Here is a 72,089-nt window from a genome sequence, read left to right on the forward strand (position 1 = left end):
ACATTAGAAAAATATTACAACAATTTTAAACTAATTACACCTACTCTAAGCCCCCTAATAAAATAACAAAGACCCCCAAAATAAAAAAATGCCCTACCCTATTCTAAAATTAAAATAGAAAAGCTCTTTTACCTTACCAGCCCTTAAAAGGGCCCTTTGCGGGGCATGCCCCAAAGAATTCATCTCTTTTGCCTGTAAAAAAAAAACATACAATACCCCCCCCAACATTACAACCCACCACCCACATACCATTAATCTAACCCAAACCCCCCTTAAATAAACCTAACACTAAGCCCCTGAAGATCTCCCTACCTTGTCTTCACCACAACGGGTCCCGATCTGTCCAGAAGAGCCTCCAAAGTCTTGATCCAAGCCCAAGCGGGGGCTGAAGAGTGACGTCCATCCTCCGGCTGAAGTCTTGATCCAAGCGGCGGCTGAAGAATTCCATCTTCGGGCAGAAGAGTAGATCCGGACCAGCAAACATCTTCATCCAAGCCGCATCTTCTATGTTCTTCCATCCGATGACGATCGGCTCCATCTTGAAGACCTCCAGCGCAGATCCATCCTCTTCTTCCGACGACTAGACGACGAATGAAGGTTCCTTTAAGGGACGTCATCCAAGATGGCGTCCCTCGAATTCCGATTGGCTGATAGGATTCTATCATCATTCTATCGATCGGCAGATTAGGGGTTAAAATTTTTATTTAAGTGTTTGCGATGTGGGGGTGGGGGCTCGGTTTAGGGGTTAATAGGTAGTTTATGGGTGTTAGTGTACTTTTTAACACTTTAGTTAAGATTTTTATGTTACGGCGTTAGCCCATAAAACTCTTAACCACTGACTTTTAAATGTGGTACGTCTTGACAGGAGAGGGTCTACCGCTCACTTTTTCCAAGACTCGTAATACCGGCGTTATGCAAGTCCCATTGAAAATATGGGATACACAATTTACGTAAGTGGATTTGCGGTATGTTCGAGTCGCGGGAAAAAAGTGAGCGGTACACCTGTACCTGCAATACTCGTAGTACCAGCGTTAGGAAAAAAGCAGCGTTGGGACCTCTCAACGCTGCTTTTTAACCCTAAAGCAAAACTCGTAATCTAGCCGATAATGTTTGTTATCTTCGATAGATTTTCAATTTTCAATATATTATTTTAAAATAAAAATCTTATACAGGCCTAGATTTAAGTGAAGCGCTAATTTATCACCCACCCGTAAATGGGATAATTTGCCCATTTGCGGGCATGCGATAAATAATCAGCCATTACAATTGATTGGTTATTGCTACCATGAACTTGTGATAGCAATTAGCACTCAGAAAATTAACCAGAGGAAAGAACACTGGTTAATTTCAAAATAACCCTCAATTGGCCCCAAAATAAAGAATATAAATGTAGCATTTTTTTTTTAATAAAAAATCTGCAAAAAGAAGTTATGAGGGGTTAAATTAGGCGGGTGTGGGATGTTAGAAAAAAACGGCACTTAAAAGTGCCTTTACATAGCGGTCTACGGGAACTGTGTGTTCCCTGTAAATATATAAATATATACTGTATGTATATGAATATATTATATATATTATATATAATATACACATATGAACACATAAATATATATGTATATATTTATATACATATATATTTACAAACTGCTGCACGATTTTCACACTTCGCTGCTCTAGTTCTCATGCAGTGTCTTACGGCATGAGAACGAGGCTCCCATAGCATTGCACCTAACTTGTAATATATGGAAGTAATATTTTGCGCTCCACTTATAACCTTGCCCATAATGTTTAGTTTGCATAAATTGCAAGTGGAGCACAGAAATGTTAGCACTTAAATTTTTACTCTTATATTACAAATTGAAAGTAAAACATTAGCGTTCAAATGAAAACTCATTTAGGCTATCGCTCGAGTGCTAAGTTTAAACGGACAGCTACTCCAGAAACAGATGGATAATCCCTTTATTACCCATACCCCAGTTTTGCATAATTAACACAGTTATATTAATATACTTTTTACCTCTGTGATTACCTTGCATTTAAGCCTCTGCAAGCTGCTCCCTTATTTCAGTTCTTTTGACAGACATGCATTTTAGCCAATCAGAGCTTACTCATAAGGAGTAAGCACAATGTTATCTATAAGGCCCACTTGAACTAGCGCTATCTAGCTGTGAAAACTGTCAAAATGCACTGAGATAAGAGGTGGCCTTCAAGAGCTTAGTAATTAGCATATGAACCTACCTAGGTTTAGCTTTCAACAAAGACTACCAATTTGATTCTAAGAGTAAATTAGAAAGCTGTTTAAAATCTCATGCCATAGCTGAATCATGAAAGTTTAATTTTGATAGATTGTCCCTTTAAGGTGGGCAAAGTTGAAGGTGCACTAAGCTGAATGTCAAATACTGGAGTTCTTTACTAAGTTTAAAACTATGTATATATATATATATATATAAAATTGCAGAGGTGAACGGCACTCACGAGTATGTCAGCTACCTGGTGCTCACACTATGGAGAAACAAACAGTAAAGCAGTTATGGATCCCACGGACGGACTCCGTGTTGCAGCAAGGACCCAAGAAAAGCAGGCACACAGGTTTTTTCATAAACACTCCGGTTTATTTGCAAAGTTGATTACCAAACGTTTCGGCTCACACACGAGCCTTTGTCAATGGTGTACAAAACCAAATGTGTTTTGTACACCATTGACAAAGGCTCGTGTGTGAGCCGAAACGTTTGGTAATCAACTTTGCAAATAAACCGGAGTGTTTATGAAAAAACCTGTGTGCCTGCTTTTCTTGGGTCCTTGCTGCAACACGGAGTCCGTCCGTGGGATCCATAACTGCTTTACTATATATATATATATATATATATATATATATATATATATATATATATATATATATATATATATATATATATATATATATATATATATATATATATATATAGGTCAGATCACCGTTACTGGGAGAAATCGCTGTGCAGGATGATTTCAGTGTTGGGTGGCTTTCAAACGTGGAATTCCATTAGAATATTTTTAAAAGGACATCAAATAGATCTTTTTTTTTTTTTAACAACTGCACTTGTCTCATTTGGACATGTGCAAATTATGTAACCTAGGTTTTCTTTAAAATGTTGCAAATTCCCTAAATCAGCTATTGATAGCAGCATTTTGAAGAAAACATCCTATAATAGTGTGTTTTTTTTCCGAAGCTATCATGCGCAGTAGAAACAGCTTAAGGACAAATACACCTAGCCTTAGAGTCTACCTGATCTGCTGTCCGCAGCATGACAACGGTGGTCGGGAGTGGGTGTAGCCGGTGTGAGCGGGCGTAGCCAGACGTGGCTTGGGCGGGACCGTGCATGCGAGAAAGACAGATCAAAAGAGAGGGGGGAGAAAGAGAGGGGGAGAGACTGAGAGCAAAACTAGATGGGAAAGAGCAAAAGAGAGGGGAGAGAGAGCAAAAGAGAGGGGAAAGAGCAAAAGAGAGGGGAGAGAGAGCTAAAGAGACGGGATAAAGCACAACATAGAGGGGAAAGAGCAAATGAGAGGGAAGAGAGAGCAAAAGAGAGGGAGAAAGAGAGAGCAAAAGAGAGAGGAAGAGAGAAAAATAGAGGGGAAAAGAGAGAGAGAGCAAAAGAGAGGGGGAGAGAGAGCAAAATAGAGGGGGAGAGATAGCAAAAGAGATGGGGAGAGAGAGCAAAATAGAGGGGGAGAGAGAGCAAAAGAGAGGGGGAGAGAGAGCAAAAGAGAGGTGGAGAGAGAGCACACAAAAGAAAGGTGAGAGAGAGAGCTCAAAAGAGAGGGGGGAAGAGCACAAAAGAGAGGGGGGAGAGAGAGCGCAAAAGAGAGGTGGAGAGAGAGCACACAAAAGAAAGGTGAGAGAGTGAGCTCTAAAGAGAATGGGGAGAGAAAGAGAGCAAAAGAGAGGGGGAGAGAAAGCAAAAGAGATTGGGGATAGAGTGAGCTAAAGATAGGGGAAAGAGCAAAAGAGAGGGGGGAGAGAGAGAGAGCAAAAGAGAGGGAGCAAAAGATAGGGGGGAGAAAGAGAGCAAAAGAGAGGTGGAGTGAGAGAGACCGCAAAAGAGAGGGGAGAGAGCAAAAGAGAGGGGGGAGGGAGAGCAAAAGAGAGGTGGAGTGAGAGAGACCGCAAAATAGAGGGGAGAGAGAGCAAAAGAGAGGGGGGGGGGAAAGAGAGGGGGAGATACTGAGAGCAAAAGAGATGGGAAAGAGCAAAATAGAGGGGAGAGAGATCAAAAGAGAGGTGAAAGAGCAAAAGAGAGGAGAGAGAGCAAAAGAGAGGGGAGAGAGCACAACATAGAGGGGAAAGAGCAAAAGAGAGGGGAAAGAACAAAAGAGAGAGAAGAGAGAGTAAAAGAGAAAGGGGAGAGAGAGCAAAAGAGAGGGGGAGAGAGAAAATAGAGGGGGGAAAGAGAGAGAGCAAAAGAGAGGGTGAGAGAGAGAAAGGGGAGATAGGGGGGAGAGAGCAAAAGCAAAAGAGAGGTAGAGAGAGAGAGCAAAAGAGAGGGGGAGAAAGAGAGAGCGAGGGGGGAGAGAGCAAAAGAGAGTGGAAGAGAGAGGGGGAGAGAGCAAAAGAGAGGGGGAGGGAGAGCAAAAGTGAGGGGGGAGAGAGAGAAAAAGAGAGGATGGAGAGAGAGAGTAAAAGAGATGGGGGAGAGAGAGCAAAAGAGAAGGGAGAGAGAGAGCAAAATAGAGGGGGAGAGAGGGCAAAAGAGAGGGGGGAGAGAGAGCGCAAAAGAGAGTGGGGGAGAGAGAGCACAAAAGAGAAGGGGAAGAGAGAGCACAAAAGAGAGGGGGAGAGAGAGCACAAAAGAGAGGGGGAGAGAGAGGGCGCAAAAGAGAGGGGGGAGAGAGAGAGCGCAAAAGAGAGGGGGGAGAGAGAAAGCAAAAGAGAGGGGGGAGAGAAAGAAAAAAAGGGGGGAAAGAACAAAAGAGAGGTGAAAGAGCAAAAGAGAGGAGAGAGAGCAAAAGAGAGGGGAGAGAGCACAACATAGAGGGGAAAGAGCAACAGAGAGGGGAAAGAACAAAAGAGAGAGATGAGAGAGCAAAAGAGAGGGGGGGAGAGAGAGAGCAAAAGAGAGGGGGAGAGAGAAAATAGAGGGGGCAAAGAGAGAGAGCAAAAGAGAGGGTGAGAGAGAGAAAGGGGAGATAGGGGGAGAGAGAGAGAGAAAGCAAAAGAGAGGGGGGGAGAGAGAAAAAGAGGGGGAGAGAGAGCAAAAGAGAGGGGGAGAAAGAGAGAGCAAGGGGGGAGAGAGCAAAAGAGAGCGGGAGAGAGAGGGGGAAAGAGCAAAAGAGAGGAGGAGAGAGTGCAAAAGTGAGGGGGGAGAGAGAGAAAAGGAGATGATGGAGAGAGAAAGTAAAAGAGATGGGGGAGAGAGAGCAAAAGAGAAGGGAGAGAGAGCAAAATAGAGGGGGAGAGAGCGCAAAAGAGAGGGGGGGGAGAGAGAGCGCAAAAGAGAGGGGGGGGAGAGAGAGCACAAAAGAGAAGGGGAAGAGAGAGCACAAAAGAGAGGGGGACAGAGAGAGCGCAAAAGAGAGGGGGGAGAGAGAGAGCGCAAAAGAGAGGGGGAGAGAGAAAGCAAAAGAGAGGGGGGAGAAAGAGAGCAAAAGAGAGGAGGAGAAAGAAAAAGAGAGGGGGAGAGAGAGAGCAAAAGAGGGGGAGAGAGTGAGCGCAAAAGAGAGGGGGGAGAGAGAGCAAGAGAGAGGGGGGAAAGAGAGAGAGAGCAAAAGAGAGGGGGTGAGAGCACAAAAGAGAGGGGGAGACAGAGTGCAAAAGAGAGGAGGGGAGAGAGAGCACAACATAGATTTGGGGAGAGAGAGCACAAAAGAGAAGGGGGGATATAGAGTGCAAAAGAGAGAGGGGAGAGAGCACACAAAAGAGAGGAGGGAGAGAGTGCAAAAGAGAGGGGGAAAGAGAGAGCAAAAGACAGGGAGAGAAAGCAAAAGAGAGGGGGGAGAGAGGGAGCAAAAAAGAGGTAAAGAGCAAAAGAGGGGGGAGAGAGAAAGCAAAAGAGAGGGGGAGAGAGAAAGCAAAAGAGAGGGGGGAGAAAGAGAGCAAATGAGAGGGGGAGAAAGAAAAAGAGAGGGGGAGAGAGAGAGCAAAGAGGGGGTGAGAGAGTGAGCACAAAAGAGAGGGGGGAGAGAGAGAGCAAAAGAGAGGGGGGAGAGAGAGAGCAAAAGAGAGGGGGAGAAGAGAGCAAAAGAGAGGGGGAAAGAGAGAGAGCAAAAGAGAGGGGGAGAAGAGAGCAAAAGAGAGGGAGAGAGAGAGAGAGCAAAAGAGAGGGGGAGAGAGAAAGCAAAAGAGAGGGGGCGAAAGAGAGCAAAAGAGAGGGGGGAGAGAGTGCAAAAGAGAGGTGGAACGAGAGAGAAAGAGAGCAAAAGAGATGGAAGAGAGACCAAAAAAGAGGGTGAGAGAGAGCAAAAGAGAGGGGGAGAGAGAAATCAAAAGAGAGGGGGGGGAGAGAGAAAGCAAAAGAGTGGGGCGGGAGAGAGCAAGGGGTGGGACCGATGTACTGCAAAAAATGGCCCGTGTGAACAGGCTTTAGGACTAGTAGATTATATCATTTGCATTTAACCTCTTAAAGGTGAATGGAACAAACACGTTTTAGCCAAAAGCAGGAGGTGTTTAGTGTCCATTTAAATATATTGCAACTACAATAACAGAGAAAAGTTACAATGAATCCAAACTCAAAAGAAAATACAGAGCATATTTCATCTTTGTTTTTTGTACATAACCAAAATATTAGTTTGAGCTCTTGATGTATAAAAAGAGTAATCCCAGTTATTATAATATTTTTTAAGTGGCTTTATACAACATAGTAATATGGTAGATGAAGTTGAAAGAAGACAGAAGTCCATTGAATCAACTTAATACAGAGACTACCTGATTTACAATAAAGTAGCTGACAATTGAACTTACATTAAACCTAACTCAATCGTATCCCTGAATTCTGTTTTTAGCCAGATATCTATCTAAAGCATTTTTAAATTTATTGAAAGGGACATTATACACTAGATTTTCCTTTGCATACATGTTTTGTAGATGATCCATTTATAAAACCCATCTGGGTGTGTTTTTGTAACAATGTATATTTTTTTTAATTTTAATAACATTGTGCTGATTTTCAGACTCCTAACCAAGCCCCAACATTTTAGATGTATACTGATGTCAACAGACTCCTGGTTATGTAATGGGTCTTTACATATTCAGGGGATGGTAGAAGGTGGGAGTGTCTGACTGTTCCTGCTTTCCCAGCCCCTTTAAGTGGGTGTCCCAGTCTAACCTAATCAACAAAGCTTAAATAGGAGCTTCTAAATTATTTTTTAAAAGGATTTATACTGGATTTTTAGATCAGTATCTGTGCATATTCTTCTTTATAGTAGTGTAAATTACATGCAGTTATGTGAAAATTGGTGTATACTGTTCCTTTAAGGTATTGACAGTCTCTACCTCCTAAAACAATGAGTTCCACAATTTGATTGCTCTTACCGTTTATGGTGCTGTAGTAAAATCTTCATTCTTCTAGTCTTTAATCACAAACAACTGCCTTGGAATAAACAGCTCTTCCTCCAACTCTGTATATGGACCTTGAATATATTTATATAAAGTAATCATATCATCTCTCAGGCACCTTTTTTCTAGAGTAAAACAGATCCAGTTTGGCTAACCTCGCCTCATAGTTGAAATCCTTCATTCCTCTTATTAATTTTGTGACTGTTCTCTGAACTTTTTCTAATTTTGCAATGTCCCTTGTTAAAGGGACAGTCAACTCCAGAATTTTTATTGTTTAAAAAGATAGATAATACTTATAGTACCCATTCCCCAGTTTTGCATAACCAATATTAAAGGGACATGAAACCCAAAAGTTTTCTTTCATGATTCAGATAGAGAATACAATTTTAAACAACATTCCAATTTACTACTATTATCTAATTTGTTTAATTCTTTAGATATTCTTTATTGAAGAAATAGCAATGCACATGGGTGAGCCAATTACACGAAACATCTTTGTGCAGCTACCAATTAGCAGCTACTGAGCCTATTTAGATATGCTTTTAAACAATGGCTATCAAAAGAATAAAGCAAATTAGATAATAGAAGTACATTGGAAAGTTGTTTAAAACTGCATGCTCTTTCTAAATCATGAAAGAAAAAATTTGGGTTTCATGTCCCTTTAATATGCTGTTTACCTCTGTGATTACCTTGTATCTAAGCCTCTGCAGACTGCCCCCTTATTTCAGTTATTTTGACAGACTTGCATTTTAAACAAAATCAGTGCCTTCTCATAAGTTACTCTATGGACATTAGCACAATGTTATCTATATATCACACATGAACTAATGCCCTCTAGCTGTGAAAAACTGTCACATGCATTTAGATAAGAGGCGGCCTTCAAGGGCTTAGAAATTAGCATATGAGCCTACCTAGGTTTAGCTTTCAACTAAGATTACCAAGAGAACAAATCCAATGTGATGACAAAAGTAAAAGGGAGAGTTATTTAAAATGACATGTCCTATCTGAATCATGAAAGTTTAATTTTGACTAAGCTGTCACTTTAAAATAGGTCTCCAGAACTGTACTCCATACTCAAAGTGAGGTCTTACCAAAGATTTATACAGCAACAAAATGATGCTTTCTTCCTTTGCATCCACGCCTCATTTAATATCAAGGGAACGGAGCAAATTTGATAGTAGAAGTAAATTAGAAACTTTTTTTTTTAAAAATTGTATGCTCTGTCTGAATCACAAAAGAAAATGTTTTGGTTTCATATCCCTTTAAGAACCCTTTTTGGGTTTGTTTTAGAATCCTTTGCAATAACTTTTTCATTTTCAGTTTTGGCTAATATGATCGCCTTTTTGCATGCTTTTTTACATTCCTTATATATATGGAATATTGAGTCCATACTATTTTCTTTGAAAAATGTAATACCCTACTTCTTTCCTAGTTTCTATTAACACATTTATATTTAGCCACATTAGCTTGGATTCATTTCTTTTATTTTTATAACCATGTGGATGCGTTGATGTGTATATCTATTTAACAAGGTCTTAAATGTTCTCCATATATCCTCTGTGTTTTCATTTAAGGATATTTTTTTACAATTTATTAAATTGGATGAATTCCTTAAATCATGGGATTTTGCTTTCTTAAAATTAAAAGTTTTGGTTGAATCCATGTAATACTGCTTATGAAAGGTTATTTCAATTGTGACCAAATGTATGTTGTTTAAAAAGATAGATAATCCCTTTATTACCCATTCCCCAGTTTTGCATAACCAACACCGTTATAATAATACAATTTTTTACCTCTGTAATTACCTTGTATCAAAGCTTCTGCTGACTGTCCACTTTTTTCAGTTTTTTTGACAGACTTGCATTTTAGCCAATCAGTGCTTACTCCTAGGTTACTTCACGTGCATGAGCTCAATGTTATCTATATGAAACACATGAAATAATGCCCTCTAGTGGTCAAAATGCATTAAGATTAGAAGCAGTCTTCAAGGTCCAAGAAATTAGCATATGAACCTCCTAGTTTTAGCTTTCAACTAAGAATGCCAAGAGAGCAAAGCAAAATTAGTGCTAAAAGTAAATAGGGAAGTTGTTACATGCCCTATTTAAATCACGAAAGTTTTTTTTGGACTTGACTGTCCCTTTAAATGTTCTTTTACTTCTATGTTTGATAGTGTTTATGTATTATTTGATAGCACTAAATCCAGTATTGCTTTATTTCTAGTTGATTCTATTAATTGTGACATGAAGTTATCTTTTAGCATGTTTAAAAATCTATCCCTCTTAGTTGTATTGCTAGTTTCATTGGCCTAGTTTATTTCAGGGTAGTTAAAATCTCCCATAAATACAGAACTAGTATTATTTTCCTATTTGCATTAGCAGTTGATTTCCCTCCATGTCACTAATGTTTGGCGGCTTGTAGCATGTGCCTAATAATATTTTTTTAGGATTTTCCCCACTCTTTATTCAACCCACATTATCTCTACATTATCACCTGTATCATCATAAGTATCCTCCTCTTATTGTAGGATTAAGATCAGGTTTAATATACATGCAAGTTTGCCCTCCCTTTTATTACCACTATCCCTCCTAAATAATGTATAACCCTCTAAGTTAAATGCCCAGTCATGGGACTCATTCCACCAGGTTTCAATTATACTAATAATACCAAATTCCTCTTTTGCTGCTCACCCATTTTAACAGTCATGCTTCTTGCATTTGTTGTTGTATATTTAATATAATTTTCTTGTGCTTTCTGTTGCTACTTGGTGATATTTCCTCAAAAGTTTCTAATGTGTTATTTCCTAAGTGTACCTTTCCATGATCCAAGCTTTATGATAATTCAGATGTATCATATTCCCAGACTAATCTCTCAGATCTATTATTTTTGGACTGACCCTCCCGCCTCCCCTAGTTTAAAAGATTCTCAGATCCTACTAATATTCTCTCCCTCAACATACCTGAACCCATATCTTTCAGGTTCAGTCCATCTTACTATACAAATTGTACCCAAGCCTGTTTCTTACAGATTTTCTTGTTTTTACTCAATCCAAGTACAAGAAAATCAGATTTTCCTGTTAAATCATATTCATGATTGAGGCATCCTTCATCTAATGGATTGGAATGCAATAGAAAAGGGAGCCAAAAACCACATGAGTTGAAAACTGAAATGTATGCACATCAAACTATAATGAATGTGAATGAGGGACTAAGAGGAAAAACAGCTGCAAGCTTTCAGAGAGAGTTCTTCAGCAAATTATGTCACTTAAAGGGACACTGAACCCAATTTTTTCTTTCAGGATTCAGATAGAGCATGAAATTTTAAGTAACTTTCTAATTTACTCCTATTATCAAATTTTCTTCATTCTCTTGGTATCTTTATTTGAAATGCAAGAATGTAAGTTTAGATGCCGGCCCATTTTTGGTGAAGAACCTGGGTTGTCCTTGCTGATTGGTGGATAAATTCATCCACCAATGAAAAAGTGCTGTCCAGAGTCCTGAATAAAAAAAAAGCTTAGATGCCTTCTTTTTCAAATAAAGATATCAAGAGAATGAAGAAAAATTGATAATAGGAGTAAATTAGAAAGTTGCTTAAAATTGCATGCTCTTTCTGAATCATGAAAGAAAAAAAAAAATTGTTCAGTGTCCCTTTATGTTTTTGCTGCCACACAGTTTCATGGATTAACTTGCTCAGCTTTTTTTTAATATAGTTTCATGACCAGTTAGCTTTTATACTGTGTTCTTCACGAGTGATGTCATTTGTTTGACCTTTTCTATATAATTCTTAGCATTTCTTTCAACTATGTGTTGTCTTCTGAGAACTAAAATAATACATGAGAAATCTACCTTCAATCTTCTCCTTTTTATGAAAAATATTTTTCTGAGTGCATTGGAAATTTTTGTCTCTGCTGTTTGAGGTAATTACATTGAATCACACATTAACATTAATAAATATTGACTTTATTTGGAATAGCATTTTAGTCAGTCTGCCTTCCTGGTTAAATGGAAGACAACGAACCTACTAATTAAATTAAAGCTCTAAAAATGAATTCCCATTTTGGAAGTTTGTCTCTTTTAGTTAACAATTAACCCTAATGAAAAGATGTTATCTTTGAAAGGTGTTTAGAAATATTGAAAATGGAAGAAAGCACTCAAGAATTAATGAGGCTGTAAAATATTAGCAAATGAGCTTGAAAATGCATTATTTACAGATGTCATTCTAATTAGTTAAGTGCTTTAAGGAAGTGAACTGAAAGCTCAATTCCCACTCAGCTAAAAGATTCAGTATAGATTAAGGGAACCCTTCTAAATTCCAAAATGGTTTTTTTTTTTTACAGAAAAAGGATAAATTACAAGACAAATAGCTATTTTATACCATTAACTTCTATGGAGAGTTTTTGTAGATAAATAATTTTTATGTCTTTCTAAAGAATTGAAATTTACGCCTTCTTGACTTAAAGGGTTATGAAACCCAAAAAATTTATTTTGTAATTTAGACATAGCATACCATTTTATAAAATCTTTCCAATCTTCTTATATTAACAAATTTGCTTAGTTCCCATGGTATTCTGTTTAGAAGAGAAAACTAGATAGGCACCTGGAACACTACATGGCAGGAAACAGTGTTCCCATCTAGTGCTCTTGCAAATTGATAACATTCTTGCAAAACCGTTGCAACATAGTGCTCCAGAAATGGGCTGGCTCCTAAGCATACATCCCCGAAAAATTGATAATAGAAGTCAATTAGAAAGTTGTTTAAAATTGCATGTTCTATCTGAATCATAAAAGGGACAGTCAACACCAGAATTTTTGTTGTTTAAAAAGAAAGATAATCCCTTTATTACCCATTCCCCAGTTTTGCATAACCAACACAGTTATAATAATACACGTTTTACCTCTGTAATTATCTTGTATCTAAGCTTCTGCTGACTGCCTCCTTATTTCAGTTCTTTTGACAGACATGCACTGATAACATGAAGTTATCAGTGCTCACTCCTAGGTCACTTTATGTGCATGAGCTCAATGTTATCTATATGAAACATGTGAACTAATGCCCTCTAGTGGTGAAAATGTATTCAGATTAGAGGCAGTCTTCAAGGTCTAAGAAATTAGCATATGAACCTCCTAGGTTTAGCTTTCAACTAAGAATACCAAGAGAACAAAGCAAAATTGGTGATAAAAGTAAATTGGGAAGTTGTTTAAAATTGCATGCCCTATTTAAATCATGAAAAAAAAATTGGGCTTGACTGTCCCTTTAAAGAAAAAATGTGGGTTTTATATCCCTTTAAATATAGAAGCATTTGTGAGTTTATTTTTTTGTTTTTCTTAAATAATCAATAAGATGGCTGTGTGATAACCTGCTTCAATATATTTAGTTAACAGAATGATAGTTGGATAGACAACCCAATGTGAATGCTGACACAACCATAATGAATAATTAATTATGATTTTGAAAGACCACACACTGAAACCCCTTAGTAATTATAGTCATTAGATCTGTTATTCACCTAGTATCTGCTTCTCTGTGGTTCCAAAGTGTAATATGGTTTTATTTTTTACTTTAGACATCGAAAATGTCTTAGGATTAGTACAAGTTGATCTTCTAAAATTATTAAGTGCCCAATTAAACTGGTTTGTGATTATAAGACAGAAAGTGAGATACATGTATTTTGTTACATTATACATATTGTTGTAAAGTATTCAATATTAGGGTGTTGTTCTTTAACTGCAGCAAATATTGTTAATATAATGACTGCTAATTTAAGTGATAACAACAGTTATATAAAGTGAGATTTCGGACAGAAGTGAATTTACTTGGAATAAGTACTCCATAAGAGGTTGCCAAGAATAGGTCCATCAATATCTTAGGATAAGGCCCTGGTTGGTTATTAATAAATAGCTGAGCACTGCGTGGATTTGTGTTGCCTTGCTGTCCCTGATTTTTGTGGGTGGTTGGTTTCCTTTGCTTCCTTCCTTTTTTTTTCTCCCTTTCACTATACGCACTATTTGCATGAGCTACACTGTTGGGTTTATAAGTTCTTTTTTTGCTGTTTTGGTTCACCCACACTTTTCTGTTGGTAGTTTCACTTTTTTTTTCTTAGATACTCTTTACGTGCGGGAGGTTTTTTGGCCCGCACGATAAAGAGTAGAAAGAGTTGATATCTTGGATCTTTTTTTTGCACGGATTCTATGTTAGAGAAATTTTTGTAACTTTTCTCGTATTTGGCTTACCCATCTGGCACTACTAGCTTTCACGGGTATATCTCACAATTTATTGCACAGAACGGGACGATCTTGGCGCCTAAACACAAGGACAGAAAGGCTAAACAGGTCGATATCAGTATAGAAGCTACAAATGACCCCACACCGACCACTGTAGACAACACAAAACTACTTCAACAGATTTCCGATCTGTTCATGCCACAGTTCGAATCAATCAAACAGGATATTGCAAGTCTGTCAGGAGAGGTTAAGCAATTTGCTATAAGAATGGCAGAGGTTGAAGCGAGGGTCTCGGACATAGAGGATCGTATTATTGTACAGGAACAGTCAAGTGTATCACAGAGTAGACAGATCAATTTACTGCATTCCAGACTAGAGGAATTAGAGGACAGGGCCCGCCATAACAATTTGAGAATAGTGGGTCTCCCTGAAACAATAGAATTCCAGGATTTGCTGTCCTTTGCTTCCTCTAAGCTGCCGCAAGCATTGGGACTCACTACAGAAGGTCTCCCAATGCAGATAGAAAGGGCCCATAGAGTTGGCCCAATTAGGGATAAGCAGGATGGTACTGGTAGACCAAGACCTGTAATTTTCAGGATAAAATAAGTATCCTCAGGCACTATCGTAAAAATAATAGTCTAGTGATTGCTCAACACAAAATATTGGTCTTCCAAGACTTCTCTGCAGAGACTCTATCTAAAAGGAGGGAGATGTCACCATTTTGTTCTAGTCTGATTAAGGCTAACTTTAATGCAAGGTTAATATACCCTGCGAAAATCATTTTTGAAAAAGATGGTGCTTCAATAACATTAAATAATCAAGTGGAGGCTCAGGAATATTGTGCCAGACATTTGTAAGAGCAATAATTTTAAAAGTGGATTTGCAAAAAAGAAATGCTATGTTTTTCTTTTTTTTTTTTCTTGATCTTGATGTTTGGGTTATATCTGAGAATCAGCCGATCCCAGGGAAGGGGGGGGAGAGATATTGTTTCCCTTTTTACTTGGATACATGTTTGTATCAGTTTTAATTTTTGGTGTGTTTGACAGTTATTTTTGTCCTTTTGATGGACCAGAAAAGATGTTGTGTGATGTTTTCTTTTTCCACTATTTTTTTGCTGTTTTAAATGGGGGATAAACTTAAATTAATTTCGTGGAATGTCGGGGGTATAACTTCCCCGATTAAGAGGAAACTTATCATTAAGGAACTGGGGAAACATAGGCCCAACATTGCATTTGTTCAAGAGACCCACCTGAAACCTAACGAATTACTTAAACTGAAAACTAAATGGGTTGGAGAGGTATTTGCAACAACGTATGAGAAAAGGAAAAGAGGAGTTGCTATACTGCTCAATAAACAACTTTCTTATCAGATTATATCTCAGGTATTAGACATAGAAGGTAGATTTCAGATTTTGGAAATCTTGATCAATAAGTGTCATTTTATTCTATGCAATGTATACTGTCCAAACTCTTTGGATAGAGGATTCTGGGAGAAGCTGAGTCTGCAGTTACTCCCTTTTATAGGGAAGAATATTATCTTGGCTGGAGATCTTAACATGTCATTCACTTCTAGTTTAGATAGGTCGAACCCCACGCAAAGATCCAGATATAACAGGGAGGCGAAGGTCTTACAGAATTTTGGTTATAAGCTTGCTCTTAAAGATGTATGGAGACTGCAACACCCTGATAGTAAAGAGTATACTTGTGAGTCGAAGACTTTTAAATCCTTTTCACGAATAGACTATTTCTTAATATCTAGTAATATGTTTGGTTTAGAGATTAAATCAGATATAGGTGAAATTGTTATTTCCGACCATGCAATTATCACCTTAGAAATTAATGCAATGCGCCCATCAGGTGTATGCAACTCATGTTTTTTTTCCCCTCAATATCTAGTTAATAACTCCAAATTTAAGAATTGGCTACAAGCCAGCTGGAAAGAATTCTATCAGATTAATGCTGCATATGGTGATAAGCCAGAAATTTTGTGGGAAACAGCGAAAGCAGTTTTTAGGGGTAAGATCAAAGCTTATCTATGCAAATGGAAAAAAAAGAAAATAGAGAAGAACAATTAGCCAACCAGGTGAAAAATACTTATAAGAAATATTTAAATTATCCCAACCAGACTTCCTGGGCTAATTATAATGCCGCTCGAGTAGAGAGAGATTTGTTCCTGAAACAAGGTCTAGCCCTAGAAATCCAAAAGCAAAAAGCTAGATTTAGAGGACATTATGGTAATTCTGCAAAATACCTAGCAAAATTATCTAAAGGTTGGTCGCAGAAGAATTTTATATCCACAATTAAGATTGGGGACAGAAGAATTACTAACATCTCTGAGATAAGAAGGGAACTTGTTAAATACTTTCAAGAGGTTTATTTGGCAGGAGTAGTCATTCCAGAGAACAAAAAAGAATTTTGGAATAGTATAGAGCTACCTAAAATAGATCTTCAGGACTTAAGCCGGTTGAATGAACCTATCTCACTATGTGAGATTTCAGATGCAATTAAACAGGCCAAGTCTAATAAGACACCAGGTCCGGATGCTCTTCCATCGGAGTTCTATAAACTCCTACATGATCAAATTCTTCCTGTATTAGCGTTACTTTTCAATGAGTATTACATCAAAAACCAAATGCGATCAAGGTTCTTTTCAGCATCCAATGTGGCGTTGATCTTAAAAAAGGATAAAAACCCAGAAATGTTGTCTTCTTATAGGCCTATATCGTTGCTAAATCATAATTATAAGCTTCTAACGGCCATTATTTCAAATAGACTTAAGCATATCCTGGAGCCACTAATTCACCCAGATCAGGCAGGCTTTATGGCTGGAAGAAATTCAGTGAAGAATCTTCGAAAAGCGATGCTGGTCATTGATCATTTCTGGAATAGATCAATTAAAAAAAAGTTATACCATAATACCGACCTAGCTCTGCTTACGGTCGACGCCGAGAAGGCGTTTGACTGTATAGTCTGGGATCACCTGTTTAGTGCGCTTAAAGGATTTGGTCTCATAGGGAACTTTTACGATTTTATTAGCACGTTATATCAGACTCCAACATCTGCTATTATTATTAATGGAGAGATATCTGAGAGTTTTACTCTCCAACAAGGTACTCGTCAGGGGTGCCCTCTCTCTCCCTTATTGTTTAATCTATCTCTAGAGCCACTGGCGATATTATTAAGAAAAGATTTAAAAGGAATCAAGTTGGGGAATAAGAACCTTGTGACATCACTATTTGCAGATGATATTCTGCTCTACCTTAGTAACACTAAACAAGCTATACCCCAATTGTTAAAGATTATTGAAATATTTAGCTCAATTTCAGGCTATAAAATTAATTGGGGGAAATCAGAACTGCTGTGGATCTACAAACCTAAGAGTTATATCCCACATCCTTTTAAAGAAGTACAAGAAATTAAGTACTTAGGTATCATGTTAAGTAATAACCCTTCATTATGGTATGATTCAAATTTCCGAAAATGTATAGATTTGTTCGAACAGAAACTATTAGCTTGGCATAATCTTCCCATTTCTCTGTCAGCGCGTGTAATGCTAATCAAAACAATTCTATTCCCAAAATTACTGTATTTATTACAGAATCTGCCTCTTTTGATTAGGAAAAAGGATTTAAGATTTTTACAAATGTTATTTACTAGATTTATATGGCATGGGAAGAAAGCCAGGATATCTTTGGTTAAATTATCCTTTTTAAAAGCACATGGTGGTTTGGCGTTACCTAATCTTCAGTTTTATAACTATGTTGCACTTACCAAATTTGTATTAGATTGGATATCAGAAAAAGAGCATGTCTCCTTTTTTGAACTAGAATCACAGTTGGTAGCCCCATTCTCACTTAAAGCACTGATACATATTCCAGCTATGAGTTTACCAACTAATGTGACACATTTACACACTTTTAAATATATAATCCTGGCATGGCAGAAACTCTGCTCTGAGCTGCATATTAACTTCCGTAGATCCGGATTTCTTCCTTTAGTAGGAAACCCGGCTTTCCTCCCGGGGATTACATACAAAGTTTTTGCTACATGGGCCAGGTATGGCCTTCAAAATGTAAAAGATATTTGTGTAAACGATTCCCTAATGATTAAGACATTTGCAGAACTAAGAACTAGTTTTAATATAGAAAAAATCTCCTTCTATGCGTATCTCCAGGTACAACATTGGATCGCGACTTTAAGTGCAGGGGACAGTTCCAGACCCTCATTGGGGGTCCTAGAAGATGTGATTAGACTATATTTTGCTGGGAAAATTTCCATCTCAATTCCTTACAATATGCCCATTAAGCACCACGGACTGATACATATTGACGATATAGAGAGGAAATGGGACAAATCCTTAAAAACTACTAAAGGATATATTCTTCAAAGTTTTAAACTAGTTGATCAAACGCAAGTCTTTATAGATTGGAGTGAATCACACTTCAAGTTAACCAATTTGCTATATATTACACCAGCTAAAATGTCAAAATGGTACAAAAAGGAGGTTAATTGTCCCAAATGTAATGCTAGGGATGCAGACGAAATGCACTGTTTCTGGAGTTGCCCTAAAATAATGCAGTTCTGGAGTAAAATATGTTTCTGGACGAATAAAGTGATTGCTTGTAATCTTATTCTCGAGCCGAGATATATTTTTTTCCTTTTAAATCATGAGGACCCTTACTCGAATACGAGACTTATAAACACTATTATCCTAGTGGGACGCAATGTTATTCTCAGGAACTGGAAGTCCTCCCGGGAGCCTAAATTCAAGGAGTTTTTAAACAAAATGTACAACCTGATTACTATGGAACAATTTAATTTAAGAGACTATAGCGACAAGTCAATCCAAAGATTTTTTCTTAAATGGGAAAAAGTAATAATAACCTTCCCTTTAGATGCACAATTGCAGTTAATAGCCCCACTAAGGGAATCTTGCTGGTTTGTTCAGCACTTGGAACTTGGCTTATTTCCATCTAATTGGAAAATATAAAAAATTTTGTTTTTTCCTCTTTTGCCTCCGCCTCTTTAAGAGATTTTGCCTTCTATGTAATTTAGGCGCTTTTTTTTTTTTAATCTTTTTTTTGCTGTTCGCCATACCGCCTTTAGTGTCCCCCTTCGTCACCCTGGGTTTCGGCTGATTGTCCACTCCAGGAGGTTCTATGGAGTTAGCCAGTAAGATTAATTTTCATTGACAACAAGAGCTAAATGTCATTGTTTGTTGTGTAAAGGACCATAAGCATAAAGTGTATTGGAATTTAATTTAATATGCTAATGTAGAATTGGTATGTTTCTCTTATTTTGTAATTGATGTGTTAATAATCGATTTTCCTTGTCTTATTTCTGTACCCTCAAATGATATTTCAATAGAAACTTAAAAAAAAAAGAAAAAAAAAAAAGAAAGAAAATGTCTTAGGAAAGTCATTATTTAAAAATTTAATGTCCAGGATTTCCAACCTGTTGAATTTTACCTTAGATGAAGAAAGAACGCATAAAGAGCATATAAAAGCACGATTCATAATTAATTTATGAGATTTTAAAATCAAGATCTAAGTGATTTGATATTCTATTTAGTTATTAATAATAAAAAAATATATAAAAATAATTCACAGGGCAAGAGTCATAAAACCATGGTGAGATTGTATGATCAAAATCTATGTGCTTTGTTATTCTTTATATTTAATAATATAAGAAAACATATAAAAAATAATTCACAAGGCAAAATTAATAGCATTTTTACTGAATTTTTAACACCAAGATATGCGTGCTTGTTTATTCTCTTTAATTAGTAAGGTTTATAGGTTATTTTCCAATACATTAGAAGAGCTATGCAAAATGCCTCATGTGTGCTTTTATGGAATTATCAAATCGGAGGCCATTCCACTCCATAAGAAAATCTGACACTTGGTATCATGAAAAGCCAGTTACTTTGTAAGGGGACCTCACAATATTCAAATCTATCAGAAAACACTCTGCACCACTTTGGACCATTTGAAAATCTGTTTTCAAATTACATGCTAATTATTTGGATTTTTTTCTGACATGCTTATTCACGGTTGTTTCTTGGTTTAATAAAATATAAAAATATAGTTTAAATCACAATTGTAATGTGTGAAACATAGCATACAACTGAAATCTGATCAGAATGCTCATATTTGATTCTAATTAAGCAAGTTGACATTTTAAATATCTTATTTGTAAAATGACTAAACATTGTAATTTCCACAGGCTATGAATTAACACTGGGGTTTATCAATATCCTTTAGAAAAATGTATCTAATGATTTTCCACAAAAAAACTCCATTAAAGTTTATGAGGATTTTTGTAGATACATAATTTGATACAGGATTGTGATCGATTGTGATTGTGATCGACCCCATTATTATGTAAGTGGAACACAAATTTATTCAAATACATGGGCAGCCATCATCTGTGCAGATTCTGTTAGCTCTGGTGCTCCACGTTTGTTTTTTCCATGCGTTTCTTGTTTCTTTGTAGGTCTGCTGAAATCTCAACAACACTCCTCCAAAAAGAAAAAGAAAAATCTGCCAAAAGCCGTCTGTAAGATGATCTGGTTATACAGCAGCCACATGATTTAAACACAAAGATTGTGCATGGCAAATTTAAATTAATAGGAAATACTTTCACATTTCACATTTTTAGAGACCATGGGCAAGATTATGAGTTGAACGGTAGTTTGTGCTCGTGTTCTAACATCTTAAAACTTAATTTTTTTTTTGCATTCTGTGATACATGCTCGTATTATGAGTTGAAATTAAAAAGCTTGTGCTCTCCCGTTCGCAAAGTCGCTGTAACAAATAGACTTTGAGAAAATCACATTCCCCTATCAACGTAATATATATATATTATTATATATATATATATTAGTATTGCTTCAGACTTGATAAAGGAAGGAACTCTTCCGAAAGCTTGTCATCTTATAAATGTATAGTTAGTCCAATAAAAAAAGTATCATTGCTCAATGCAATACTCTTGTTATTTTGATATATATATATATATATATATATATATATATATATATTTATACATGATTATCTATAGGTATACATAAAGATATATATATATATATATATGATTATATATAGGTATACATAAAGATATATATATATATATATATATATATATATATATATATATATACATGATTATATATAGGTATACATAAAGATATATATATATATTTATACATGATTATATATAGGTATACATAAAGATATATATATATATATATGTGTATATATATATATATATATATATATATATATATATATATATATATATATATATATATATATATATATATATATATATATATATATATATATATATATATATATATATATATATATAGCAAAACAGGAAACAGCACTCTCTGGACTTAAGTAAAAAACAAGTAGTTTATTCAGTCACTGAATAAACTACTTGTTTTTTACTTAAGTCCAGAGAGTGCTGTTTCCTGTTTTGCTACATTTCAACTACTCTAGCACCCTGGCCCTTGGAGAACTGTTTGTGAGAGTGCAACTGACTCTTTTTGCCTATATATATATATATATATATATAGGAATATCTATTTAAAAATACATAGCACCTATTCTCCTATGTGAAGAACATTGAAATGTGAAATATTTACAGTAAATACATAGTTAAAGACTTTATTACATATAAATATTGCATAAATACAATCTTTCATGTTTTAAGCTACGTGACTGCAAATGGCTCCAATGCACATATAAATATGTACTGTATACATGTGTGCACATATGTATTTATATGTGTATATATGTATTTACAGACATATATAGACATAAATACATATGTACACACATAAAACACACACGCACATATATACAAGAGGTGTAACTAGAAACCACAGGGTCCAGGTGCAAGAATCTAAGAATTTCAAACAAGGCTGTGTGAAAACTAGGGTTGCCACCTCAGCCATTTATTTCCTGGACACTTATGAGTTACACATGCTGCAGGGTATGCAGGGAGGAACATGAATAGTGCTGTATAGGATCACTATTCGTATGCTGTCCGGGGTGCAATTCATGTTCCCCTCTGCACACCCTGCAACGTGTGTAACTCATAAGTGTCCAGGAAAACATGGCCAAGGTGACAACCCCAGTGGAAACCCTATTAAATATTTATTTAACCTATCCTATACTCAGCACAGCCTTCTCTACACACTCTCTTTATTTGCCCATTTATAGCTGTCTCTAATTTTATGTAGTTTTTTAACGCTTACATAACTGTGGCTAATAGCAAAAATAAAGCTATCCGCAAGAATTTCTGTAAAGATAAAAAAAAAATAGTTAATTTTGTCATCCACTATAGACATTTGTATAGGTCTGGTGAGACTTCAAAACAATCGCTAATCACTTTAGTGTAACATGTGTAAGTGCTTCTAGGTTAATTCATATGTACTTAAACAAAGATAAATCACTCTAAGGTTCTCACTAAGTTGCATGTAATTGACCCCTTTAAAAACATTGACAAAATGCTCTACTGTTAAAAGAATTCTCACAGATGCATTCTTTTGAAAAGTTATCGTGTATATTATTGGAGCAAATATGTCAAAAACAAAAAAGAAGCAAACACAAAGATGAAAAAGTAAAATATTTTAATCTCACATTTTTTTGTTAAAGGGACAGTCAAGTCAAAATGTAACTTATATGATTGATATAGAGCATGTTATTTTTAAACAACATTCCAAGTGAATTCTATTATCTAATGTGCTTGATTCTTTTGTTATACTTTATTGAAAAGCATGCCTAGGTAGGCTGAGAAGCAGAAGTGCACTAGAGGGAGCTAGCTGCTGATTGGTGACTGCATATATATGCCTTGTCATTGGCTCAGCAGATGTGTTCAGCTAGCTCTCAGCAATGCATTGCTGCTGTTTTGTAGTGACCTGCATACTGTGCACCCTCACTAAATAATAGCTGTAGGACTTTGTTCATGTTACCATGGGTATGGGAAATGTTTATTAGAATTTTTTATAGTGGTTCAGTTGTAGTGACCAAAATAGGATCCATCCCTTACTTTGGATATGCAATGTGCACTACATTTACAAATTCTGTTTGATTGGTGTATATATAATAACTTAAAGGGAGACCTTAAAGAGACATTAAACACTTTGAGATGTAATATAAAATGATAAATCGTATTTATAAAAAAAAAATCAGCAATATACTTTCATTATTTATTTTGTCCCCTTTTCCTGTAATTCCATTCCAAAATTTTGAGCTTTTCAGTTCCTGTTAAAAATGGAAGTGTAGAACAATATTATATTCCACACAGCCATTGGCTGCACACTCTAGTTACCTATTTATAACTGTCGCTAATTGGTCACAGCAGAGAAGGTAACCTAAGTTACAACATGGCAGCTCCAATTGTTTTATAGACCCTAAAACTTTACACGTATTTGTCAAAAGTTAAACAGCTAATGAAACTTTAAAAAATATATCTACCTGTTATTCTCAGACTAATATTTTCTTTGAATGCATCATTCTTCCTAAAATGTATTTAGTGTTTAATGTCCCTTTAAGACAAACGTAAGGGATTGTGCATCTCCTACCAACACATACTATTTTAAGTTTCACTTTTCCTACACTCATTACAGTTCTTCAACTACATACAACATTACATTGAATTAGATTATGGTCTTCAAATAAACTATAATCTTAGAATGTTACTTTCAAAGATGCTTCTGATTTTTTAAGAATATTGGAACTAGATCCCTTGCAGAAAACTTAGAAATAGGATAAATAGGATTTACCCTTAAGCAAAGAAAATTATATTACAAAATCTTTTGATTTTGATTGTATAAACATAGTGGAAATAAATGAACTGCAGGTAGAAATAAAGCTTGGGGGTTTAATAAATGTAAGTTTCAGCTTTGTGTTTGTCATATCATTTATCTTTTGGGACAAACAATATAAATATATATTTTTTTTTTTTTATTATTAATTTGTCCTCATTTTTCTCCCTTCTGGCTGTGACTAAACATGATATTACCATCTACATTATAGAGATGCATAAGAGTGTAACTTTCTTTACTATGATACAATATTTTAACTATTGTTCCGCTCAAATTTTCACCAACATTTTTTATTATGTGGTGGATATCTAAGTAGGACATTTTCCTTTTGATCATTTGTCTACCTGCAGCATTTCTTATATAGTACCAATCCTGAACATCATGATATCTATACTTTAATTGTATTTGTAAGCGTCCGTCGCCATCGGCAGTTGCGCACGCATCTTCAAAGGAATGTTGGATGCACTCACAGCCACCTCGCGGCGATGAGACAGCGTCAGGAGCTCCAACTCTCAGCTATAACATAACAGCTGAGAACTGGAGCTCCTGAAGCTTCAGGCATCTGCCGCATATGGAGCAGGAGAGCGATCGGTGCTCCGCCTCCATATGAGGCCAGATGCCTGATCGTTACAGAAGGTGACACTGTGTGTGTCACCATCTGTAAAGATCTTCTGCTGGAGCCGGCGGGAGGTGTGGGCGGGTGTCGGGTATCAGGTGGGTGGCTCAGCAGGGAAGGGGAGGCAGTGGGAGTGCCCTAATTAAACAAACAAAAAAAGTGCATCTCAGCAGGGAAGAGGAGCTAGTGGGAGTGCCCTAATTAAAAAAAAGGGGGAGAGAGAGCGAAAGAGAAGGGAAAGACAGAGCAAAAGAGAGGAGAGAGACAGAACAAAAGAGAAGGGAGAGAGAGAGCAAAATAGAAGGGAGTGAGAGAGCAAAAGAGAGGAGGGAAAGGGAGATCAAAAGAGAGGGGGGAGAGAGCAAAAGAGAGGGGAGAGCGAGAGCAAAAGAGAGGGAGAGAGCAAAAGAGAAGGGGGAGAGGGAGAGCAAAAGAGAGGGGGAGTGAGATCAAATTAGAGGGAAGAGAGAGAGCAAATGAGAGGGGAGAGAGAGAGCAAAAGGGAGGGGAGAGAGAGAGAGAGCAAAAGAGAGGGGAGGGAGAGAGCAAAAGAGAGGGAAGAGAGAGAGTAAAATAGAGGGGAGAGAGAGAGCAGAAAAAAGGGGGAGAGAACAAACAAGAGGGGTGAGAGAGAGCAAAAGAGAGGGGGGAGAGCAAAAGAGAGAGAGAGAGAGAGAGAGTAAAAGAGAGGGGAGAGAGAGAGCAAAAGAGAGGGGGAAGAGAGAGCAAAGGAGAGGGGAAAGAGAGAGCAAAATAGAGGGGAGAGGGAGTGCAAAAGAGAGGGGGAGAGAGAGCAAAAGAGAGGGAAGAGAGAGGAAATGAGAGGGGAGAGAGAGAGCAAATTAAAGGGGGGAGAGAGAGCAAAAGAGAGGGGGAGAGAGAGCAAAAGAGAGGGAAGAGAGAGAGAGTAAAATAGAGGGGAGAGAGAGAGCAAAAGAGAGGGGGAGAGCAAAAGTGAGGAGGGAATAAGAGCAAAAGAGAGGGGAGAGAGAGAGCAAAAGAGAGGGGAGAGGGAGAGCAAAAGAGAGGGGAAAGAAAGAGCAAAAGAGAGGTGGAGAGAAATCAAATGAGAGAGGAGAGAGAGAGCAAATTAGAAAGGGGAGAGAGAGCAAAAGAGAGGGTGGATAGAGAGCAAAATAGAGGGGGAAGAGAGAGAGCAAAAAAAAAAGGGGGAGAGAACAAACAAGAGGGGTGAGAGAGAGCAAAAGAAAGGGGGAAGAGAGCAAAAGAGAGAGGGAGAGAGCAAAAGAGAGGGGGGGAGCAAAGGAGAGGGGGAAGAGAGAGCAAAATAGAGGGTAGAGGAAGTGCAAAAGAGAGGGGGGAGAGAGAGCTAAAGAGAGGGGAGAGAGAGGAAATGAGAGGGGAGAGAGCAAATAAAAGGGGGGAGAGAGAGCAAAAGAGAGGGGGAGAGAGAGCAAAAGAGAGGGGGGAGAGAGAGCAAAAACAAGGGAAGAGAGAAACAAACAAGAGGGGGGAGAGAGAGCAAAAGAGAGGGAGGAGAGAGAAAAATAGAGGGGGAGAAAGAGCAAAAGAGAGGGGGGAGAGAGCAAAAGAGATGAGGGAGAGAGAGCAAAAGAGAGGGGAGAGAGAGAGAGCAAAAGAGATGGGAGAGGAAGAGCAAAAGAGATGGGGGAGAGAGAGAGCAAAAGAGAGGGGGGAGAGCGCAAAAGAGAGGGTGGAGAGAGAGCAAAATAGAGGGGGAAGAGAGAGAGCAAAAAAAAAACGGGGAGAGAACAAACAAAAGGGGTGAGAGAGAGCAAAAGAAAGGGGGGAGAGAGCAAAAGAGAGAGGGAGAGAGCAAAAGAGAGAGGGGGGGGGAGCAAAGGAGAGGGGGAAGAGAGAGCAAAATAGAGGGGAGAGGAAGTGCAAAAGAGAGGGGGGAGAGAGCAAAAGAGAGGAGAGAGAGAGGAAATGAGAGGGGAGAGAGAGAGCAAATAAAAGGGGGGAGAGAGAGCAAAAGAGAGGAGGAGAGAGAGCAAAAGAGAGGGGGGAGAGAAAGCAAAAACAGGGGAAGATAGAAAGCAAACAAGAGAGGGAGAGAGAGCAAAAGAGAGGGAGGAGAGAGAAAAATAGAGGGGGAGAAAGAGCAAAAGAGAGGGGGGGAGAGAGAGAGCAAAAGAGATGAGGGAGAGAGAGCAAAAGAGAGGGGAGAGAGAGAGAGAGCAAAAGAGATGGGAGTGAAAGAGCAAAAGAAATGGGGGAGAGAGAGAGCAAAAGAGAGGGGGGAGAGCGCAAAAAGGGAGGGGGGATAGAGAGATCAAAAAAAGGGGGAGAGAGCAAACAAGAGGGGGGAGAGAGAGCAAAAGAGAGGGGAGAGAGAGAGAGCAAAAGAGAGAGGGGAGATAGAGAAAAAGAGAGGAGGGAGAGCAAACGAGAGCGGGAGAGAGAGCAAAATAGAGGGAAGAGAGAGTGCAAAAGAGAGGGGAGAGAGAGAGCATAAGAGAGGGGGAGTGAGAGCAAAAGAGAGAGGGGAGATAGAGAAAAAGAGAGGAGGGAGAGCAAACGAGAGCGGGAGAGAGAGCAAAATAGAGGGAAGAGAGAGTGCAAAAGAGAGGGGAGAGAGAGAGCATAAGAGAGGGGGAGTGAGAGCAAAAGAGAGGGGGAAGAAAGGGCAAAAGAGAGGGGAGAGAGAGAGCAAAATAGAGGGGGGGAGAGAGCAAAAGAGAGGGAGATTAAAAGAGCATAAGAGAGAGCAAATGAGAGGGGGGAGAGAGAACAAATGAGAGGGGAGAGAGAGAGCAAATGAGTGGAGAAGAGGGGGGAAAAGAGAGGGGAGAGGGAGAGCAAAAGAGAGGGGGAGAGAAAGCAAAAGAGAGGGGGTAGAGGGAGAGCAAAAGAGGAGGGAGAAATAGCAAAAGAGAGGAGGAGAGAGAGCAAAAGAGAGGGGGGAGAGAGAGCAAAAGAGAAGGGGAGAGAGAGCGCGAAAGAGAGGGGGAAAGAGAGAGCAAAAGAGAGGGGGAGAGAGAGAGCAAAAGAGAGGGATTAAGAGAGACCAAACAAGAGTGGGGAGAGAGTAAAAGAGAGGGGGGAGAGAGCAAAACAGAGGGGGAGAGAGGGGGAGAGAGAAAAAGAGGGGGGAAGATAGAGCAAAAGAGAGGGGGAGAGAGAGCAAAAGAGAGGGGATAGTAAAAGAGAGGGGGGAGATAGAGCAAAAAAGAAGGTGAGAGAGAGCAAAAAAGAGGGGGGAGAGAGGAGGAAGAGAGAGCAAAAGAGAGGGGAGAGAGAGAGCAAAAGAGAGGGGGGAGAGAGAGCAAAAGAGAGGGAAGAGAGAGCAAAAGAGAGGGGAGAGAGAGAGAGCAAATAGGGGGGAGAGGGAGAGCAAAATAGAGGGGAGAGAGTATAAGAGAGGGGAGGAGAGGGAGCAAAAGAGAGGGGAGAGGAAGAGCAAAAGAGAGGGGGAAGAGAGAGCAAAAGAAAGGGGGAGAGGAAGAGCAGAAGAGGGGGGAGAGTGCAAAAGAGAGGGGGAAAGAGAGTGCAAAAGAGAGGGGGAGAGAGAGCAAAAGAGAGGGGAAGAGAGCGCAAAAGAGAGTGGGGAGAGAGAGATCAAAAGAGAGGGGGAGAGAGAGCAAAAGAGAGGGGAAGAGAGAGCGCAAAAAAGAGGGGGAGAGAGAGACAAAAAAGAAGGGGAGAGAGAGAGAGCAAAAGAGAGGAGAAGAGGGAGCAAAAGAGAGGGGAGAGGGAAAGCAAAAGAGAGGGGAGAGAGAGCAAAAGAGAGGGGGGGGGAGAGGGAGAGCAAAAGAGGGGGGAGAGAGAGCAAAAGAGAGGAAGAGAGAGAGCAAAAGAGAGGGGGGAGAGAGAGCAAAAGAGAAGGGGAGAGAGAGCGCAAAAGAGAGGGGGAAAGAGGGAGCAAAAGAGAGGGGAAGAGAGAGAGCAAACAAGAGGAGGGAGAGAGTAAAAGAGAGAGGGGAGAGAGCAAAACAGAGGGGGGAGAGAGAAAAAGAGAGGGAGAGAGAGCAAAAGAGAGGGGGAAGATAGAGCAAAAGAGAGGGAGAGAGAGAGCAAAAGAGAGGGGATAGTAAAAGAGAGGGGGGAGATAGAGCAAAAAAGAAGGGAGAGAGAGAGCAAAAGAGAGGGGGAGAGAGAGCAAAAAAGAGGGGAGAGAGAGAGCAAAATAGAGGGGGGAGAGAGAGCAAAAGAGAGGGAAGAGAGAGCAAAAGAGGGTGGAGAGGGAGAGCAAAAGAGAGGGGAGAGAGAGTATAAGAGAGGGGAGGAGAGGGAGCAAAAGAGAGGGGAGAGGGAGAGCAAAAGAGAGGGGGAAGAGAGAGCAAAAGAAAGGGGGGAGAGGGAGAGCAGAAGAGGGGGGAGAGAGAGTGCAAAAGAGAGGGGGAGAGAGAGTGCAAAAGAGAGGGGGAGAGAGAGAGCAAAAGAGAGGGGGGAGAGAGAGCAAAAGAGAGGGGGAGAGAAAGAGAAAAAGAGAGGGGGAGAGAGAGAGAGCAAAATAGAGGGGGAGAGTGAGAGCAAAATAGAGGAGGAGAGAGAGAGCAAACAAAAGGGGGGAGAGAGAGCAAAAGAGAGAGGGGGAAAGAGCAAAAGAGAGGTAGAGAGAGAGCAAAAAAGAGGGGGAGAGAGAGCAAAAGAGAGCAGGAGAGAGATTGCAAAAGAGAGGGGGGAGAGAGAGCAAAAGAGAGGGGGAGAGAGAGCAAAAGAGTGGGGAAGAGAGAGCGCAAAAAAGAGGGGATAGAGAGACCAAAAAGAGGGGGAGAGAGAGAACAAAAGAGAGGAGGGAGAGAGAGCAAAAGAAAGGGGAGAGATAAACCAAAAGAGAGGGGAGAGAAAGCAAAATAGAGGGGGAGAGGGAGCAAAAGAGAGTGGGAGAGGGAGCAAAAGAGAGGGAAGAGGGAGAGCAAAAGAGAGGGGGGAGAGCAAAAGAGAGGGGGAGAGGGAGTGCAATAGAGGGGGGAGAGAGAACAAAAGAGAGGTGGAGAGAGAGCACAAAAGAGAGGGGGAGAGAGAGAGCAAAAGAAATTGGGGTGAGAGAACAAAAGAGAAGGTGCGAGAGAGAGAAAAAGAGGGGGGAGAGAGAACAAATGAAAGGGGAGAGAGAGAGCAAATGAGAGGAGAAGAGGAAGGAAAAGAGAGGGGAGAGGGAGAGCAAAAGAGAGGGGGAGAGAAAGCAAAAGAGAGGGGGTAGAGGGAGAGCAAAAGAGGAGGGAGAGATAGGAAAAGAGAGGAGGAGAGAGAGCAAAAGAGAGGGGGGAGAGAGAGCAAAAGAGAGGGGGAGAGAGAGCGCGAAAGAGAGGGGGAAAGAGAGAGCAAAAGAGAGGGGGAGAGAGAGAGAGCAAAAGAGAGGGATTAAGAGAGACCAAACAAGAGTGGGGAGAGAGTAAAAGAGAGGGGGTTAGAGCAAAACAGAGGGGGAGAGAGGGGGAGAGAGAAAAAGAGGGGGGGAAGATAGAGGAAAAGAGAGGGGGAGAGAGAGCAAAAGAGAGGGGGAGAGAGCGCAAAAGAGAGTGGGGAGAGAGAGATCAAAAGAGAGGGGGAGAGAGAGCAAAAGAGAGGGGAAGAGAGAGCGCAAAATAGAGGGGGAGAGAGAGACAAAAAAGAAGGGGAGAGAGAGAGCAAAAGAGAGGAGAAGAGGGAGCAAAAGAGAGGGGAGAGGGAGAGCAAAAGAGAGGGGGGAGAGGGAGAGCAAAAGAGGGGGGAGAGAGAGCAAAAGAGAGGAAGAGAGAGAGCAAAAGAGAGGGGGAGAGAGAGCAAAAGAGAAGGGGAGGAGAGAGCGCAAAAGAGAGGGGGAAAGAGGGAGCAAAAGAGAGGGGGAGAGAGAGCAAAAGAGAGGGGAGAGAGAGTAAAAAAGAGGGGGGAGAGAGCAAAAGAGAGGGGAGAGAGCAAAAGAGAGGGGAGAGAGAGAGCAAATGAAAGGGGAGAGAGAGCAAAAAGAAAGGGGAGAGATAGAGCAAAAGAGAGGGGAGAGAGAGCAAAAGAGAGGGGGAGAGGGAGAGAAAAAGAGAGGGGGAGAGAGCAAACAAGAGGGGGGAGAGAGAGCAAAATAGAGGGGGAGAGAAGGGGGAAAGAGAGCAAAATAGAGCGGGAGAGAGAGCAAAAGAGAGGGGAGAGAGAGAGCAAAAGAGAGTGGGAGAGAGAGCAAAAGAGAGGGGAGAGAGAGAGTAAAAAAGAGGGGGGGAGAGAGAAAAAGAGAGGGGAGAGAGAGAGCAAAAGAGAGGAAGAGAGAGAGAGCAAAAGAAAGGGGAGAGATAGAGCAAAAGAGAGGGGAGAGAGAGCAAAAGAGAGGGGGAGAGGGAGAGATAAAGAGAGGGGGAGAGAGAGCAAAAGAGAGGGGGAGAGAGAGCCAAAGAGTGGGGAAGATAGAGCAAAAGAGTAGGGAGAAAGAGCAAAAGAGATGGGGAGAGAAAGCGCAAAAGAGAGGAGGGAGAGAGAGAGAGCAAAAGAGAGGGGGGAGAGAGAGCAAAAGAGAGGAGGGAGAGAGAGCAAAACGAAATGGGGGAGAGAGAGAAAAAGAGAGGGGGAGATGGAGAGCAAAAGAGGGGGGAGAGAGAGCAAAATAGAGGGGAGAGAGAGCGCAAAAGAGATGGGGAAAGAGAGCGCAAAAGAGATGAGGAGAGAGAGAGAGCAAAAGAGAGGGGGGAGAGAGAGAGCAAAATAGAGGGGGAGAGAGAGCAAAAGAGAGGGGAGAGAGAGAGCAAAAGAGAGGGGAGAGAGAGAGCAAAAGAGAAGGGGAGAGGGAGAGCAAAAGAGAGGGGGAGAGAGCATAAGAGAGGGGAGGAGAGTGAGAAAAATAGAGGGGAGAGGGAGAGCAAAAGAGACAGGGAAGAGAGAGCAAAGGAGAGGGGGGAGAGGGAGAGCAAAAGAGGGGGAGAGAGAGTAAGAGAGAGGGGGAGAGAGAGCAAAAAAGAGGGGGGAGAGAGAGCAAAAGAGAGGGGGAGAGGGAGATTAATAGAGGGAGAGAGAGAAAACAAAAGAGAGGGGGAGGGAGAGCGCAAAAGAGAGGGAGAGAGAGAGAGCAAAAGAGAGGGGGGTGAGAGAGCAAAAGAGAGGGGGAGAGAGCAAAATAGAGGGGGAGAGAGAGAGCAAATGAGAGGAGGAGAGAGAGCAAACAAGAGGGAGGAGAGAGGGGGTAAAGAGAGCAAAAGAGAGGAGGAGAGAGAGCAAAAGAGAGGGGGGAGAGCAAAAGAAAGGGGAGAGAGAGAGAGCAAAAGAGAGGTGGGAGAGAGCAAAAGAAAGGTGGGAGAGAGATCAAAAGAGAGGGAAGAGAGAGAGAGAGAGCAAAAGAGAGGGGAAGAGAGAGCAAAAGTGAGGGGGAGAGAGTGTAAAAGAGAGGAAGGAGAGAGAAAGAGCAAAAGAAAGGGGGAGAGAGAGCCCAAATGAGAGGTGGAGAGACAGACCAAAAGAGAAGGGGAGAGAGAGAGCAAAAGAGAAGAGGGAGAGAGAGCAAAAGAGAGGGGGGAGAGAGAGCTAAAGAGAGGGGGGAGAGAGCGCAAAAAAGAGGGGGAGAAAGAGAGCAAAAGAGAGGGGGAGACAGAGAGCTAAAGAGAGGGGAGAGAGAGAATGCAAAAGAGAGAGGGGGAGAGAGCAAATGAGAGGGGGAGAGAGAGAGTAAAATAGAGCGGGAGAGAGAGAGCAAAAGAGAGGGGAAAGAGAAAGCAAAAGAGAGGGGTAGAGAGAGCAAAAGAGAGGGGAGAGATAGTAAAATAGAGGGGGAGAGAGAGCAAAAGAGAGGAGGAGACAGAGCAAAAGAGAGGGGGGAGAGAGAGCTAAAGAGAGGGGTAAAGAGAGCGCAAAAGAGATAGGGAGAGAGAGCAAAAGAGAGGGGGGAGAGAGCTAAAGAGAGGGGGGAGAGAGCGCAAAATAGAGGGGAAGAAAGAGAGCAAAAGAGAGGGGGAGACAGAGAGCTAAAGAGAGGGGGAGAGAGAAAGCAAAAGAGAGAGGGGGAGAGAGCAAATGAGAGGGGGAGAGAGAGAGTAAAATAGAGCGGGAGAGAGAGAGCAAAAGAGAGGGGAAAGAGAAAGCAAAAGAGAGGGGTAGAGAGAGCAAAAGAGAGGGGAGAGATAGTAAAATAGAGGGGGAGAGAGAGCAAAAGAGAGGAGGAGACAGAGCAAAAGAGAGGGGGGAGAGAGAGCAAAAGAGAGGAGAGAGAGAGCAAAAGAGAGGGGAGAGAGAGTAAAATAGAGGGAGAGAGAGAGCAAAAGAGAGGAGGAGAGAGCAAAAGAGAGGGGAGAGAGAGAGAGCAAATGAAAGGGGAGAGAGAGCAAAAGAGAGGGGAGAGAGAGAGCAAAAGAGAGTGGGAGAGAGAGCAAAAGAGAGGGGAGAGAGAGAGTAAAAAAGAGGGGGGGAGAGAGCAAAAGAGAGGGGAGAGAGAGAGTAAAAAAGAGGGGGGGGAGAGAGCAAAAGAGAGGGGAGAGAGAGTAAAATAGAGGGAGAGAGAGCAAAAGAGAAGAGGAGAGAGCAAAAGAGAGGGGGGAGAGAGAGCAAAAGAGAGGAGAGGGAGAGCAAAATAGGGGGGAAGAGAGAGCAAAAGAGAGGGGAAAAGAGAGGGCAAAAGAGATAGGGAGAGAGAGCAAAATAGAGGGGGAGAGAGAGCAAAAGAGAGGGGAAAGAGAAAGCAAAAGAGAGGGGTAGAGAGAGCAAAAGAGAGGGGAGAGAGCGTAAAATAGAGGGGGAGAGAGAACAAAAGAGAGGAGGAGAGAGAGCAAAAGAGAGGGGGAGAGGGAGCAAAAGAGAGGAGAGAGAGCAAAAGAGAGGGGGAGAGAGAGCAAAAGAGAGGGGGGAGAGAGAGCAAACGATAGGGGAGAGAGAGAGCAAAAGAGAGGAGAGAGAGAGAGAGCAAAAGAGAGGGAGGAGAGAGAGAGCATAAGAGAGGGGAGTAGAGTGAGAATAAGAGAGGGGAGAGGGAGAGCAAAAGAGACGGGGAGAGAGAGCAAAGGAGAGGGGGAGAGGGAGAGCAAAAGAGGGGGTGAGAGAGCAAGAGAGAGAGAGCACAAAAGAGAAGGGGAGAGAGAGAGCACAAGAGAGGGGGGAGAGAGAGCAAAAGAGAGGGGGAGAGAGAGTTCAAAAGAGAGGGGGAGATAGAGAGTAAAAGAGAGGGGGGGAGAGAGAGCAAAAGAGAGGGGGAGAGAGAGCAAAAGAGAGGGGGAGAGTGAAAGCAAAAGAGAGGAGGAGAGAGAGAACAAACAAGAGGGGGGAGAGAACAAAAAAGAGGGGGGAGAGCAAAAGAGAGGGGGGAAAGAGCAAAAGAGAGGGGGAGAGAGAGCAAAAGAGAGGGGAGAGCAAAAGAGAGGGGGAGAGAGAGCAAAATAGAGGGGACAGAGAGAGAAAAAGAGAGTGGGGAGTGGGAGCAAAAGAGAGGGGAGAGAAAAAGCAAAAGAGAGGGAGGAGAGAGAGCAAAAGAGAAGGGAGATAGAGAACAAAAGAGAGGAAAGAGAGAGAGCAAAAGAGAGGGGGAGAGGTAGAGCAAAAGAAAGGGGGGAGAGAGAGAGCATAAGAGAGGGGGGAGAGGGAGAGCAAAATAGAGGGGGGAGAGAGAGAGCATAAGAGAGGGGGAGAGAAAGCAAAAGAGAGGGAGAGAGAGCAAATAGAGGGGGAGAAAGAGCAAAAGAAAGGGGGGGGGGGATAAAAAGAGAGGGTGAAGAGAGAGCAAAAGGGTTGGTGAAAGAATCCACCTGGATGGATTCTTTCACCACCCTGCCATTTTCAGAATCCACCTGAGAGGGGGAGAGGGAGAGCAAAAGAGAGGGGGGAGAGAGAGAGAGCATAAGAGAGGGGGGAGAGAGAGAGCATAAGAGATGGGGAGAGAAAGCAAATAGAGGGGGAAGAAAGAGCAAAAGAGAGGGGGGAGATATATCAAAAGAGAGGGGGAAGAGAGAGTAAAACGGGTTTTGAAAGAATCCACCTGGATGGATTCTTTCACCACCCTGCCATTTTCAGAATCCACCTGGATGGCAGGGTGGTGAAAGAATCCACCTGGATGCCATGTAAGCAGCATTCAGGTGTATTCTGAAAATGGCAGGGTGGTTCCGTCACCACAATAGACTGCCCCTCCGAAAATGGCAGGGTGGTTTGGTGGTTCCGTCACTACAATAGACTGCCCTCTGGGCAGGCTTTCCCACTAGTATGCAATAAAACACATTCTGACAGCTTATGAAGTGAATTACAAGTACCCGTATGGAAAACTTGAAGTTAAATCAACAGCCCCAGCAGACTACAATGCTGCAAAAATGTGCTAAAAAATTACTAACCATAGGCATGTGATAGTAATCTCTATGGCAACAGGAACACTGACCAGGAAGTAGCCTACATACACTGTGTACATAGCATGGCTTTCAATCAGTACCTAATGTTCTACACTGCCAGAGTGCATACTAAAGCAGCTTTTAAAAATATAAAAAACACACATTTTGTATGCTGGAGCTGTGCACTTCATCATACTTTTGACTTCTCTTCCTCTTTTTCCAATCCTTTTTTGTACCGCTTTGAAAAAAATTTCTAAAGATTTTTTATTTTATTGATGGTGAATAGGGATGGGAAAATGTGCAGGAAGTGTAATTCGTCTGGTTCATTTTGGAAAATCAAATATTGATAAGAATAAAAATCCATTAAAATTCAGTAATTGAATGTTATTTCCAGTTTTCAAATGTTAATAATTAGATGGATCGTGTTGGTATAGGCTGTAACGCAAGATTTTTAGCCTGAATACACAACCTGTAATACCTGCGCTATGAAAATCCCCCACAAAAACGTCATTTTTTTGAGTGTGGAATAGAAGTTGCGTTACAGGTTAAAATGCTTGCGGTATAGCAATACCAACAAGACTCGTAATATGCCTTCCTGGCCATTACGCTGGAATGGACATTTTTTCAGTGTTAAAAGCCATACTGCAACATTTGTTATTGATTGCACTCTAATATATATATATATATATATATATATATATATATATATATATATATATATATATATATATATATATATATATATATACATACATAAACACCTTCAACTACGGGTACGTTTCTTTTCTTACTTTGATCTAAGTAAAGGTTATTATTAGTTTAAAGCTGATGAGATATTTTGACTAATAAATATATTTTCAATTAATATTAAGCTATAGTACATAAAGGTTAACAGTTAAAGCTTTCAACTATATCAGCAACAAAATGCTGACTGACAGACTAAGTACCTAGACATCGGGGCTATGATCTACATTGATGGATATCTTGTAAATTAAATTGTTTGGAACTATTTCTCAAGGGCATTCCTTAACTATCTGCAAGAGAGAAATTTGAAATAAGGAAATATGTCTTCGGCATTTTCAAAGCTTACGTTTCTGGGTCATATTTATTTTCTGAACCAAGAGTAATTTCAGACCCAAGTTGAAATGCTTTACTGGGGCAAAAATAGTATTCTTATAGAAAGTGATTGTAGGGTACATTAATAGAATCACAAACTCTCTTATAATAAGATTGTATTAAGAGACAAACTATTAAATAATTAGACAATTAGATGGCTAGGTTATTAACTAACAGCTAGATTACGAGTTGTGCATTTGGCCGGTCCTAACGCTGCTTTTAAACGCCCGCTGGTATTACGAGTCTTGCAGGTGCAGGTGTACCGCTCACTTTTTTGGCCAGACTTGGAAATACTGCAAATCCACTTACGTAAATTGCGTATCCTCTTTTTTCAATGGGATTTGCATAGCGCCGGTATTACGAGTCTGGTAAAAAGTGAGCGGTACACCCTCTCCTGTCAGGACTGGTACCGCATTTTAAAGTCAGTAGTTAAGAGTTTTACACTACAACGCTGTAGCATAAAACTCTTAACTAAAGTGCTAAAAAGTACACTAACACCCATAAACTACCTATTAACCCCTAAACCAAGGCCCCCCCCACATCGCAAACACTAAAATACATTTTTTAACCCCTAATCTGCCAAACCAGACATCGCCGCCACTATAATAAATATATTAACCCCTAAACCTCCGCACTCCCGCATCACAAACACTAGTTAAATATTATTAACTCCTAATCTGCCGCTACCAACCTCACCGCCACTATAATAAAGTTATTAACCCCTAAATTTAAGTTTAACCCTAACCCTAACACCCCCTAACTTAAATATAATTTAAATAAATCTTAATAAAAATAACTATCATTAACTAAATTATTCCTATATTAAACTAAATACTTACCTATAAAATAAACCCTAAGCTAGCTACAATATAACTAATAGTTACATTGTAGCTAGCTTAGGGTTTATTTTGATTTTACAGGCAAGTTTGTATTTATTTTAACTAGGTAGAATAGTTACTAAATAGTTATTAACTATTTAATAATTACCTATTTAAAATAAAGACACATTTACCTGTAAAATAAAACCTAACCTAAATTACACTAACACCTAACACTACACTATAATTAAATGAATTCCCTAAATTAAATACAATTAAATACAATTAAATACAATTAGCTAAAGTACAAAAAACCCCCACTAAATTACAGAAAATAATAAACAAATTACAAGATTTTTAAACTAATTACACCTAATCTAATCCCCCTAACAAAATAAAAAAGCCCCCCAAAATAAAAAAGCCCTACCCTACACTAAATTACAAATAGCCCTTAAAAGGGACTTTTGCGGGGCTCTTTTACCTGTAAAAAAAATTACAAATCCCCCCCAACATTAAAACCCACCACCCACACAACCAACCCCTTGAAGATCACCTTACCGGGAGAAGTCTTCATCCAACTGGGCCGAAGTCGTCAATGAAGCCGGGAGAAGTCTTCATCCAAGCCGGGCAAAGTGGTCCTCCAGACGGCCAGAAGTCTTCATCCAGACTGCATCTTCTATCTTCATCCATCCAGCGTGGAGCGGGTCTATCTTCAAGACATTCGGCGCGGAGCATCCTCTTCCAATGAAGTCTTCTTACTAAATGATGGTTCCTTTAAGTGACGTCATCCAAGATGGCGTCCCTACAATTCCGATTGGCTGATAGAATTCTATCAGCCTATCAGAATTAAGGTAGAAAAATCCTATTGGCTTATTGGAACAGCTAATAGAATGCCAGCTCAATTCTATTGGCTGATTGGATCAGCCAATAGGATTGAACTTCAATCCTATTCTATCAGCCAATCGGAATTGAAGGGGCGCCATCTTGGATGACGTCACTTAAAGGAACCGTCATTTAGTAAGAAGACTTCGTTGGAAGAGGATGCTTTGCGCCATATGTCTTGAAGATGGACCCGCTCCGTGCCGGATGGATGAAGATAGAAGATGGCGTCTGGATGAAGACTTCTGTCCGTCTGGAGGATCTCTTCGCCCGGCTTGGATGAAGACTTCTCCCGGCTTCGTTGAGGACTTTGGCCTGGTTGGAATAGGACTTCTCCCGGTAAGGTGATCTTCAAGGGGTTAGTGTTAGTTTTTTTTTAAGGGGGTATTGGGTGGGTTTTAGAGTAGGGTTGGTTGTGTGGGTTGTGGGTTTTAATGTTGGGGGGGATTTGTAATTTTTTTTACAGGTAAAAGAGCTGATTTGTTTGGGGCAATGCCCCGCAAAAGGCCCTTTTAAGGACTATTTGTAATTTAGTGTAGGGTAGGGCTTTTTATTTTTGGGGGGCTTTTTTATTTTGTTAGGGGGATTAGATTAGGTGTAATTAGTTTAAAAATCTTGTAATTGTAATTTAGTGGGGGTTTTTTTTTGTATTTTCAATAATTTTATTTAATTGTATTTACACCAGCTCACCGCTAACGTAAGCAGCGCTGGTATTGGAGTGCGGTAATGAGCAAAATTTTGCTCAATGCTCACTTCTTGTCTGGTTTGTAAAAACCCATAATACCAGCACTGTCTGTACGTGAGCGGTGAGCATAAACTGCTCGTTAGCACCGCACAGCCTCTAACGCAAAACTCGTAATCTAGGTGAAACACTTTAAATTTACACAATAGTAGATCTGCAATACTCACACAGCACAGAGAACCTATAATTCACACTCTAGAATGTAGTTGGTTTACGCATATTCAAACATTGGTCTTGAAGTCCACAAAATGTTGTCATTCAGGCATTTTTTTATAAAATATCAGAAATTAAGCATTCACAACTAAATATTCAATTTCTAAAAGACACTAATACCAGAAAAATTATACAGTTTCCAACTTTGGCCTAGATTACATGTGGCGCTTTATTTTGCTCAAGATTTCTAGTGTAAATTATGCTTGTGTGAAATAGCTGTTGTGAATATATAGCACAAGCTTATGTGCGCTTGTATTACAAGTTAAAGGGAGTTTGTATAAATGGGGTTGGTACAGTGAGTTCCAGATGAATTTGAGAAAATCCACCTTTTTACAAAACACATTTTACAATGTGAGAAATGTTTAAAAATGCATTATCATGACCGGGGAAAGCCACGTCCATTTTTTAGGAGAGATATTAATAAACTGCACTGTGTACTTTTAATAACTTGCTTGCTACAGTGCAATAGCAATAACACAACTAATCCTCTTCTGTACAGTGAGAACTACTTACATGTTGGCATGATAGCAGCAGCTGAATAACTAACATGTTAAAAAACCCAGCTTCTTTTAAAAACGTGGATTACATATTGCAATGAATCCCTCCGGATAACTAGTAAACATGTTTTTGATGGGTATACTGGCATTTTTGCATAATGATTACATTGACACATATTTTAAAAGTATTGCTTTTTTCAATATTTCCAATTGCTGATTGAAAAAGCATATGTTTTAAGGTTTGGTGAGATATACTTCTGAAATTAAAGGGACAGTCAACCATAGAATTGTTATTGTTTTAAAAGATAGATAATCCCTTTATTACTCATTCCCCAGTTTTGCATAACCAACACAGTTATATTAATGTACTTTTTACCTTTGTGATTACCTTGTATCTAGGAACCTTCTTCCAGCCCCCTGATCACATGACTGTGACTGATTATTATCTATTGTCTTAAATTTAGCATTGTGTTGTGCTAGATCTTAAATAACTTTCTGTGCCTGAACACAGTGTTATCTATATGGCCCACATGTACTTTCTGTCTCTTTGTGTTGAAAAGAGATTTAAAAAGCATGTGATAAGAGGCAGCCCTCAAAGGCTTAGAAATTAGCATATGAGCCTACCTATGTTTAGATTAAACTAAGAATACCAAGAAAAAAAAAGCAAATTTGATGATAAAAGTAAATTGGAAAGTCAATTAAAATTAAAAGTCCTATCTGAATAATGAAAGTTTAATTTATACTTGACTGTCCCTTTAAGAAGAGCACCATGGGTTTCTATTATAAGGAAGAGGATGCAACTTAGCTCATCTTTTAAAACAAGATTGTACTTTTGTGACCAGGCATTTAAAAGCAACCAGACCTTTTGTAACTAGGATTTTAAATGGAATTACGCTTTTGTGTCCAGCATTTCCATAATGTAGCCGTAAAAACTGGAAACCAGACTATCATAAACAGGTTTTATCTTTTTCTTCACAATATTGTTTGAAAGCAAAAGTCATGGAGGCATGATCTCTTTTAAAAGACTAGTAATGGAGGCATTATCTCATTTAAAAGACAAGTCATGGGGGCATTATCTCATATGAAAGCCCAGTCATTAAGTAACAATCCTGTTTGAAAGCCCGGTTATGAAGATGCCTGTACTGAAAGTGACAATCACAACAATGCTCGTGGGAACAATGTTAGTCTGCTTGGTTGGAGACTGGAACTTACTTTGCAGGAAATGCAGGAAATGTGTTACAAGCCAAGACAGGTGCAAATCTAGAGTAGACAATAGTAGATCAACTGAGGTTAATCAGAAAATAAGTCTGTACTCAAACCAGGGTTCAACTCTGGACTATCAAACAGGAGCCAAACAACAAAGCAAAAGATTGTAAAAGAATAATGATTAAAAATTATGTTCCATGGGTCAGTAGTGAAGTAGTCAGTTTGTAAAATACAGTACAGATAAGGGTGAGACAAAAAGCATAAACCAGGATACATGCCAGGGTCAGGACCAAGAAAATAACCTAGAAACATCAGGACTTCCTCAGAAAATAACCAAGCACATAACTGCCGCCATAGGCCTTGGAGCCTAAACACCTGTAGTGTAATTTCTGATGTTAAGGTCACAAATAGTGCTACCTTTAGTTCAGGTCCCTGTATACATATTGCCAATAACTTCAATAGGAGCCAACAGCTACTATGGGAGAGAAACAGCGCATCCCAGACCACCAGCCACTTTAAGGTGCTTCATCTTAGCGTCCCTGGAGCTGTGCGCAGGTAATAGAATCAGGGCCTTACACATGTATTAAATATATATATATATATATATATATATATATATATATATATATATATAAATTGTATGAGGGGCATTGCAAGTGAAGTAGCATTGCAAGGCAGTAACATTGTTGTAATATCAAAAGACCACATATCTGAAGTGAGGTACTAAGAATCAAGCAAAATAATTATACATAAATTGAGCAAGAAGTGAACAAAAGATAAGACACTAGGCAACTGCTATTGAAATACAGGTAGAAAACACTTTTTTCAAACTGCTTGGGACCGGAAAAGTTTTGGTTTTTAGAATAGTTTGGATTTTGGAATATTTGCACCTTTCAAATTTTACAGTTTGGAGAGGCAATGGAACAAAGTCTATACAACAATATCTTATGTCATTTAGGCAATATTTACATGTCATAATACAGCTTATACATGCAATCTGAAGGTAATTTTATATTATTTCTAATAATTTTGTATATAGTACCATCAGAAACTGTATTTTTTGAGAATTTTATTTTTTAAAAGAATATTAATTAAAAAGTTTGGATTTCAGAGCAAGTTTGGATTTTGGAATTCCAAATTTAGGTAATATGTACCTGGACTGTGTTATATGTGATCATATATATATATCTTCATCTTCCTTTTTGCCACCTCTTTTCTCTATAACAAACTGTCGGCTAGATTACAAGTTTTTTGTTTTGAGTTGTGTGGTGCTAACAGGCAATTTTCTCTCACCGCTCACTTACCTACAGCGCTGGTATTACGGGTCTTTACAAAACCGGCATTAAAAGGCAAGAAGTGAGCATTGAGCAAAATTTTGCTCCTTACCGCACTCCAATACCAGCGCTGCTTAAGTCAGCGGTGAGCTGGTCGTACATGCTCGTGCGCAATTTCCCCATAGGAATCAACGGGGAGAGCCGGCTGAGAAAAAGCAGTGTAAAACTCAGTAACGCAGACCTATTGATTCCTATGGGGAAACAAATTTTATGTTTACACCTAACACCCTAACATGAACCCCGAGTCTAAACACCCTAATCTTACACTTATTAACCCCTAATCTGCCGCCCCCGACATCGCCGACACCTGCATTATATTTTGTAATCCCTAATCTGCCGCTCCGGACACCGCTGCCACCTACATTATAGTTATGAACCCCTAATCTGCTGCCCCCAACATCGCCGCCACCTACATTATATTTATTAACCCCTAATCTGCTGCCCCCAATGTCGCCGCAACCTACCTATATTTATTAACCCCTAATCTGCCGCCCCAACGTCGCAGCCTATACTAAATGTATTAACCCCTAAACCTAAGTCTAACCCTAACCCAAACACCCCCTAACTTAAATATAATTTAAATACATCTAAATAAAATTACTATAATTAACTAAATTATTCCTATTTAAAACTAAATAATTACCTATGAAATAAACCCTAAGATAGCTACAATATAACTAATAGTTACATTGTAACTAGCTTAGGGTTTATTTTTATTCTACGGGCAAGTTTGTATTTATTTTAGTAAAGAACAAACACAGAGGCGCCACATGTGTAGGTCAAAAAAACCAAGAGAATCCAATAAGCAACAGATTAAGGGTACTCACAAACAGGGCGGCACTCTCTTGTGCCGGCAGAGGCAGGCTGGTATTTACAGCAAACCAGCTGGCTGTGTGGCAGGTCTGTACCGGATGTAGTCAGCGCTGTGGTTTGTTGATTGTATTGCCTCTATCCGGTGTTCCCAGAGTGTTGATTCTCCTCAGCTGGAATTGTACTGGAGCAAAGAAGGGAGGGAGGGGGGCTCAGCTGCCCTAAGGTTACTGATATGGAGATTACCACAACAACACCAGACTAATGTAAAAGTAAAAACATAAGTATTTTATTATACACAATAAAAATACCATAGGTATTACAATTTACAGCTGGGTGTGTGACATAAAATATCTCCCCACAAAGAGTGCAATAGCAACGCGTTTCTCGGGCGGACCCCGTTTCTTATTACCGTATTTATTTTAACTAGGTAGAATAGTTATTAAATAGTTATTAACTATTTAATAACTAACTAGCTAAAATAAAGACAAAAGTACCTGTAAAATAAAATCTAACCTAAGTTACAATAACACCTAACCTTACACTACAATTAAATAAATTAACTAAATTAAATACAATTACCTAAATTAAATTAAATTAGCTAAAGTACAAAAAAAACAAACACTAAATTAAAGAAAATAATAAACAAATTACAGATATTTAAACTAATTACACCTAATCTAATAGCCCTATCAAAATTAAAAAAGCCCCCCCCCAAAATAAAAACAAACCCTAGCCTAAACTAAACTATCAATAGCCCTTAAAAGGGCCTTTTGCGGGGCATTGCCCCAAAGTAATCAGCTCTTTTACCTGTAAAAAAAATACAAACAACCCCCCCAACAGTAAAACCCACCACCCACACAACCAACCCCCAAATAAAATACTATCTAAAAAAACCTAAGCTCCCCATTGCCCTGAAAAGGGCATTTGGATAGGCAGTTAGCTCTTTTGGGTCCCAAACCTTAATCTAAAAAATAAAACGCACCCAATACACCCTAAAAAAAAACCTAACACTAACCCCCTGAAGATCGACTTACAGTTCTAAAGACCCGACATCCATCCTCAAGGAAGCAGCAGAAGTCTTCACCCAACTGGGCCAAAGTCCTCAGCAAAGCCAGGGGGAAGTCTTCATCCAACCTGGGTGAAGTGGTCCTCCAGTCGGGCAGAAGTCTTCATCCAGACGGCATCTTCTATCTTCATCCATCCGACATGGAGCGGCTCCATCTTCAAGACATCCGGCGCGGAGCATCCTCTTCAAACAACGGCTTCTTACTGAATGACGGTTCCTTTAAGTGACGTCATCCAAGATGGCGTCCCTTAGATTCTGATTGGCTGATAGAATTCTATCAGCCAATCGGAATTAAGGTAGAAAAAATCCTATTGGTTGATGCAATCAGCCAATAGGATTGAAGTTCAATCCTATTGGCTGATCCAATCAGCCAATAGGATTGAGCTCGCATTCTATTGGCTGTTCCAATCGGAATTAAGGTAGAAAAAATCCTATTGGCTGATTTTTTCTACCTTAATTCCGATTGGCTGATAGAATTCTATCAGCCAATCGGAATCTAAGGGACGCCATCTTGGATGACGTCACTTAAAGGAACCGTCATTCAGTAAGAAGCTGTCGTTTGAAGAGGATGCTCCCCGCCGGATGTCTTGAAGATAGAGCTGCTCCGCGTCGAATGGATGAAGATAGAAGATGCCATCTAGATGAAGACTTCTGACCGTCTGGAGGACCACTTCGCCTGGCTTGGATGAAGACTTCTCCTGGCTTCGTTGAGGACTTCTGCCTGGTTGGATAAAGACTTCTGCCGCTTCCTTGAGGATGGATGTCCGGTCTTCAGAACTGTAAGTCAATCTTGTGGGGGTTAGTGTTAGGTTTTTTTAAGTGGGTGGGTTTAATTTTTTAGATTAGGGTTTGGGCCGCAAAAGAGCTAACTGCCCTTTTAAGGGCAATGCCCATCCAAATGCCCTTTTCAAGGCAATGGGGAGCTTAGTTTTTTTTAGATTGTATTTTATTTGGGGGGTTGGTTGTGTGGGTTGTGGGTTTTACTGTTGGGGGGTTGTTTGTATTTTTTTTACAGGTAAAAGAGCTGATTTCTTTGGGGCAATGCCTGGCAAAAGGCCCTTTTAAGGGCTATTGGTAGTTTAGTTTAGCATAGGGTTTTTTTTTTATTTTGGGGAGGGGGTATTTTGATAGCGCTAGGTGTAATTAGTTTAAATATCTTTAATTTTATTATTATTTCTGTAATTTAGTGTTTGTTTGTTTTTGTACTTTAGCTAATTTAATTCAATTTAGGTAATTGTATTTAATTTAGTTAATTTATTTAATTGTAGTGTAGTATTAGGTGTTATTGTAACTTAGGTTAGGTTTTATTTTACAGGTACTTTTGTATTTATTTTAGCCAAGTAGTTATTAAATAGTTAATAACTATTTAATAACTATTCTACCTAATTAAAATAAATACAAACTTGCCTGTAAAATAAAAATAAACCCTAAGCTAGATACAATGTAACTATTAGTTATATTGTAGCTAGCTTAGGGTTTATTTAATAGCTAAGTATTTAGTTTTAAATAGGAATTATTTAGGTAATGATAGTAATTTTTATTTAGATGTATTTAAATTATATTTAAATTAGGGGGTGTTAGGGTTAGACTTAGATTTAGGGGTTAATACATTTAATATAGTGGCAGCAACGTTGGGGGCAGCAGATTAGGGGTTAATAAATGTAGGTAGGTGGCGGCGATGCTAGGGACGGCAGATTAGGGGTTAATAATATTTAACTAATGTTTGCGAGGCGGGAGTGCGGCGGTTTAGGGGTTAATATGTTTATTATAGTTGCGGCGATGTCCGGAGCGGCAGATTAGGGGTTAAAAAATGTATTATAGTGTTTGTGATGCGTGAGGGCCTCGGTTTAGGGGTTAATAGGTAGTTTATGGGTGTTAGTGTACTTTTTAGCACTTTAGTTATGAGTTTTATGTTACGGCATTGTACCATAACACTCTTAACTACTGACTTTTAAATGCGTTAGGACTCTTGACCGGGTCGGGTGTACCACTCACTTTTTGGCCTCCCAGGACAAGCTTGTAATACTGGCACTATGGAAGTCCCATTGAAAATAGACTTTATGAAGTTTACGTAAGTCGATTTGCGGTAAGGCCAAAAAAGTGTGCGGTGACCCTAAACCTTCAAGACTCGTAATAGCAGCGGGGGTAAGAAAGCAGCGTTAGAACCTGTTAACGCTGCTTTTTTACCCTAACGCACAACACATAATCTAGCCATGTATTATTCAATTTCTTCTTCTCCCTCACCACCTGCACCTTTCATGGGCCCTTCTATTTTCCCTCACCTCACTTTTGTTCTAATGAACTTCACACATTCCTAAACCCACTCTCTCCTCCCTAAACAAAATCCCAAATGAACTCTCAATACTGCATCTCATCTTATATCACTTTCACTCTTACCCATATTAGCTGCTGTTTATATCTCCCCTAATCCTGCCCCCCCCACAACTTCCTAGCCTCACCCACCTATGTGTGCCTTCACATACACCTAGAAATCAAAACCCTGGAAACCTTACTCAAGTACCTATTGTTTCTAAAGTCAACACCCCTTTCTTTTGTGCACTCTGGAACTCTTGCTCTGTTTGCAACAAGCTCACTTCTATCCACAACCTCTTTATCACCCACTCCCTCAACTAGCTTTCACAGAAACCTGGCTCTATCCTTCAGACACAGCCTCCCCTGCTGCATTGTCACATGAGGGTCTCCATTTCAGCCACAACCCTAGATCTGGAAACAGACTATTAGGGGCTGTAGTTATTTTACTTTCCTCCCTTTGCACATTTCAACAAAAACAACAAATCTCTTCCTTCACATTCTCTTCCTTCGAAACCCATATGATTAGCTTATTCTCTCCCTCTCTATACTGTTGCAGCATATACTGCCCCCGGGCTCCTCAACTGACAATCTCACTGCCCCCACTGCCAAAACACTTCCTACTATTCTCCCTCCATCTAACCCTCACACCAAACTCCACATAAGCATTAAGTTACTAGATCAGCAGCATCTCTCAAACACTCTTAAACATCTGCTCTCTTCCATCTCCTCCTTTTCCTGCCCTGACCAATCTATCTGTCATTCTAACTCCACTCTTACTTTGGTCCCTGACAATTTGACACCTCCTACCATAACTACGAAGTCACACACTCATCCTCAGCCCTGCCATACTCCTCTGCCACGCCACCTACACAGATGCTCCTGCACTGCTGAGGGACACTGGAGGAAATCTCTTCAGCTGACTTTCTTCAAAATCATCTCTCAAGATACTACCAGTCTCCAAACCCCTCAACAGCTTGAAATCATCCAAAACCCACAAACCTACAAATTCAGCTCTTCTGTGTAAGAGGTTTCTGCCCATATATCGTCCTCTTGCCTCACTACCTGTCCTCTTGATCCCATCCCCTCACAGCCACTCCCCTCAGTCTCTCTTCTTACCCTTACCCATATTCTCACACCCATTTTCAACCTCTCCCACAGCACCGGTATATTTCCCCATCTCTTAAACACGCATTAGTCACACCTATCCTCAAAAAACCTTCTCTTGCACTAACCTCCCTATCCATATACTGCCCTATTTCCCTACTCCCCCTTGTCTCCCCCTTGGAATGCTAGTATATACATATTTATCTCACATTAAACTCCTTTCTGACCCATTGCAATCTAGTTTTTGCTCAAAAAACACCACAGAGACAGCGATTGTCAAGGCTACTAATGACCTACTTACAACAAAGTTGAAAGAATACTTCTCTCTGTTAATCCTTCTTCATCTTTCTGCAGCCTTTGATACTGTTAACCTCCCTCTTTTGCTCCAAACCCTCCAATCCTTTGACACAGCCCTCTCGTGGTTCTCCCTTTTCCCGTCTAACTTAACTTTAGTGTAGCCTTTTCTGGTGCATCCTCTGCTCTGCTACTACTTTATTTTGGGATACCACAAGGCTCTGTCCTTGTTCTCCTTCTCTTCTTAATCTATTCATTCCTTAATAAAGTCCAATGGGTTTCAATATCATTTGAATGCTGATGACAACTAAATATAACTTTCTGCACCAGTCCTTTCCCTTCACTGGCTTCCTATAGCCTACAGAATTAAACACAAAATTATGACTCTTGACATTCAAGGCCCTCAATGGAACTGCTTCCCCCTATATCTCTGATCTTGTCTCCAGATATTTTCCCTCCCATCCCCTTCACTCTACTCATGACCTCCTGTTTTGTTACCTCCTCACATTCCCATCTCCAGACTGGCCTCTAATTTGTGTAAATCTCTGCCTTGTTCCACAAGACTTCCCTAATTTTGAAAGTTTCAAGCGCTCTTTAAAGACTATATTGTTCAGCTATGCTTTCAAACCTTAGTCCTCCCATCCTTTGTTATCCATGTGAACCTGATTAGCATGTAAGACTACAACCCCAGCTGTTTTTAGACCACCTTCATGAGAGCTGATTCACAAAAGTGCAACTCTTGGCAGGGCTCTCTACCCACTTGTTACCTATAAATGTTACCTTGCATACCATACTTTTGTTTATAGCGCTACGCAATCTGTTGATGCTCTACAAATAACTGATAATAATAACAATAATGCCACCTGTGCCCATTTCAGAGTGTATCGCACCTGTGCAATACAATAGAATTATTAGAATTATTTCAAATTGTCTTGGAATACTTGCAAAGATGTCAAAAAGTCCAGTTTGAGACTTAAGGTATTGAAGTGTAAAATGACTCCATGGTTAATATAAATCTTTTTATTTTTTAATGAACTCAAAAAAACATGATTGCAGCACCAAGAAATATCCGAAACCCACAATTGTGATGATGTCAAAATAAAAAGTGCCTGAAAAAAAATAACGGACTTACATTCTACCTAATAGATAATGGGGTGCACAAAATGTCATCACATACCTTAACCCCTTAATAACCAACGCACCCTGTAAATTGCACAGTCGTAAAGGGGTTTACTAGAGCAGCTTTGTCGATGACGAATCTGCACTAATACTGAATGCCTCCAGATATAGCGAGGTCTTCCTGACATCAGCAAGAACTGCTCAGATTAAGGGATGACGTGAAAGACCGCTGACATACAGAGTAAGTCAGTGGTCTTTAAATGGTTAATTATATGAATTAAAATGCACACTAATGGTATTACACAAGTAGATTTCACTGTTGTTTCAGGGCTACATAATATTCTTCTTTTGGTAGGCATTGGGATGATAGGGAGTTGGGTATAAATACTAAAATAATGATTATAACAACATACAAGCCCTCTGCCGCGTGCCCCTCCTTAAAAATTTATAAGATTCTGCACCTCTGCTTTGGTTACATAGATATAATATTAAATATTTTTATCTTCCATTAGGAAATCAGCTTTTTAGGTTTTTGAGCTTTTGAGGTTAATATTCAGTAATCTTGGAGTAGTAATTGAAAGAACCTTCCTCAATGCTTATGTTGCAGATGGGGGGTGGGGGCTCTTCAGCTCCTGCTTCACATAGAGGGATATGAAACCTTTAATTTGAAAGTGGGGAATCTGACATTTACTTTGTGCTTTATGGAATGTTACCAACAATTAGAAATTGTGCAGTAGGAGAGCACACGTTCGTAACCAATCATGATATATGTTATATCTTTTCATAACAAATAGACTTGTAGTTGAAATCTAAAACTGAAACATCCAGACAGAAGTATAACTACAGTTTCTTTCTTGAGAAGCTATTATAATTTTAGAACAAAAATTAAGGGCTCCATTTATTAAGCATTGGAGGCTACTTTGGAGCCCTTTTGGGACAGGCTTGCTCATGTGAGCCTTCTTACCATAAATGAAGAAGCAGCACCAGATGTGGTGGAGATAAATCATTCTGATTGGTCTTGCAAAAGTTCAGGCAGCAGATGAACAGCTTACCACATACAAAAGGGGACAAGTTCCCTAGCTGGGAAACTTGTCCACCTGTCTAATAATAAATGGGGCCCAAGCCTGCTTTGACACAATAATATAATGATCACGCTCTAGTAATGTAACCAACCATGCAACCTGGGAGATAGAAACAGGACTATCTTTTAAAACAAATTACCAGTTGTCATGTGCTTCAGACGTTTTGATGTCCAGTAGCATGTCATTAAATGCTTTTTGTATTTAATGGGAAATGTAAGCAAGAATCATAAAAATAATTTAATTTCTTAGCGATTGACAAAACCAAATATTCTAGCTTCAATTTTAACAAAATATTGCTGAAATACTAAAAGCAATGCAATATGTTCTGATTGCTATTGTATTATTTCATACTAAAAGTTACTGTACCTAATGAGCTTTTTCTATGTTAAATGTTTCTCTGAGTTAGACCTAATGAGCTTTTTCTATGTTAAATGTTTTTCTGAGTTAGGTAAATGCTATTTACCAGTCTGTCAAAATAAATGTTTTGCTATAGCAACCATTTTCTCACACAATGAAATGGGATAGAAATCCATCTCAAAGGGAACTTTGCAAATCATAGCATTCTGTCAAGAAAATCTTTTGTATAGGTGTGTTTCTCACATTTATTTTAAGAAATATATGCTTGAGAAATGTGAAACTAGTTTTTACTGACAATGTACTAAAAAGTATTTCTAATTCATTGTGTTTATAAACTTTACCTACAAAAACAATGACACTATTGATACAGTATATTATTTCATAATTGATCTATTATATGTTTTGCTATAATTTACAAATTAATTACAAGACAAACAATACGAAGCTTTCAGTTTCAGTTGTAAGCCAAACATCTTTCTAAAAAGTTAAGCTCATTTGCATAGCCCTACTTTGCCTGAGGTTTTCTTTCACAATGTCTACCACTTTATTCATTGCTTTTTGGAAGAAAGGTTTATAGTTTGTATGTGACTATTACGGTTCGCCTTCAAATAATAAAGCAAATATTTACATTGATCTTTCCTTACATGACTTAGTTATATTTATTAGCTCATAAGGAAGACATTTATTTATCAGTAACCATGTATTATTTTTCTTTGCTGACTTAGAACTAAAGTAAAACATGGGATAATATAATTTGGAGCCAAGGCCGTCTTTAATATTGACTGGACCCTGGGCAAACATTTTCTTGCCTCCCCCCAGCCCATGCAATTTCGCTCTCCACCCCAACATCCCAAAAAACAACTAAATCAATTTATTTAAAAAAAATTTTTTTTTTAAAATGATAAGCCCAGCAGTGGATGATCCACTGTAGGGCTAATCATTTTCAAAAAAATATTAACGCCTAGATTTAGAGTTCTGCGGTAGCCGTCAAAACCAGCGTTAAGGGCTCCTAACGCTGGTTTTTACCGCCTGCTGGTATTTAGAGTCAGTCAGGAAAGGGTCTAACGCTCACTTTCCAGCCGCGACTTTTCCATACCGCAGATCCCCTTACGCCAATTGCGTATCCTATCTTTTCAATGGGATCTTCCTAATGCTGGTATTTAGAGTCTTGGCTGAAGTGAGCGTTACACCTCTAATGACAAAACTCCAGCCGCAGAAAAAAGTCAGGAGTTAAGAGCTTTATGGGCTAACGCCGATTTATAAAGCTCTTAACTACTGTGCTCTAAAGTACACTAACACCCATAAACTACCTATGTACCCCTAAACCGAGGCCTCCCAACATCGCTGCGACTATAATACATTTTTTTAACCCCTAATCTGCCGACCGGACACCGTCGCCACCTACATTATCCCTATGAACACCTACATAATATTTATTAACCCCTAATCTGCCCCCCCAAAGTCGCCGCTACCTAACTACACTTATTAACCCCTAATCTGCCGACCGGACCTCGCCGCTACTATAATAAATGTATTAACCCCTAAAGCTAAGTCTAACCCTAACCCTAACACCCCCCTAAATTAAATATAATTTTAATCTAACAAAATAAATTATTTCTTATTAAATAAATTAATCCTATTTAAAGCTAAATACTTACATGTAAAATAAATCCTAATATAGCTACAATATAACGAATAATTATATTGTAGCTATTTTAGGATTTATATTTATTTTACAGGCAACTTTGTATTTATTTTAACTAGGTACAATAGCTATTAAATAGTTATTAACTATTTAATAGCTACCTAGTTAAAATAATTACAAAATTACCTGTAAAATAAATCCTAACCTAAGTTACAATTAAACCTAACACTACACTATCAATAAATTAATTAAATAAACTACCTACAATTACCTACAATTAAATCAACTAATTTACAAAAAAAAACACTAAATTACAAAAAAACAAACACTAAATTACAAAAAATAAAAAAAGATTACAAGAATTTTAAACTAATTACACCTATTCTAAGCCCCCTAAAAAAATAACAAAGCCCCCCAAAATAAAAAAATGCCCTACCCTATTCTAAAATAAAAAGTTAACAGCTCTATTACCTTACCAGCCCTTAAAAGGGCCTTTTGTAGGGCATACCCCAAAGAAATCAGCTCTTTTGTCTGAAAAAAAATACAATACCCCCCCAACATTACAACCCACCACCCACATACCCCTAATCTAACCCAAACCCCTCTTTAAAAACCTAACACTAAGCCCCTGAAGATCTCCCTAACTTGTCTTCACCCAGTCGGGTATCACCGATCCGTCCAGAAGAGGGTCCGAAGTCTTCATCCTATCCGGCAAGAAGAGGTCCTCCAGATGGTCCAAAGTCTTCATCCAGACGGCATCTTCTATCTTCTTCCATCCAGAGCGGAGCGGGTCCATCTTGAAACAGACGACGCAGAGCCATCCTTCCTCACCGACGTCCTAAGTCCGAATGAAGGTTCCTTTAAATGACGTCATCCAAGATGGCGTCCCTCGAATTCCGATTGGCTGATAGGATTGTATCAGCCAATCGGAATTAAGGTAGGAAAAATCTGATTGGCTGATTGAATCAGCCAATCAGATTGAAGTTCAATCCGATTGGCTGATCAGTATACAACAGCACATGGCACTAGCTTGGCATGTCACATGATACCGGCACGGTCTGGCAAAGTTTCTCACAAATAAATATAAGCAGAGTACTTTTGACTGTGACAGTATTAGGACTGACAACAGCAGTCTAGCATGAAAAAAATATTGTTCTTTTTTTTTTTTTTAGGACTCTTGGGCCCCACAACAAAGATTGGGCCCTGGGCAGCTGCCACTTTTGCCCTGTGTTAAAGATGGCCCTGTTTGGAGGTTTAGGTTTACAAATGTGTTTTTTGTTTTTGTTTTTTTAGTACAAATTTGTATGTTCTAGAGAAGGGATAGCTATTGAGTAGGTTTTATCCTCAAAAGATTATTAAACATATTTTGCTATTCTGTAAACATTGTGCTGTTTAATGCCCACTTGGACATGCTAAACAGAACAGAAGGGTTTTAAAAAGGCTGCAAGTTTCCTAAACCAGCTATTAATTTCCAGCATTTTGAAGAAAACCTAATTTACAGAATATTCTTTTTGATCGCTCTATGGATCGTCTGGCATGCAAAATTTTCAGTTAAATGCAATAGGCATTTAACATCTGTTTAAAGGGAGAATGTGTTCAGTCAAGCAGCTAATAGTGGCCCGATGATCAAAAGTTCTTAAAGGGATATTTAACTGCTTTGCACAACTACAAATAAATAGTAACTTCTCACTATCACCTAGATTACGAGTTTTGCACTAAACAGGGTGCAAAACTAATGCCAACAAAGTTGCATTATTTCACTCTCCATAGCGCTACCATAACGAGTTACTGAAAAGCCTCCTTGTGCATGCGATATGGTGGCGTTAAGCTCCATACCGCACAAAATCCAAGGGCTGCTTTGACATGCTCGTGCATGGATATCAATGGGGAGAGAGTGTTAGAAAAAAAACACCTGAAGTGCGGAATGAAAAATCTCCATAATGCAACCCTATTGATGTCTGGGGAAAAAAAAATTACGTTTAAACCTAACACCCAAGTCTAAACACCCCTAATCTGCTGCCCCCGACATCGCCGACACCTAAATAAATTTATTAACCACTAATCTGCTGCTCCCGACATCGCCAACACTAATAAAAGTTATTAACCCAATTTCACCGCCACTATTATAAAGTTATTAACCCCTTAACCTCCGGCCTCCCACATAGCCGCCACTAAATAAACATATTAACCCCTAAACCGCCAGCCCCCCATATCGCAAAACACTAAATTAATCTATTAACCCCTAAACCTAACACCCCCTAACTTTAAATTAATTACAATATAACTACCTTAAAAAACTTACCTGTGAAATAAAAAAAAACGAAGTTTAAAGTATAAATTAAAATAACAACTATTCTAATAAAATAAAAAAAAACTACCAATTAAAAAATGTAAATTACAAATTGAAAAAAAACTAACACTATGAAAAAAATAAAAAAATCTAAAATTACAAAAAATAATAAACACTATATTACGAAAAATAAAAAACACTTAGCTTACAAAAAATAATAAACAAAATGATCAAAAATAAAAACAATTACAACTAATCTAATAGCCCTATAAAAATAAAAAAGCCCCCCAAAGTAAAAACACCCCCTAGCCTACAATAAACTACCAATAGCCCTTAAAAGGGCCTTTTGTAGGGCATTGCCCTAAGTTAAACAGCTCTTTTACCTGTAAAAAATATATAAAGTCCCCCCAACAGTAAATCCCACCATCCAACCAACCCCCCAAAATAAAAACCTAATTTAACAAAAAAAACAGGTAAAAGAGCTCTTTTAACTTAGGGCAATGCCCTACAAAGGCTATTAAAGGGCTATTGGTAGCTTATTGTAGGCTGGGGGGTGTTTTTATTTTGGTGGGGATTTTTTATTTTATAGGGCTATTAGATTAGGTGTAATTGTTTTTATTTTTTATAATTTTGTTTATTATTTTTTGTAAGGTTAAGGGACAGTCTACCATAGAATTTTTATTGTTTTAAAAGATAGATAATCCCTTTATTACCCATTCCCCAGTTTTTCATAACCAACACAGTTATATTAATGTACTTTTTACCTCTGTGATTACCTTGTATCTAGGAACCTTCTTCCAGCCCCCTGATCACATGACTGTGACTGTTTATTATCTATTGTCTTAAATTTAGCATTGTTTTGTGCTAAATCTTAAATAATCTCCTGTGCCTGAGCACAGTGTTATCTATATGGCCCACGTGTACTTTCTGTCTCTTTGTGTTGAAAAGAGATTTAAAAAGCATGTGATAAGAGGCAGCCCTCAAAGCATTAGAAATTAGCATATGAGCCTACCTATGTTTAGTTATAACTAAGAATACCAAGAGAAAAAAGCAAATTTGATGATAAAAGTATATTGGAAAGTTGATTAAAATTAAAAGTCCTATCTGAATAATGAAAGTTTAATTTATACTAGACTGTCCCTTTAGTGTTTTTAATTTTTGTAATTTAGTGTTTATTATTTTTTGTAATTTTAGATTTTTTAAATTTTTTTGTAGTGTTAGGTTTTTTAAATTTGTAATTTAGATTTTTTTAATTGGTAGTTTTTTTAATTTTATTAGAATAGTTATGTTATGTTAATTTATAGTTTAAACTTATTTTTTTTTATTTCACAGGTAAGTTTTTATTTATTTTAAGATTGAAATTTTAATTTAAAGTTAGGGGGGTGCTAGGTTATTATTATTATTTATTTATAAAGCGCCAACAGATTCCGCAGCGCTGTCCATGGGTACAAAAATAAAAGTACAGTACAATACAATATAAAAGACACCAGGCAAAGTTTAACAAACAAATACAGGGAGAATTGAGGGCCCTGTTTTTGTGGGAACTTACAATCTAGATGGGTAGGAGGGTGAGAAACAGGAGGTGGGGACTGCAAAGGTTAGGTTAGTGTTTTGCAATGTGGCGGCTGGCGGTTTAGGGGTTAATAGGTTTATTTAGTGGCGGCGATGTGGGAGGCCGGCGGTTTAGTGGTTAATAACTTTATTAAAGTGTCAGCGATGTCGGGGGGTGGCGGATTAGGGGTTATTAAGTTTATTAATAGTCATGATGTGGGGGGGGTGGCAGATTAGGGGTTAATAAGTTTTAAATAATGTTTGCGATGCGGGAGGGTGGCGATTAAATGGTTAATAGGTAGTTTATGGGTGTTAGTGTACTTTGTAACATTTTAGTTATAAGTTGTGTGAAGCATTTTTGCTGCACAAAACTCATAACTACTGCTCTCAGATGGCGGTATGGATCATGTCGGTATAGGCTGTAATGCAAGCATTTTAGCCTGAACGCAAAACCTGTAATACTGGCGCTAGGAAAATCCCACACAAAAACGTAATTTTTTTGAGTGCAGAATGGACGTTGCGTTACAGGCTAAAATGCTTGCAGAATAGCTATACCGACACTACTCGTAATATGCGTTACTGGCCATTACGCTGGAAATGCCAATTTTTCAGCGTTAAAAGCCGTAACGCAAAACTCGTAATCTAGCCGTATGTTAGTGCACTTTATTCTGTTTCTACAGCTTTTTACGAATCAGTTCTCCTGTTTTAATATCTTAAAGCTGCCAGATACTAAAGCTCTGCTTATTTGTACTGGAGGCTGCCATCTTGGAGCTAAGGTATTATAACAGATTGTGACAGAAGCAGTGCACACAGAGATCAGTGATATTTCCACTTTTTTACAGCTGTATAATGTGCTTCAGGTTAGTGTGCATGATGTGTTACATCATGTAAACTTTACTTTTTTGCATTTTTTACACAGTTTTACGGTTACACAAAATACAAAACACTAAACATTAAAATAGAGCAATGCAGCCTCAGCAAAATGTTAAAGTTCCTGCTCTGCATCATCCAACCTAACCTGAAGCACATTATACAGCTGTAAAAATAATAGGCAATATTACTGATCTGTGAGTGTGAACACCTTCTGCCACAGGCTGTGAGAATACCTGACCTCCAAGATGGCAGCCCCTAGTACAAATATAAAATATTAAACAAATATTAATAATAATTATTAAAAATTATTATACATACCATATTTTTTAAAAAAAAATAATCCATAGAGCATAACTTTATTTGTTTTATTTTATTTATTATTGAAGTTAGTAATAGTTCATGTGCGCGAACCCAACACGACATTAGACCTAAATCGCAAACCCTGATACGTATTAAGCATATTTTCCATTCCTAACATAGTAACATAGTAGATGAGGTTGAAAAAAAGACAGAAGTCCATCGAGTTCAACCTATAAAGATCTCAATATACTTACAAAAAAGCTTGAGTTGAGTTCAAATTAATTCCATAAAAAAGGTGACCCATTTAGCACAAGCAATCATATCCCTGAAATCTGATTCTAGCCAGAAATGTATCTAAATCAATTTTAAATGTATTGAAAGTATTGGCATTTACTACCTCATTAGGTAATGAATTCCATAATGTAATTTCTCTTATAGTGAAAAAACATTTACATTGCTGGAGATTAAATCTCCTTTCCTGTAGTCTTAAATGTTGACCTCTTGTCACAAACTATTTTCTTGGAATAAACAGAGCTTCTGCCATCTATGTATATGGGCCTTGAATATATTTATATAAAGTAATCTTGTCACCTCTCAAGTGACTTTTTTTCTAGAGAAAATAGACCCAGTTTGACTAACCTCTCCTCATAGCTTAAATTTTTCATTTGCCTTATTAAGTTTGTGGCGTTTTTCTGAACTTTTTCTTGGTCTGCAATGTCTTTTTTTGAGATCGTTCCCCAGAACTGCACTCCATACTCAGGTGATGCTAGTATCTTATTAGCCTTAGAAGCGACTACCCTGCATTTTGTACACATCATAGCTTGTTTTCTATTACTACTCTCAAATCCATTTCCTCCTCTGTTTTGATAGTCTAGTCCTATTTCCCTCCCTCTTTATTTAACCCACATGGTCTCTACATTAAAGTCTGTATCATCATCAATATCTTCTCTTATTGTAAGTTTAATGTCAGGTTTTATATACATGCAAATTCCTCCACCCCTTTTATAACTCCTTTACTACCTAAATAAAGTATAACCCTCTAAGTTAACTGCTCAGTCATGTGAATCATCCCACCAGCTTTCAGTAATACTGATAATATCATACTCCTCTTCTGCAATTAAGAGCTCCAGCTATTCCCATTTTATCCATCATGCTTTTTGCATTTGCTGTAATACATTTAATTTTTATGTGCTTTCTGCTGCTACTTGATGCACTTTCCTCAAAACTTTCTAATGTGACATTTAGCCTTCTGTCATCCCTCCCTTGAGATATTCTAGGTGTGACATATTCACAGACTGATCTGTCTATTATATTATGTTTGGACTGAACCTCCCCCCTTTGCCTAGTTTCAATTATTCTCTAAGCATGCTACCATTCTCTTTCCCAACACATCTGCACCCATGTCATTCAGGTGAAATCCATCCTTACTGTACTCATTGTACCCAAGTGAAAACACACCCCAGTGCTTTAAAAAGTCGGAACAGCCAATAGAATGCGAGCTCAATCTGATTGGCTGATTGGATCAGCCAATCAGATTGAACTTCAATCTGATTGGCTGATTCAATCAGCCAATCAGATTTTTCCTACCTTAATTCCGATTGTCTGATAGAATCCTATCAGCCAATCAGAATTGAAGGGACGCCATCTTGGATGACGTCCCTTAAAGGAATATCCATTCGTCGGTAGTCGTCGGGAAGAAGAGGATGGCTCGTCTGAAGATGGCTCCGCTCCGGATGGATGAAGATTGAAGACGCCGCATGGATGAAGACTTCTATCGGATGGAAAATTTCTTCAGCGGCGCCTGGATGATGACTTCATCGGATGGAAGATTTCTTCAGCGCCCCTTGGATGATGACTTCTGCCGCTCCGGATCTCCTCTTCGGTTCCATTGGTGGCTCGGCTTGGGGGGTTTGTTATTTTATTAGGGGGCTTAGATTAGGTGTAAGTAGCGTAAAATTGTTGTAATATTTTTTAAATGTTTGTAAGTTATTTTTTTTATTTTTGTAACTTAGCTTTTTTTATTTTTTGCACTTTAGTTTATTTAATTTAATTGATTTGTAGTTATTTGTAACTAATTTATTTAATTAATGTAATGATAGTGTAGTGTTAGGTTTAATTGTAACTTAGATTAGGATTTATTTTACAGGTAATTTTGTATTTCTTTTAGCTAGGTAGTTATTAAATAGTTAATAACTATTAAATAACTATTTTCACTAGCTAACATAAATACAAAGTTACCTGTAAAATAAATATAAATCCTAAAATAGCTACAATGTAATTATTAATTATATTGTAGCTATCTTAGGGTTTATTTTACAGGTAAGTATTTATTTTTAAATAGGATTAATTTAGTTAATAAGATAAATATTATTTAGATTTATTGAATTAATATTTAAGTTAGGGGGGTGTTAGGGTTAGGGTTAGACTTAGGTTTAGGGTTTAATAATTTTATTATAGTGGCGGCGGTGTAGTGGGGGGCAGGATAGGGGTTAATAAATGTATTATAGGTGGCGACAGTGTAGGGGGGTCAGATTAGGGGCTACTAAATTTAATATAGGTTGCGGCGGGGTCCGGGAGCGGCGGTTTAGTGGTTAAACTATTTATTTAGTTGTGGCGAGGTCCGGGATCAGCAGTATAGGGGTTAATAACTTTATTATAGGTGGCGGCGGTATAGGGGGGCAGGATAGGGGTTAATAGGTATCATGTAGGTGGCGGCGGGGTCTGGGAGCGGCGGTTTAGGGGTTAATATATATATTATAGTTGCGGCGGGGACCGGGAGCAGTGGTTTAGGGGTTAACATATTTATTATAGCTTGCGGTGGGCTCCGGGAGCAGCGGTTTAGGGGTTAATCAGTTTATTATAGTGGAGGTGGGCTCCGGAAGCGGTGGTTTAGGGGATAATACTTTTATTTAGTTGCGGCGGTGTAGGGGGGGACAGATTAGGGGTGTTTAGACTCGGGGTACATGTTAGGGTGTTAGGTGTAGACAGCTCCCATAGGAATCAATGGGATGTCTGGCAGCAGCGAACATGAACTTTCGCTATGGTCAGACTCCCATTGATTCCTATGGGATCTGCCACCTCCAGGGCGGCGGACTGAAAACCAGGTACGCTGGGCCGGAAAAGTGCCGAGCGTACCTGCTAGTTTCTTGATAACTAGCAAAAGTAGTCAGATTGTGCCGCACTTGTGTGCGGAACATCTGTAGTGACGTAAGAATCGATCTGTGTCGGACTGAGTCCGGCGGATCGAAGCTTACGTCACAAAATTCTACTTTTGCCAGTATCTAGGGCTTGATAACTAAGGCGAATCAGCCTCGCCACAAATACGCTGCGGAATTCCAGCGTATTTGAGGTTGACGGCTTGATAACTAGTCCCCTATTTCTGACTTGCGCAAAAAGCCGGAAAAAGACGATATTGCTTGCTAGCAAAAGATTGCGCTCCACTTTTACTAGCCCTAAAGGAGAGACAATGTCCTTTTAAGTATCATATTTTATGTCATTAACTCCATTGTATCAGGAGAAGAAACCTCTAAGCATAAATACAAAGCTATATATGCCTTCCATAGCGTAAAAAATGTAGATAAATTATAGAATAATCATTAGATTCTGAGATCTGTGCATTTGTCCTTTACTAACTGCTTAACCTGATCTATAAGTTTTCCAGCAATGCAAATGTTGCCTGGCCTGTTGTGTAAGCAGTGCTTGATAGTTATGTTTATCCATATCAATGTCACTGTGGGGATTTGATGATCTAGATTAAGATAATGATTCAATTAGTTGATTGAAAAATTCTGCAACGTTGTAAAATTAATTTGCACACCGGGTAGATATTTGAGATCTCTTGGGGGTTTTATCGACTTTAAAGGCTTTTTTAGTAGATAATATGAAATAATCTATATCATACAATTGCAAAGCATAAGGATAAGAGGGTTATATTAGTCATACTCCAATATGCAGCTATATTCTGAGCAGATTCAAGTTCATCAGATAGCTATAATAATACAGATGCTAGTCCCAAATATTAATATGTCCCTGATCTTTTAAATGTTGCTAGTAGTAGTCTGATAAAATATAAGTATATTCTGTATGTATATATATATATATATATATATATATATATATATATATATATATATATAGTGACAGCAGTTTATAGCATTAGTTATCAAAGAAGTAGCACATATTACATTTGTACAAGTCAGGGAATGTTTAATGTTTACTTCTTATCTTCAGCCTCTTTTTTCTAAAGAGTATAGCACCAATGCGGGTCAGCGCTTTTTGCATGCCTTGCATTTAGCAGTATTGATCAGACTGATTAGGTCTTTTAATACTTTACTTTGAAAATAAAGCACTTTTATAAGTCTATTGACCATTAAAAGATTCTTGAGACAGCCTATTATTTAGTACTAGTCCTAAAGCCCGTTCACACGGGCCATTTTTTGCGGTACAGTGGTCCCACCCCTTGCACTCTCTCCCTCCCCCTCTCTTTTGCTTTCTCTCCCCCCTCTCTTTTGCTCTCTCTCCCCCCTCTTTTGCATATTCTCTCACTCCACCTCTCTTTTGTTCTCTTTACCCCCTCTCTTTTGCTTTCTCTACCCCCTCTCTTTTGCTTTCTCTCCCCCCTCTCTTTTGCGCTCTCTCTCTCCCCTCGCTTTTGCGCTCTCTTTCTCCCCCTCTCTTTTGCGCTCTCTCTCCCCCTCTCTTTTGCTCTCTCTCCCCCCTCTCTTTTGCACTCTCTCTCCCCTCTCTCTTTTGCGCTCTCCCCCTTCTCTTTTACGCTCTCTCTCCCCCCCTTCTCTTTTGCGCACTCTCTCCCCCTCTCTTTTGTGTGCTCTCTCTCCCCCTCTCTTTTGCGCTCTCTCTCTCCCCTTCTCTTTTGAGCTCTCTCTCTCCCCCTCTCTTTTGCACTCTCTCTCTCCCCCTCTCTTTTGTGCTCTCTCTCTCCCCCTCTCTTTTGCACTCTCTCCCCCTCTCTTTTGTGCTCTCTCTCTCCCCCTCTCTTTTGCGATCTCTCCCCCCCTCTCTTTTGTGCTCTCTCCCCCTCTCTTTTGCGCTCTCTCTCTTCCCCCTCTCTTTTGCACTCTCTCTCTTCCCCCTCTCTTTTGCGCTCTCTCTCTCTCCCCATCACTCTCTTTTGCTCTGTCTCTCTCCCCATCACTCTCTTTTGCTCTTTCTCCCCCTCACTTTTGCTTTCTCTCTCTCCCACCTCTCTTTTGCGCTCTCTCTCCCCCCTCTCTTTTGCATGCTCTCTCTCCCCCTCTTTTTTGCGCTCTCTCCCCCATCTCTTTTGCGCTGTCTCCCCCGTCTTTTTTGCGCTCTCTCTCTCTCCCCCTCTCTTTTGCGCTCTCTCTCTCCCCCTCTCTTTTGCACTCTCTCTCTCCCCTCTCTTTTGCGCTCTCTCTCTCCCCCCTCTTTTTTGTGCTCTCTCTCTCTGTCCCCCTCTCTTTTGCGCTTTCTCCCCCTCTCTTTTGCGCTCTCCCTTCCCCTCTCTTTTGCACTCTCTCTCCCCCCTCTCATTAGCGTTCTCTCTCCCCCCCTCTTTTGCACTCTCTCCCACCTCTATTTTGCTCTCTCTCTCCATCCCTCTCTTTTGCTCTCTCCCCTCTCTTTTGCTCTCTCTCTTTCCCCCTCTTATTTTCTCTCTCCCCCTCTCTTTTCCTCTCTTTCTTCCCTCTATTTTGCTTATTCCCATTTCTTTTGCTCTTTCCCCTCTATTTTGCTCTCTATCCCCCCTCTCTTGCTCTTTCCCATCTATTTTGCTCTCTCTCCCCCTCTCTTTCTCTTTCCCATCTATTTTGTCCTCTCCTCCTCTCTTTCTATCTCTCTCCCCTTCTCTTTCTATTTCTCTCCCCTTCTCTTTCTATCTCTCTCCCCTCTATCCCTCTTGCTCGCGAGACCGTGCCCAGCCACGCCCCCTGCCATGCCGCTCAAGTCCGACCACGCCCACTTTCGCCCACAGCGGCTGTTCAGGTAGGGACTTTAAGACCAGGTGTGTCTGTCCTCGCACGCAGTCTCTATTGCGCATGACAGCTTCGGACAAATACACTTGGCCTTTTATTATATAGGATTCTTAAAATTCCACAAAATGTATTTGTTTACTCTGGGGTCGATAGCTTGATGTTCCTGTTTCCATGACTCCATAACTTGTCCACCTGCTCTGAAGCCGCTGACAGAAATCAACCCGATCGAATACGATCGGGTTTATGGACACCCCCTGCTAGTGGCCAATTGGCCGCAAATCTACAGGGGGTGGCATTGCACCAGCAGTTCACAAGAACTGCTGGTGCAATGATAAATGCTGACAGCGTATGCTGTCGGCAATTATCAATGTGCAGCTGACATGATGCGCTACATCGTATCCTGTCCGTTCGCACTATGATAAATATACCCCTCTGCCTTAGGTTTAAGAGAAACATCCTCATGTTTAATGTGGAAATATTAGTTGAATAATATGACTAGATGAGGCGCTGAGGAGTTGTTGTAAAGAGTGCACTGGTCTAATGATATGCCAGTATGCAGAATAAAGCTGGTGACACCAGTAATACAGCTTTGGTCCAGAGAGTTAAATAGTGGAATCATTTCAGGATGTCAGCACAGTCATCTCCCATTATTTGCTAAATGTTGGGACGTTGGCCAAGTATATGCAGCATGGTGTTCCTTGATAAGTGATGTAAGTAGATCTATAACCTGACAGTTCTGGTTCCTATTACGCTAGAAGTGAGTGGCCATGTTTATAGATATCAAGTGCTCATTTTCATGGCCAGCAAAGGTAGTTTTCAGGCCTGAGCTCCTTTACAGTGATGCCCTCCTACATTTTATTTCTGGAATGGATATAGTACATTAAAATGAATGCATGCCAATATATAGAACAACTTCTCTTACAAGTTATGTTTAATTAACTGCAGTGTATCCACAAGCTGAAGTTTAAACCAGATTTATTAAAGGGATATGAAACTGATCATTTGGTAATAAAATATGTTAGATCAAAGTAAGAATAATAAAAGAAATAGATTATGTTAAAAAAAAAACAGACTTACAAATTCTCAGTGTAGCCACTGCCTGCAGCTAGATAAGGGAGCTACCATTACAGAATTTATGTTCTACTGTCACATGATTTGGACAGCAAAAGACCTCTTCTGAACATGATAAATACAAAGACTGCAGATAACTTCTAGCAACACTTTAAAGGAAAAGCTGCTCCTTTGCCTTCCTGTAGGGAACACATCCCACTTGTGGGAAGTAATAGATCCTTAACGAAGAAAAAAGTAATAAAAGGTAAAACCCTTTTAATATGATGAATAATACATACTAGAATAATTTCTATTAAGTATTACTCACTTCTTAGTGTTTAGACTTTAATCTCCCTTTAAGTATTATTTGGCAAAATAATTAAGTTGCATTATCAATAGTGGTTAGTCATTAACTGCTATGAGGAGATACATAACTGACATGATTTATAGGGGAATATTTATCAAAGGTCTGGCGGACCTGATCCGGTCCGACAGACCTAGCTGAATACGGAGAACAATATGCTCTCCATATTCAGCATTGCACCAGCAGCTCTTGTGAGCTGCTGGTGCAACACCGCCTCCCACAATCCCACCGATTGGCTGATAGAATTCTATCAGTCAATCGGAATTAAGGTAGAAAAAAATCCTATTGGAACAGCCAATAGAATGTGAGCTCAATCCTATTGGCTGATTGGATCAGCCAATAGGATTTTTTCTACCTTAATTCCGATTGGCTGATAGAATTCTATCAGCCAATCGGAATTGAAGGGACGCCATCCTGGATGGCCTCACTTAAAGGTACCTTTATTCAACAAGAAGAAATCGTCAGAAGAGGATGCTCCACGTCGAATGTCTTGAAGATGGACCCGCTCTGCGCCGGATGGATAAAGATAGAAGATGCCGTCTGGATGAAGACTTCTGCCCGTCTGGAGGACCACTTCTGCCGGATTCGTTGAGGACTTCGGCCCGGTTGGGTGAAGACTTCTCACGGTAAGGTGATCTTCAAGGGGTTAGTGTTAGGTTTTTTAAAGGGGGTATTGGGTGGGTTTTAGAGTAGGGTTGGTTGTGTGGTTGGTGGGTTTTAATGTTGGGAGGGTTTGTAATTTTTTTTTTACAGGTAAAAGAGCTGATTACTTTGGGGCAATGCCCCGCAAAAGGCCCTTTTAAGGGCTATTTGTAATTTAGTGTAGGGTAGGGCTTTTTTTTATTTTGGGGGGGCTTTTTTATTTTGTTAGGGGGATTAGATTAGGTGTAATTAGTTTAAAAATCTTGTAATTTGTTTATTATTTTCTGTAATTTAGTGGGGGGGGTTTTGTACTTTAGATAATTTTATTTAATTGTATTTAATTGTATTTAGTTTAGGGAATTTATTTAATTATAGTGTAGTGTTAGGTGTAATTGTAACTTAGGTTAGGTTTTATTTTACAGGTATATTTGTATTTATTTTAACTAGGAAGTTATTAAATAGTTAATAACTATTTAATAACTATTGTACCTAGTTAAATTAAATACAAACTTGCCTGTAAAATAAAAATAAACCCTAAGATAGGTACAATGTAACTATTAGTTATATTGTAGCTGGCTTAGGGTTTATTTTATAGGTAAGTATTTAGTTTTAAATAGGAATAATTTATTTAATGATAGGAATATTTATTTAGATTTATTTAAATTATATTTAAGTTAGTAAGTGTTAGGGTTAGGGTTAGACTTAGGTTTAGGGGTTAATAAATTTAATATAGTGGCGGCGGTGTAGGGGGTGGCAGATTAGGGGTTAATAAGTATAATGTAGGTGGCGGCAGTGTAGGGGGGGCAGATTAGGGGTTAATAACTTTATGTAGGTGGTGGCGGTGTCGGGGCTGCAGATCAGGGGTTTAATAAGTATAATGTAGGTGGCGGCGGTGTAGGGGGGCAGATAAGGGGTTAATAAATACAATGTAGGTGGCGGCGGTGTAAGGGGGGCAGATTAGGGGTTAATAAATATAATGTAGGTGGTGGCGGTATAGGGGCGGCAGATTAGGGGTTAATAAGTATAATGTAGGTGGCGGCGGTGTAGGGAGCGGCAGATTAGGGGTTAATAAGTATAATGTAGGTGGCGGTGGGCTCTGGGAGTGGCGGTTTAGGGGGTTAAACACTTTATTTAGTTGGGGCGGGGTCCATGAACGGCAGTTTAGGGGTTAATAACTTTATTAGAGTTGCGGTGGGCTCTGGGAGCGGCGGTATTGGGAGTAAACAGTATAGTATAGTGTGGGTGTTTAGTGACAGGGTACCAATAAAGCTGGGAAAAAGCCAAAGAGCAGCGAGATCGATGACTGTTAGTTAGCAACAGTCCACTGCTCAACGCCCCGTACTTGGTGAGCGTTTTTTTTGTCAGCTTTTTTGATAATTATGGAGAACGTATTTAGGTCCGCGGCAGCGATGTTAGGCGATCTTAGGCAAACGTATTTGTTCCGTCGAATGCAAGTAAGTTGACGGCTTGATAAATAGATGCCTTAGGCTCAGCACAATAAATATTTCAAAGTCTACAGAGATTTTTTATGTTATCAGGCACAAATCTTTATAAAATCTGCAGTTTTTAAGTTGCAGTAAGTTTTTCAGTGAGATATTGGTTTCACCAATAGGTTTTATTGAATCTAGGCCATTGATTAATTATCTTTCATCATTCAACTCTCCCTAAATTACTTATTTCTCTTAACTGCATTTGCTATTTGTTATTAACCATCACACTTTTGTAAGCCAAACAAGGGAAAAATAGGTATATTTACCATATGTCGAGTGGACATGATTTGCAATAGCAAACCTGATTCGCTATTTGCTATATTCTTGTGAACTGCTGGTGCAATGCCGCCCCCTGCACATTCGCTGCCAATCGGCTGCTAGCAGGGGGTGTCAATCATCCTGATCAGATCAGGATAATTGCAGTCTGCCAGCTAAAAGGTGTCAGAGAAGTCAATGAGTTCTTAACTTACATTTCAGGGGGACTTGATACTTCGGTTGTAGAAAGCAACTGCTTAATAAATCTACCCCAAAGAATCTAGGAGAGCAATTTACATTCCTAGTTTAAAGAGAGGTTAAACTCAATATTTAATCTCCCTGTAAAAGGTTTTATCAAGAAAAAAACGAAACAATGTTGCAATATACTTTTTACCTGAGCCTACAACATTCTACACATTCTGCACATAAATTGGTTAGCTCAGTTCAGCAGAAAAAATAAGACTAGGAACATGGATTCCCCCAGTGGTGGGTAGTTAAGTTTTAAGCTGGTGGAACAGAATATTCTTCCATTTCCATAACCTTGATAAATTGTTGTGTTTCATTATTTGAAGACAGGAAACAGATATTTCTTCAGTGATTTATGTCCATTTTATTTTTATGTAGCTAAACAAAAGCTGACATCATATTAAATATCTCCTTTTTTAATTTTAATCAGAGACAAATCAATAAATGAAATAAAATTCCCAAGATGTTACCTATCTACACACACGCTGGGCACTGACAATATTTTGCATTGTTACTACTAAGTTTTGAGCAAACTATCTGCGTTAGACATTTGCATAATAATACTAATAATACTAATAACAGTAGTTTATAGAGAACAGTTTAAGAAGGAACATTTTACTTTAACCCTGCATAAGAAAACATTGAATGTATAAAATATACAGAGAAATACAGCAGGTATAGTAAATTTATAATACAGCATATATTTGCACAACATGCAGCTTATTTAGAGTAGGCTGCAACAGGGGTGGAAATAGCATTGGTGCAGCTAACATTGGTGCAGCAGGTGCAGTGACACCAGGGCCCAAAGGCTGGGGGGGTGCATAGCAACCTGTCTATACATAGACAGAATGTATTCAATCCTAATATAGGGGAGCCTTTTAATAGTTCAGGTTTATCTATCATCGATCTATCCATCCTCAAAATTATTATGCAGTGCAGCATGTATATTATTACTATTACTTACTACTGAGTTACCTTTTGGGGGGGCTAAAAAAATATGTGCACTAGGGCCTTCTGTTGAGTAGGTTTGCTACCGCAACTAGTACTCTCTAAAATGATCAAGTATTCATTTTGTTGGGGGGGAGGGAGAATTCTTAAAATTACTTCATCCACACAAAAAAGGTTTAGCAAAACACATGTAAAATGCATTAAAATTAAGTATTACACTTACTTTTATATATATATATATATATATATATATATATATATATATACATTTTTCAAGATAACTTTTATATTGAAAAATAAATAAAGGTTTTAAAAAGGTTTAAAAGGTATATGGGATAGGGCAAGGCGTTTTACTGGAAAGGGCTCCAATGAGTATATATACATATATATATATATATATATATATATATATATATATATATATATATATATATATATATATATATATATATATATATATATATATATATATATACAGGGAGTGCAGAATTATTAGGCAAGTTGTATTTTTGAGGATTAATTTTATTATTGAACAACAACCATGTTCGCAATGAACCCAAAAAACTCATTAATATCAAAGCTGAATAGTTTTGGAAGTAGTTTTTAGTTTGTTTTTAGTTATAGCTATTTTAGGGGGATATCTGTGTGTGCAGGTGACTATTACTGTGCATAATTATTAGGCAACTTAACAAAAAACAAATATATCCCCATTTCAATTATTTATTTTTACCAGTGAAACCAATATAACATCTCAACATTCACAAATATACATTTCTGACATTCAAAAACAAAACAAAAACAAATCAGTGACCAATATAGCCACCTTTCTTTGCAAGGACACTCAAAAGCCTGCCATCCATGGATTCTGTCAGTGTTTTGATCTGTTCACCATCAACATTGCGTGCAGCAGCAACCACAGCCTCCCAGACACTGTTCAGAGAGGTGTACTGTTTTCCCTCCTTGTAAATCTCACATTTGATGATGGACCACAGGTTCTGAATGGGGTTCAGATCAGGTGAACAAGGAGGCCATGTCATTAGATTTTCTTCTTTTATACCCTTTCTTGCCAGCCACGCTGTGGAGTACTTGGACGCGTGTGATGGAGCATTGTTCTGCATGAAAATCATCTTTTTCTTGAAGGATGCAGACTTCTTCCTGTACCACTGCTTGAAGAAGGTGTCTTCCAGAAACTGGCAGTAGGAATGGGAGTTGAGCTTGACTCCATCCTCAACCCGAAAAGGCCCCACAAGCTCATCTTTGATGATACCAGCCCAAACCAGTACTCCACCTCCACCTTGCTGGCGTCTGAGTCGGACTGGAGCTCTCTGCCCTTTACCAATCCAGCCACGGGCCCATCCATCTGGCCCATCAAGACTCACTCTCATTTCATCAGTCCATAAAACCTTAGAAAAATCAGTCTTGAGATATTTCTTGGCCCAGTCTTGACGTTTCAGCTTGTGTGTCTTGTTCAGTGGTGGTCATCTTTCAGCCTTTCTTACCTTGGCCATGTCTCTGAGTATTGCACACCTTGTGCTTTTGGGCACTCCAGTGATGTTGCAGCTCTGAAATATGGCCAAACTGGTGGCAAGTGGCATCTTGGCAGCTGCACGCTTGACTTTTCTCAGTTCATGGGCAGTTATTTTGCGTCTTGGTTTTTCCACACGCTTCTTGCGACCCTGTTGACTATTTTGAATGAAACGCTTGATTGTTCGATGATCACGCTTCAGAAGCTTTGCAATTTTGAGAGTGCTGCATCCCTCTGCAAGATATCTCACTATTTTTGACTTTTCTGAGCCTATCAAGTCCTTCTTTTGACCCATTTTGCCAAAGGAAAGGAAGTTGCCTAATAATTATGCACACCTGATATAGGGTGTTGATGTCATTAGACCACACCCCTTCTCATTACAGAGATGCACATCACCTAATATGCTTAATTGGTAGTAGGCTTTCGAGCCTATACAGCTTGGAGTAAGACAACATGCATAAAGAGGATGATGTGGTCAAAATACTAATTTGCCTAACAATTCTGCACTCCCTGTATATATGTAGCTCTGGGATCCAAGTACTCACTGTAAATGTGAATTGCCTGGGTGCACTCTATGGTAGATAGGTAAAAACTTCAAGAAAAGAAGAGGCACTCACAGGACTTAGTTAACATACATTTTATTTGTATTTCATCAATAGGGTTCAGTCAACGTTTCGGTCCTCACAGGGACCATTGTCAAGACTGTTTGTCAATTCGAGAGTGTGTAGTATGTTCAGCAGTGGACATACTACACACTTTAAGGGAACAACACTTTCATAGTATACTGTCCCTTTAAGAGCAATTAGTGCTGAGGAATTTGGAGTTGAATAAATAAATAAATGATAATGCTAACATAGCATTATGCTAGTAAAAAAAATATGGTTTGGTTAGGATGAAGCTCGTCTTAGTGATATGATAGCAACTTTCAAGTACGTTAAAGGGCTTAGTAAAACAGACTGTGGGTATTTTACATAAAATGGAAAATTCCAGAACAAGGGGTCATGATCTGAAGCTGAAGGGTAGTAGATTCAGGAGTAATTTGAGGAAGCACTTCTTTACAGAAAGAGTGATTTATGGAATAAACTTCCTCAAGAGGTGGTAATGACAAACACTATAAGGGACTTTAAAAATGCCTGGGACAAGCATAAGGCTATCCTACGAACTAGATATGTTTATACTTTTAGGTATTATCGGGCAGACTTACTGGGCCTATGGCTCTTATCTGTCATCAATATCTATGTTTCTATGTCTTGTCTAGCACTACCAGCCTGTCACTGTTAAATGATACAGAGAATTCTCAAAACTGCTTATTTCAAGATTGCATATTACATGTAGTCATTTAAATCTTTCATGCTTATATAATCATATTATGGTACTGTAGTGAAGTCATTTCAATATAAGAAATCATTGTGGAAAAAAAAGTTATTTCTATGACATAAACAAATTATTACACAAGCTATGGCTTCCTGGAATAGAAAATCTATTTCTATTAAATGTCTTGACAGACATTTTTGCTTTTGATTTAATATGTCTCCATGTGCAAACCATTATAACACTAATTTCAATCTTTATATCTCCTCTTCTGTTTAGCAGATTTGGGTGCTTTGAAGTTAGGATCGATGTACAACTAGATCTGAATGCCAAATAACAAAAAATATAGTATTAGAGAAATCTCCTATCTTGTAGTGCTGACAGACATATTTATTTTTGTGCATCTCATATTTACAGAACTGACTGTGAAGTGAGCTGGAATTCCATATTCATCATCTGTCAAACACCAAAATCCTACACTCCCCTTTACCATACTCTGTTCTAGCATTTAACTTCACAATGAAAACAGGCATAGTTTGTGAATGGCATTCTCTAGGTCACTAAAGAAAAGATATTTCTAGTAAGAAAACTAAACTCAGTTCTGCACTTCTCCAAATCGTTTTAACTAAAAATCAAAACCCTAATATCCTTATCAACTTCTCTATTGACTCTGAAGGTATCAATGTAAACATTCAGTAATTCTATTGTCTACAGCACTTCCCTCCATCCAATCCCACTCATACAAAACACAATTATAGTCATTAGCAATGGCAGCAAAATCTCTCAGAGAAATAACCCAATCTTTTGGAACCCAACACCACTGAATAACTAGCTAGATGAACTAGTTTAACTCTTATAAAAAATAGTATAGGAACAATATAAAGAATACAAATTATATTATAGTGATATCAATATGGAAATAAGACTATGGGCCCAGGGCATCTAATAATGTATTTTAGAAAATTCCTACTGTGTTACCATAATGTGGTCTAAAAATTGATAATGTAGTCTAGAAAAATTCTGTTGTGCATTTCTATACATTATTTGTTTTCCATTGCCTATCTACACAATTCCTCTATTAAACCATTTTTTTTAACTGCAGCTGTGTTTACACTTTTTTTGTTTGTTAGATCTGTATGGTTTGAGTATTAGTGGAATTCTGATATAACTTAAATATAGGTCTCGGGATACAAAATGAGAAGATATGTAGGAGTGGTATAAAGGTATCCTGTCTATGTAAAGTTGTTAGCCACAATACATCTGCCAGTCTGGAGGTGAGTCATACACTGCTCCTTCATAGCCTGTGATGCCCACCAGAAAACATGCTGCTAGGATGAATGCATTTATCATATACAGTTTTGTTTACGTCTGAAGTCAATTGTGAATATGTGATTTTAGCCTCTGGAGAGGAAGATTGACAACAATACTATGGGGTATATTTATTAATGTGCAAGCGGACATGAAACGATGTAGCGTATCATGTCCGCCACACATCGATAAATGCAGACAGTATACGCTGTTGGCAATTTTCATTGCACCAGCAGTTCTTGTGAGCTGCTGGTGCAATGCCGCCCCCTGCAGATTTGTGGCCAATCGGCCGCTAGCAGGGGTGTAAATAAACCCGATCGTATTCGATCGGGTTGATTTCTGTCCACGGCCTCAGAGCAGGCGGACAAGTTATGGAGCAGCGGGCTTCATAACTTCTGTTTCCGGCAAGCCTGAAGGCTCGCCGGAAGCAAGGGGCATCAAGCTCCAATGAGTTTGCCTTTATGCACTCTTTAAAAAAAAATTCTGACAAAAAGGATTGGGTTATCAAATGTGCTAAGTTTCATGAAATTGTGTTGAAATTTTCAAATATAATAAAAGGAATAACTGATGTATTTCAATGCTTGTACACCATTTACATCTGTTTTTATCCTTCAGTAAAATAAGGGTTCTATATAATGCTTACAAAATGAGTTAGATGGAATAATTATGGCTATAGAATGACTATATAACTTATATAGTCATTCTATAGCCATAATTATTCCATCTAACTCATTTTGTAAGCATTATATAGAAGGTAGATATCCTAAGTGTTGATATTAAAAGTGTACTGATTGTTGTAATGCATACAGATTTGGGGTTCAATTTATTAAATGTCGAGTGGACATGATTCGCTATAGCGAATCATGCCTGCTCGACATCGCTAAATGCCAACAGCATCGGCCACTAGCAGGGGGTGTCAATCATCCCGATTGGATTAGGATGATTTCAGTTCGCCACCTAAAAGGTGGCAGAGAAGTTAAGGAGCAGTGGTCTTATGACTT

The sequence above is a fragment of the Bombina bombina genome, chromosome 4 (assembly GCF_027579735.1).
Source record: "Bombina bombina isolate aBomBom1 chromosome 4, aBomBom1.pri, whole genome shotgun sequence".
Classification (NCBI taxonomy): Eukaryota; Metazoa; Chordata; class Amphibia; order Anura; family Bombinatoridae; genus Bombina; species Bombina bombina.